This window comes from Nicotiana attenuata, unplaced genomic scaffold (genome assembly GCF_001879085.1).
Source record: "Nicotiana attenuata strain UT unplaced genomic scaffold, NIATTr2, whole genome shotgun sequence".
Classification (NCBI taxonomy): domain Eukaryota; kingdom Viridiplantae; phylum Streptophyta; class Magnoliopsida; order Solanales; family Solanaceae; genus Nicotiana; species Nicotiana attenuata.
Genome location: NW_017674071.1, coordinates 11,781 through 83,869, shown reverse-complemented (window position 1 = coordinate 83,869; position 72,089 = coordinate 11,781). Strand labels below are relative to the sequence as shown.

At 39.5% G+C, this 72,089-nt stretch overlaps 2 protein-coding genes and 1 long non-coding RNA gene across 3 annotated transcripts; 2 read left to right on the top strand and 1 right to left on the bottom strand.

The window, feature by feature from the left end:
- Nucleotides 1-25,060: 25,060 nt before the first annotated feature.
- On the bottom strand, nucleotides 25,061-45,292 carry LOC109217932. The gene is made up of 3 exons (XR_002066704.1): nucleotides 44,364-45,292; nucleotides 42,923-43,050; nucleotides 25,061-25,301 (listed from the first exon to the last, which is right to left on the bottom strand). It is a non-coding gene; the product is annotated as an uncharacterized LOC109217932 (long non-coding RNA).
- An 18,116-nt stretch (nucleotides 45,293-63,408) lies between these two features.
- Nucleotides 63,409-65,688, top strand: LOC109217931 (pectinesterase-like). Its single transcript, XM_019382229.1, has 2 exons — nucleotides 63,409-64,421; nucleotides 64,910-65,688. Exons 1-2 carry the CDS (start codon nucleotides 63,482-63,484, stop codon nucleotides 65,608-65,610), a joined length of 1,641 nt encoding a protein of 546 aa, XP_019237774.1. The 5' UTR covers nucleotides 63,409-63,481; the 3' UTR covers nucleotides 65,611-65,688.
- Nucleotides 65,689-67,908: 2,220 nt separating this feature from the next.
- On the top strand, nucleotides 67,909-69,211 carry LOC109217930. Its single transcript, XM_019382228.1, has 2 exons — nucleotides 67,909-68,129; nucleotides 68,750-69,211. Exons 1-2 carry the CDS (start codon nucleotides 68,043-68,045, stop codon nucleotides 69,107-69,109), a joined length of 447 nt encoding a protein of 148 aa, XP_019237773.1. The 5' UTR covers nucleotides 67,909-68,042; the 3' UTR covers nucleotides 69,110-69,211.
- The last annotated feature ends 2,878 nt before the right edge of the window (nucleotides 69,212-72,089 follow it).

Below are 72,089 nucleotides of genomic sequence, written 5' to 3'. Positions count from 1 at the left end.
TTTTTTTTATTTTTTTCATTTTTTTTACTTTTAACTCTAAACTTGATTCAAAAAAAGAGGGTAACCAAAGGAAATAACGCAGGCTCAAAGGGGTAGTGAAGGATATAATGTTACACCCCATATTTTCGTACGTGAAAGTACGCCATAAGTAAATTGATAAAAGCACGAAAATGAGATGTTACATCCCATATTTTCGTATGTTAAAGTTTTGTCGTCAGTTAATCAACGTATTTTTGGGAATGATATTGTTTTCGAATTATAAGTATTATGCTATATCAAATAAACGATAAGTAAATTTGTGAAGGTTACAGGATGAGCGAGTGGAAGAAAATGAGTTTCATTGAAGTTTGACATTTTGAGGTAAAATACGGTCCAAGCTATAATACCCTGTATTTATGGACTTGTGCCATACAAGGTACCACATGACCATGATAGTAAGGTGTTTAAAGTGTGTTAAAAGTGAGTAGTACTTTAAGTAATTTTAGATAATTCTTAATTATGTGGATAATTGGGTAATTATTAATTTTAGTGGAAGATTAACTAATTAATTAAGGCTTTTGGATAAGCCTCAACGTAGCAACCAAATTGTGACTCCTAAGTCCATATTATAAGGTGGCACATTAAGAGAGATTGGTGACTTAGTCATCTTATCAAAGTGGGGCTCACACCACCAAGACTTAAAAACTTTTCTAATTCACAAATGAAGATGTCTACATCTAAGTAATGGGTGAAGCTTCAGCAAAAAAAGTTCATACGAGATTATTAAGTAATAGCAGCGTGAGGTACAATTCTAAGAAAGCATGGTACAATCTTTCTCAAGAATATCATATGGAATTTTTCCCTACTTCAACCCACGGTTACATGTTGTCGCAATTAACGTGTGTTGAAGGGATTGTCAAGAGAATTAGCTCAGGTATGTTAAGGTTATCCCTTCTTTCCTTTTTGGCATGATCTATACAATACAAACAAAATGAGCAAATGCACAACTTCCATAAATGACTCTGTTCATAGAAATACTAGAGGTTCCAACATTCTTGATTCCCCATGTGTCCTATTATTCTATCATCTATTCATGGGTCTCAGAAAAATACGTAAGTTAAAAAAGTTTATTTCATGATATTAATCAAAGGCATAATGGTAATATGATGTTCGGAGAGATTTAATTGACGTACTTCTCATGCATTGCATTCATTTATACATGTACATTGAGCCATGACCAAATGGCGTTATACAAGCGTATAAATATGTATATATATGTATATGGGATATGGGAAAAGGTTATAGCGTTATATACATACCACAACCTGATCAGCTTGTATACATTGATGATTTTGCCCACAGTGGCCGAGATGATTTGATTGGATGCCCTCAAAGGCTTGATGATCTTATGAATGCATATACCTATGCATGGTATGACATTTATACGCATATACATGACATTATAAATATTAAATCATTCACAGAGCTGTTCATACTTACATGTTGAGTCTTTTACTCCATGTTTCTCTCATGTATATTATTTATTGATATTCATTACTTACATACTCCGTACATTATCTCTAATGATGACTCTTTTGCCTGGGGACTCTACAAATCATGCTCGCAGGTCCGATAGACAGTTCGAGAGTCTTCCAAGTAGGGTATCAGCTCAGCAAAAGATGTTGGTGCGCTCCATTTGCTCCAGAGTTGCTTATTCGGTCAGTATGATTTGGACGTGTATTGATTAGTATGGCGGGGCCCTGTCCCGGCCTTTATGGTATTGATCTACTCTTAGAGGCGTGTAGACATATGTCATGTATATGAAAGATTGTATGGCCTTGTTGGCCTATGTTCAGCATACGAGTGATCATTTTGACCTTATAGGCCCGTATGTCGTATGATTAAGTTTGTATTACATGTTGGGTCGTCGTATGTCGAGTGTTCTCTTATGTTTCATTCTAGTTATCTCACAGCATCCTTTCAGTTTCATTTACCTATGATAGTATGATACGAAAGATACATTAAGTTGGTACTCGATTGAGTAAGGTACCGGGTGCGTGTCGCGGCCCATCAATTTGGGTCGTGAAAAAGAGGTATCATAGCAGTTATGTCCTATGGAGTCTACAAGCCGTGTCTAGTAGAGTCTTGTTTATTGGTGTGTTGTGCACCACACTTATAAGTAGGAGGCCATAGGGCACTGTCACTCTTTTTTTCTTACTCTAGATCGTGTGGTGAAGCTCACTTATAAGACTTCAAACTCCTAACTTCCTTTTTATTCGTAATAAGACGGTGCCTGCATCTAGAAAAACAATTGGTAAGAGATTGCATGTGGATGTGGAAGAGTTGAGTCAGAGGAACTCAATTTTGCATGATGCTTATGATGAGTAAATGTAAGGTCTTTAGAATATTATGTGTGTACTAAGACGTGTAAGCTTTTTGTTAAGAAGCCCTAAGGCATGAATATCTGTTCACCCATATGGTGAAAAGCAATGAGAGATTCAGAAGGAAAATAAGAGTTTCAACAAGTAAAAGAAGTGAGGTGAAGAAGGGTACGAGGAATCCAGTTAATGAAGATTATCCGTATTTACTTCAGGTAGAGGAATATAAGCATTTTGAGTTATCTTCAAATTTAACAGAGGTATGCACAAATGGCCACACCCATCTCAGTTATGCCCTATGGAGCTAACATATATAGTTTGAGAGAAGGACGGGTTATCAGGATCCGGCTGGGTTAGAGTAACCCAAAATGGTGGATTGATTGTTTGCGTTAGTTGACGTCTCCAAAGGATATTACAAATGTGCTAATAAATCCCCTTGTGAGACACCTAAATGGTGCACTCTAGAATAGTACATCTAGATATGAATACTAGAATGTCAAAAAAAATTACAAAAATAGGCACTGGAATCCTGGAAGGGATAAATATTACTTTAATATGGCTCCCGTCCCTAGTAGAGCGAGAAAGTTAGGCAACCCGAAGAGCCAAGGATGGAGCTAATAGTAAAAGAATGTCTTGTTGGAGTTTTCAGACTAAAGTGATTAGCATAAATGTTAGTAGGGAAATAAGAAGAGAGTCAATGAAGCATTATGAGTAAGATGTGATACATGGATGACAACGGTAAATAAAAAAAATGAATGACAATATTACAGAGTCTATAGACAAGGGAAGGAAAAGGTGAGAGGTTCCAGGCCTTGAGACAACAACAGAGTATAGGCCATAAAGTCGTATCCTCATTTCGATAAATAAGTTCGTGACTCAAACGTGATTACCAGAAGGAAAAGTTAGATCCCAAAGTAATAGAAATCTGTATGGACTGGTGAACAAGATAAGTTAACATGAATTAGGGACTTAGTGATTTGATAATTGTCGGCATCATGGGAATTACATATTACGTTCAAGCGATAATAAAATTGACAATAGAAGAAGATTCATGATAAATTCAGAGAATTGTCATTCAGGAAGACGCTTCCCTAAAGCAAGCAATGTGAGCAAAGTTAAGCTTAAGGGTCTGTGTGTGCCTGTTACACTAAGTGTCACCCTCGCGATTAAGGAATTTTGTTATCCTTGGTACAGAAGGATTACTGCAAGACAAGTAAGGGTCATCGATGATGTGAAATGAAAAGGTAAAACATCTATAGGAAGATCGTCGTGGCACTAAATTTAGTACTCCCCTAAAGGGGGAATATAATGTGATGTGGCATTAAGTCAGAGTTAAGTGGTTTTAGTAACTATGGAATGGTAAAGGAGGAATGCGATAAAAATGAGAAAGGAATGAGATTGCACTTATTTAAATCCTACATATATGCTACGATTCCTGCCCGAGATGTTATTGATAGATAAGGAGCCAGTGTGAGACGCAAGCTAAGACAAAGGAAATAACCCAAGAAAGATTACGCAGAATATTGATATGAGAATGGGCCAATGAGTAGTTAGGAGTTGATCCAGGAAGTGCCTAATTATGGCTAGACAAGAGGATACCGACAAATCAACAGATCATGCAAGATTAACATAGTGAATCCCAACATGGGGAATTCAGTCTTGTAGATATGACATTGTAATACTTGAGATATATTCAGATAGGAGTTGGGGTAGTTAAAGGTACCGTATGAGTGTTACGGAAATAAAAGAGAGTGCCAATAGGAAGACAGTCAAAACTTCAGTTCAGAAAAAACCGTATGAGCACCTGAGTGCGGAGGTAAGTAACTAAGGATAATATAGGTGTGTACGAACACCAAATAAATTCTATCGGGAATACGATGTAATAAGCTCGTAGCTTTACAAGAGTTAGAGGATCCCCCTTAAGTACTACAATGAAAGACTAGCTGAGGATATAAGGAAAAAGGCTTCAACCTAAACATTGTAGCTTGAAGGAGAAATAGTCGTGTAAAAACAGTCTCACAACAACATTGTATGCACTCCGTAAGAAAGTGGCACCTATCGTGGCTAATGAACGGGAAGAAGAAAAAAATAAAAAGGTGATATTAAAGATCATATGGGTTGTATGGAATTCCAATGTGTGTGGTCATTAAGATAAGACAAGTATTCATGCAACAAATGGCAAAACGACCAGGAAAAGTAATTGCTTACATCTAAAGAAAGTTGAGAAGGAATGAAAGGAATTATTCGATCAATGATCCAGAGTTAGTTACTTTATGAATGCACTTAAGATTTCGGAGTATTATCCATGCAGCATATATGTTGACTGTCATACAGCCATAGATGACTCCAGTATAAGTTAAAATAAAGAATTGAGTCCAGGTCATAGACAAAGGATTAAATTGTTAGAAGATTGTATCATGGATATTCCATAGCGTCCATGAAGGGCTGAAGTAATAACTAATACTAGGAGCCGCAGATCGAAAGATAGCACAAGCCTACAAAAAGGCTAGTTAGAAGGAAGAGGAAACTAAAGAGTACATCAACCAAGTAAATCAGGAGTCTGATTATTGGACCCAGAAAATTATAGACCTGGTGATTGATAATACTGCAGCATCACTCGTAATATCAGAAGTACAAGAGAGATAGTACAGTTGCCATATTCTATGATGACTCTACCATAAAGTCAGTTAGAAAAGTACTTGCCTCATAAGAAGTCAATATGATGCTCACACCGGATTTCGTATGCACCAGAGGTGCAAGTATTATAATAGAACTTCAAGTTGTGCATATGAATTATATCTATGTGGAAGGGAAGTTATGAAAGAGATAGAAGAATGTGAGGCGATATTTTAAGGTAAGTAAGGTAAAGGTGAACAACGTACAAGATACTCAAGTGCAGAAGGTTGTGAATAGTCCATACTTCAGATAGAAGGCTAGAAGCGCTGGGATTCAGTATTGATAGCGGCATCGTCAGTGGCATATCTTCTAGTCGATGATTTCTAGGTATCGAAAGGTCCAGTTAAGAGAGTAAAGAAGAGTTAGAGACGATGTGATGTCTCTCTTGATGTTCTAAAATAACATATGGAAATCTATGGTGCAAGCAAGTTGAAGGAAGGTTACGAGTAGTATAAATAGATATGTATAGGTTGCAACCTAAAGTATGGTGAAGCGACAAGGTTTTAGGGAGACAAGAGTAAGGATAAGAAAGGGCAAGTGAGAAGGTGAAGAGAAATGGGTAAGTCCTCAGGATTCAGACCATAAAAACAAAAAAGCAAACGGTTTCTCTAAGTTATAAAAAGCTCAGCATAGGAGAGATGGAATGCTGCCCTGGTAGTAGTATAAGGGTGTAATTGTAATAGGTAAATAATGATGTTTGGGGCTTCGATTGATTAATGATTTGAAGAAAAAAGGGGGGATTTCATGAATTGTACAGGATTAGAATACCCACGTAAGGTGAATCACATTGGGATTCTATGAAGTGCATTATGGAAGCATGGTATCGCCCCCAGGTGGATCAGTCTAATCATTATAGATGTTCCCCGAGACCTAGCAGCAGTGTTACATAAGAATTCAAGTTATCAATGGTATATTGTAGATCAACATTGAGGTAAATCAACAATGGATGGATAAAAGTTACAAAGTATGAGATGAGATTTGGCCATCACTTTTAAGATGACCAATAATGAAGAAATGTTAAAGAACTTACATTTATACATATAGGATAAGCAACGAGAGTAACCTGGAGTTGGTAGCAAACCTCAGTAACGATAAATTGAAGTTAGAGTTATGGTATAGTATGACCTACCTAGATGTAGTAAATTCCTACGGATGGAGAAACGGATCTATGAAATAAGGTATAGCAATATTCGTAGGTTCAACAAAGTACCGAGCGAAGAACTTCAGTAACCTATAGATACCCAAAGGGACATCTTGTCAAGCTCTGTATATATGTTTACAAAGTGAGGCCTAGAGATTGGCTAAAAACTGGAGGAAAAAGCTGGAGGGAAGAGTGGCATAGGCGCACATACAAGGAAAAAGTGGTACAGGATGCATGATAGAATTTAGCAACAGTTACGAGATTGGAAGGATTCCGACCACATGTTGTGGTGTAAGAAAGAGGCCTAAAGGGGGGAATGCCTTGGCCTTTGGATTTATAGAACAGTTACCTAGATGGCAAGGAGAGTACTAAAGTATTCGCAAGAGCTGTAGGTTATGATAATGATAAGTGTATCAGCCAACATTACGAATGTTCCAAAGGGGGGAATGATGTTACGCCCCAGGTTTTGGTATATGAAAGTACGCCATAAGTAAATTGATAAAAGCTCGAAAATAAGATGTTACATCCCGTATATTCGCACGTTAAAGTCTCATCGTAAGTTAATCGATGTAAGTTCGGGAATAAGATTGTTTTGAGATTATAAGTATTATGCTATTTCAAACAAATGATAAGTAAATTCGTGAAGGTGAGAGGATGAGCGAGTGGAAGGAAATGAGTTTCGTCAAGGTTTGGCATTTTGAGGTAAAATACGGTCCAAGCTATAATACCTGGTATTTATGGACTTGTGTCATACAAGGTACCACGTGACCATGATAGTAAGGTGTATTGTCACGACCCAACATCCACTAGTCATGATGGCACCTAACCCCAATCCACTAGGTAAGCCAACTACTAACTAATTCAATTTCAACATTGCTAATAAGTTAGTTAAACAAAATAAATTCTCTGGATCTTGTACACCTCCCAAGGACTGGTAGTACAAATCATGAGCTTCTAAGAAGAGAATTTACAAAGCTGATATGAAGAAAATATATTCTCCATTTGAAAAGTACATAAATAGAATTTTGTTATCTAAGGCTGCCGTGAATAAGAGGCAGCTACAGCAGGAACGCAGGTACGCCTCCTAATCCAGCAACCATCGAACGTAGCAACATCGGCATCCGGGATCTGCACGCAATGTGTAGGAAGTGGAGTATGAGTACAACCGACCCCATGTACTAAAAACGTAACAAACCTAACCTCAGTTTGAAAGTAGTGACGAGCTGGAACAAAGGTCGGGTCCAACACCAATAACCAATAGCAGTTCATAGCAGTGTAAATCAAGTACGTAAAGAAGCAGCTCAAAGATAGAATACTCAGTCTTTTCATATTTTTCCAAAAATAGCCCGCCCTTCAAGAATATCAGTGAAAACCCAAATTCTTTACCGAAAATGTCATGAAATATGAGATAGTTTGAAAACTGTAGTTTTTCTGAAAATCATGTTCATAATAATAAGATGTTTCATTTTCTTTTTAGATAACAAGTGTGAAATACCTCTCTATGCCACATATCAATGTGTGTAAAAGTCATGAATGACGTGATACCCTACAACATGAGGAAAAAAAATGCATCTCTATCCTTGTATGTCATGTATGCATACCAATGCCATGTATCTCAGAGATGAATCATGTACTCACACTCTCAGAGTACTCAATCTCACTGTCTCACAGTTTCTACTCATCATGCTCAACCACTCAGTATTGTATATGGCCCATACGGCCCAGGGAAGATCCACCCCAGAATATATATATCACTGACTATAAGTCACCCAATACCGAGGAAATAGGCCAATCCAACCTCATGGAAAAGATCCATCTCCATACCAAGGGAAGATCTACCCCTAAATATAATCAACCGCGCTCACTGGGGTTGTGTAGACTCCGGAGGGGCTCCTTCAGCCCAAGCGCTACAACTAGCCAATCATGGCATAAATAAATCAGGCCTTCGACCATACTCAATAATCAATAAAACATGTTGCGGCGTGCAGCCCGATCCCATAACTATCACCCATAATCAGACTCTCGGCCTCACTCAGTCATCAATCTCTCCAGTCTCACCCACAGGCTCACAATGTCATGAAAACTGACCCGAAACAATGATATGATGTACAAATAAGTAACAACTGAGATTGAGATATGATACGAATGCTTGAATGTGATTGAGTATGAAATATCAATTAATTCAATGAGATGACAGCAAGAAACGACCACTAAGGGTCCCAACAACATCATCATAAAGCTTAAACATGATATCTAGCATGATGTACAGCTCATTTATTTCACACGGTGAAAATACAGATATCAATAAAATAGGGCCACTATACAGTGCCCTGGAAACAACAGAGTCACAACTCACAGGGTGCACGCCCACACGCCCGTCACCTAGCATGTGCGTCACCTCAACACTAATCACATAACACATCATTCGGGGTTTCATACCCTCAACACTAAGTTTAGAAGAGTTACTTATCTAAAACAAGCCGACTCTAACACCGAGCAAGCCAAGTGCTCCAAGGATGCCATCACGCGCGTTCCGACCTTCGAACCGCTCGAAACTAATCAAAAACAAGTCAAATACATCAAACAATGCTAAAGGAACCAATCCAAATAAAAAAAAGGTCGAATCCTTAATCAAAAGCCCAAAATCGGCCAAAAAGCCCAACCCGGGCCTGCACCTCGAAACCCAACAAAACTCATAAAATCCGTCAACTCAATCAATTACAATTCAACCATACTAGTTTCACTCTAATCCAACTCCGAATCGGTGTTAAAAACTCAAAAATTCATATTATGAAACTTTAGGCCAAAACTGCCAATTTCTTCTTTAAAATTCATCAACCAAAAGCTAAAATCAAGGATAGATTCATGACATATAACCAAACCGAGTAGAGAACACTTACCCCAATTCATATGCTGAAAATTGCCTCAAAAATTTCCCAATTCCGAGCTCCCCAACTCAAAATATGTTAAATGAATAAAGCCCTCATTTTAACACTGTTCTGCCTCGTTTCTTGTGCCAAAAGATCTTGAAACTCACTTTTGATACCTCCAATGAATTTCTTGTGAAATTATAGTCAAGTTAGGCTCTTGAATCAATCAATTTGACCTTATATTGAAGGAGATATGTTGGTTTCAATATCTGAAAATAGTGCAAATTTTAAAAATGCAGTAAGTGGCAATTTCGTAATTAATCTGAAAAAAATCTGGCAACCCAATTCTTAGTAAAATGATCATAAAATCCTCATACGATGTCCAACTTTGACGATTCTTTTTTCTATGGCTCCGTAATTACGATACGCATCTAATTCTCCAATCAAAATAGAAATCGCAGCTTATTTGTTCAATGTGGTACCATTTATGCTTGAAGGAATGACGTCAAAACATAAGAAAAACAAGCGCAACAGAACCCAAACATATCTTAAACCCACCTGAGCCCCTCGGGACCCCGTCGAAACATACCAATAAGTTCCATATCATAATACGGACCTACTCGAGGCCTCAAAACTCAGATAACAATATCGAAACGACGAAACGCACCTCAAATCAAACTTAATGAACTTTCGAACTTTCGACTTCCAAAAACTCACACCGAAACATATCAAATCAATTCGAAATGAACTCAAATATTGCACACAAGTCTTAATACATCATACGGAGCCACTCGTGCCCCCAAACTACCGAGCAAAGTGCAAGTGCTCAAAACGACCGTTCGGGTCGTTACATTCTCCCCCACTTAGACATACGTTTGTTCTCGAACGTGCCCAGAGTTGTTCCAAAAGCCATCAAAATCGCCGTGTAACCTCACTATGCGCATACCCGGGGGTGATCCCATGTCACCCTATCCCATATAGATCTGATAACACAACATGACTGAAATTTCTTAATCCAACATAGCCCATAAGTCTTAGAACCCGATTTCCAAAATCCAAAATTTTATATAAGATCAGAATCTCGCATCTACACACTGTATAAGTCTACACATGTTGTATCAAGCTATAGCCATAACCCAAGATGAAATCACATGATATACCATATAACTCAAACACTCATAGCAATAATTTCTAATCACAGTAGCTGCTCAGAACAACCCAATGACGGTAATAAACCTCTTATCAAACAGAGCCTCATTCTAACACCTTCATATACTGCCAACGATGAAAGAAACACGCAAAAACTCATAACCATTCACCAGATCAACATGTCATGGAGCTCCCTCTCCTTCGGCAAGGACTATAGCAAATTTCTAAGCCGACTTTCGATATTATCCTTCCAACCATGTTGTAATCAATTCTGATAGTATTCATTCTAAGTCCAATGTCCTCATCTCACCCAACACGACCACTCAGGTGACATGACACATCAATGCAACTCAAAGCCATAACTTGTGCAATTTGTGTACCCAATAGCAACATCCCAAATGTACTTAATCCCTAAAATGCCTCAAACGAGAGGACTATCCCGCAAGCTTAACAAGTACCATCACAACACCGTGCTAAGATCCTAGCACACACCGTAGAACCAAAACACACAAATCAAACACAAAGGATCATATCTCAACATAACTTTGCTAAAATGCGTGACCCTATCCAAACGCCGGTCCAATTTAAATTCCTCGAGCCGCCTTGCTCAATCAATAACCATACGAAATTTGACATTAATTCCCAAAGTGCATTACCATAACCACGGAGAGAAAATAACACAATACCACGACCAGGAAAGTACATAGCCAACATGCAATCAATCATGCAATACCCAAATACTCATCCCATTCAAATCCCGATATGAAGCCCAAATAGAACCGCACCATGTGTGAATATAACCAACGAATAACAACCCTCCGTAGCATAGAAGAGTAACTCACAGATCATCTCAGAACACGAATAAGCTTAACAACAACCGAATGGAACATCCCTCAACAATAACAGTATGGAGTCAACCAATCTGACTCAGTGCAGAATACTCATCCATATCAGGCCTACCAATAAACCCCAAATCAACTCCCATCACCCACAATAGATAAATAACCATCCGAAAGTCCACAATGACTGAATCACAACACGTGCTATCCTCTGACTAGCTTTGGCCACATTTTCACAGTCCACAACCACGAAACAATCTGCTCATTAGAACTCCCAGTCTCCAAATCCGTAGAACACACGAGTCACCATATTTGATCTCAACTCAACCGCTTGAATGTCTAACACATCTCTCGCACACGATCATCCCGCGAGGAATACTTCTATAATTCTTCTGTGCCACAAAGCAAAATTTGAACACTAGCAGTCGATCAACTCGGAGAGTGCTGCAATACTAAAGAAGTATCCATAAATCAAAACACATCCCCCTTCTGAAATGTATACTCTCATCAAGACACACCAAATAGTAATGTTACTTACCTAGTCATCTGAAACTATCAGTGTTGCTTAAGGACTCATGACCTCCCTTCAAAACTGAACTGTGATCTTACACATGCAAATCTCAATTATACACAACACACTGCATATACTATGTCATCATATGAAAAATACGAGAACTTCGTAATCCACTCCAAGTCACAAGCAACTACTCAGTCAATTAGCCAAGAACTTTCCATTTGATTTCATCCGGAGAAAATCACTATACATCACATGCTCCTCACGCCAGTAGAAAATATACTCCTGAAACCCTGGTAGAAACTATTGAGATCTCTTCGAAACCCATTTGCACATAATTAAGCCATCAGAACTAAATCTCACTAAACTCAACCAAGCCACGCAGGTCACCAAAAATCCAAGAGCATTTCCATGAAACACCTGTAGAAAAGCACCACATCATAAGCACCCAAAGTGCCGATCATATCCATTACTATGCCGGTCCAACCTACTACTAAAATGTCCTATTACTCCGAGTCCCTTCTGAATTACCTTCAAATTGATAATTCTCCTCGCCATATTACAACAATCCTCAACCAAGACTCTCCACACAAGACCCTAGCATAAAACCACACCGCTCTAAGACTCATAAGCCGCGGAATGCTCTCTTAAGCACCCCAAAAGTACCACAACCGAGATACCCCACTCTGGAAAGATCTTTTGTGAATTTAAAGTTGTTCATTTTCACCTTCCTGATATTGAATATAGAATCCAAAATGATATAGAAATATTGCGAGTCTCGATACCATCCAATGTAACTCTCAGCTTTTAGAAATATACAAATTCGCAACATTCTCAATTACCACATAAATCTTGAATTCATTAGAACCATTGTCGAGAGTCATCCACTCTACTCAAATCTCAATTAGACTGATCAAACGAACCGAACGAACTCCAACACCCAAGGAAGTAACCCCCACCTTAATGCAACCAGATAAATTTCTACTCCACGCACATTACATCCTTCACCAATAATGACTCAAATCATTCCATGATTCTCATATACCCATAAAGACTAATGCAACTCGTATCTAGAAATCCCCTTACTCGAGTCATCCTTGATCTCAACCTCTACAAGTCATAACTGATTCACCAGTATACCTCGAACTGAAGCTAATACGACACATAGCCGTGCAATCAACTTATCAATAGCAGACTCCCCCACTTGGCTCAAAGCCATAGATCAAAGCACACAAAAACTCACAATGTAATATATGGTTGATGGTCACTCAATACCAATATATAGGAAAGACATTCAATCCAATCAAAAACAATCAATACCAAGACATTCAATACCGATAGGCATAAATTAGAGAGAGAATGAGTGACTTCTCACTACAACAACAATCCACTACCCCCAACCATATTCCTCCAAAACCACCAGACAAACTCAATCCACAACCCTCAAACACACCCTCATACAAGGAAAAACTCCTAAAGGATGAGTTCATTATCAACAATAATGCCGATATAGTAACTGACGACACAACACCCCAGGCTATGGATATACAACAATCAGAAAGGGATGTCACACACTCAGGGGTGATAACAACCGCCTTGAAACAAATCAGTCTAAGCGCGGAAGACATTAATCGTATGTATAGCCCTTGGAAATACTCAATTATTATAAAACTCATAGGTAAAAGACTGGTGCATCACTACCTCAAAAAAAACTACAAGACTTATGGAGAATTAATGAGAATTCCCACTAATTGATCTTGGAGAGGATTATTACACTGTAAAGTTAGCCAAGGAAGAGAACATGATCAAGGTTTTACACAATGGCCCTTGGTTTGTTAATGGTTTCTTTCTCTCTACACAAAAATGGGTACCAAATTTTGTAGCCAAAAATGCATGTCAAAGTTTTACAGCTGTCTGGGTTCGTCTGCCCCAACTACCTACGGAGTTTTACGATGGAATAATTTTGTCACGAACAGGAAACTCCATTGGAAAATTGCTCAAGATCGATGCATGCACTTCAGCTACGTTAAGAGGACGGTATGCTCGATTGTGTGTGGAGTTGCCCCTAGACCAACCAGTACAAAACTATATCCTCATTGGGCAACACAAACAACCAATATTGTATGAAGGAAATGACATCCTCTGTAAAACATGTGGCAAGCCTGCGTTGCACACCAGAAAGTAAACCAATTACAACAATGGAAAGTAAGAAAAACATGGAACCACTAATAGGAAACGCTGAGTAGGAAGGAATGGATGACAATTTCCTTTCCAAAGAAAGGAAAAGCAAAAATGGCCAATGAACGTGTTCACGGGGCTGGTGCAAATCTTTCACCAGGTATTAACGTCCGTATGTATGATGCAGTGTCAGGTAAGTATCTCAACACTCAACAATTAAATTATATTGATAAACAGCTTTTAACCAATTCATCAAGCAATAATCCTATCAAAACGACATCTATTCCCCATAACGATAAAATTCATCTAATTAATGATCAAGTGCTAGACCAAAATGATGAAGGAGCAAGTAGTTTCCCAAAACCAGTAAACCAGCACAAGGTTTTGGAAAATTTAGAAAAAAATAAGGAAAATCAGAAATCTTTTTTTCTGCATGGAATGCAAACAGCTGGCCATATGACAAATGTAACACACGTGGCACAACAACAAGTCACAATTAGTAATAATAATAACATGCTTAATGATTTGGAAATGGGTAATTATACCAATGCAACCAATCAGGGAAGCCAAGAAACTTTTAACCACCCTACAATATCTACTAACCCTACCAATAACCATGATAATCCCTCATTCATGCATGCATGTCTAAACTCCAACGACCAATCAACTAAAAAATACTTGGAACACAGTGATGGACAAGTGGCGGAGGACATATCTATGCAAGATATGGTTATAAACAACACGCAAAAATCTGACCAAGACAAGGAAATAGTGCCAATCATTAGGGACTCCACCAATCCCCCCACTACCATCCTTCCTATAAGCTCCATAGTCTCTCACCATCGCCAGAACTCCACTAACACTAAGGAGGAGATACCGACTTCTTCAACTAATTCATCTCTCCCGGAATTCCAACATGAACAACCTCCCAAATATCCCACCCCAACTCCACCCAAACCCGGTGATATATGCACAACCACCAAGCCCACCAAATCACATTCCACAATCATGGGTGGAACTAGGGCTACAGGGTCATGCAGTGACCTTCAATATGGAAATCAATGGGCAGGAGTCAATACTGATAATCCAAAATACCCACTTCCTCGCCCAACTGATCTCAGAGGGAATGAGTTTAGCCATGAACAAATATGTCAATCAAATGTGGATGAACAATATCCTCCAAACTCTAGCCCCATCCATGAATCCAAATCTAGTTAACAACATGCAGCAAATTTGGAACATTCCACATCATCCAAACCAACAAATACTCCAAAATCCACCACTGAACTTACCCTTTTTTACTCCGGAGGACCTAATGCTCCTCAATCCAGTGTTCACACAGTGGACTGCCCAGGCAGTACCCAATCAACCACATGACCCACAACCAGATCCTATGGAAGAGCAAGCACCACCACTAAACATACCAAACCAGGAAGGGGTACAGGAGGAAGAAGAGGAACTGGAAAACTTGCTGCACATGGGGGAGCCGGCAGTGGCCTTTTCAAGTCTAAACGAAGTAAAAATATTAATCTTCAGGGAGATGCTCGACAGGAAATCTATCTTCAGCTGCCCAATGACACTGTTCAAATGCTCACTGGACATTCGCCCACCACAGGACCCAACTGTGGGGAAGAATGTAGTGATTAGGGTCCCCTCCCTAAGAGGGATTCCAAACAACAACCCTCCCAACAATAACCCCATGCATCAGCCAAATAATATTGTGGTCTGGAATGTTAGAGGAGCTAACAATGCAAACTTTACTAGGAACTTCAGGGAACTTCTGGATACCCACAGGCCCTGTTTGGTAGCACTACTAGAAACAAAAATGGAAAGTCATCTCTCTATACTAGAGGCTTTTAGCTTCACAGAAATGATAGAGGTTCCTTCAGTAGGGCAGAGTGGAGGCTTTGTGATCTTGTGAAACAATGAAGTGGTAACAGTCAACAACTTCACTAGAAATGGACAAGCCATACATGCAATGATCAAGGTAAAACCAAAAACTTTTTCTTGGTTATTTACTGCGACCCAGTAATGACGTTAATTATAGATGCATGTTATGGGATAATCTAAGAAATATATATATGATAAGTATAAAGGGCCATGGCTAGTAGGGGGGACTTTAATGAAGTCAATACTACTGATAAGTTTGGGGGTAGGAATATAAACCAAAAAAGAGCAAAATCCTTGATAAGTTGTCTAGACTACTGTAACTTAGTAGATTTAGGCTTTAAGGGATGTAAATACACATGGTCAAACCATCGTAGGAAAAAAAAGGTTTGATTATGGAAAGGCTAGATAGGGTTTATTCTAATAGAAAATGGTTAGAAGCCTATGTGAATGTTACCATAACTCACCTACCAAAAGTTCACTCAGATCATAACCCTATCCTTATTAACCTTAATAATAGAATCAATTCAAATAGGGACAAACCCTTTTCGAATTGAAACTTATTGGTGTACTCATCCGGATTTTAGCCGAATTGTCTCAACTAGCTGGGAAAATAAAAACTTAATAGAGGGGACTGAAAATTTCCAGGAAAAAGTGCTAGAATGAAAAAAAGAAACCTTTGGAAATATTTTTGCTAGGAAAAGAAAACTATTAAAAAGGATTGATGGAATCCAAAATTCCATCAACTACCAAACTAGCATCTTCCTTCAAGACCTTGAGACCAAACTTGTTGAAGAATATAACACAATTCTTAAATTAGAGGAGGACTACTAGAAAATTAGGTCTAGAGTTCAGTGGTTGAACGAAGGAGATGCTAACACTAAGTATTTCCATATAAAAGCTACTAATAGGAGAAGAAGAAACAATGTTGTTTTCTTCAAAGATGAACTAGGAAATTGGATTGAAGACCCATCCTCCATAATGGACCATGTAACTAGCTATTTTTCCCAACTTTTCACAACCCCTCACAGCTTGACTAACTATAATATTATTAAAAAAGATGTAACAAATATTGAATCTTGTGACCTCTCCACACTGGATAGGCCACAAACAAACCAGGAAATTAGAAGAGCTGTATTTTCTTTCAAGCCATACAAGGCACCAGGGCCTGATGGACTTCACCCCTTTTTCTTTCAAAAATTCTGGCATATATTGGGAAGCAAGGTTATAAATTTATGTCACAACATCTTCAGCACCTCTAAAATACCCCAGGAAGTGAACCGGACCTATATGTGCCTAATACCAAAAATTAATAATGCAAGCACATTAAAAAACTTTAGACCTATAAGTTTGTGTAATATGATCTACAAGATCATCACCAAAGTGATTGCAAATAGGATCAAGCTTTTTCTTGACAAATTGATTAATATAGAACAAGCCAGCTTTATCAAAGGAAGGAGAGCTAGTGACAATGCAATCATCATTCAAGAAGTCCTTAGGAATTTTAACCAACACAAAGGAAAAGAAAAAATGGTTGTAAAGCTGGATTTAGAGAAAGCTTTCGACAAGTTGGAATGGTCCTATATCTATCGAACTCTAAAATTCTACAAATTCCCCAGGAATATTAGTAAACTCATTCTCAGTTGTATTACCACAAGTACAATTTCAGTACTCGTAAATGGTAACAAAACTAAGGAGTTTATTCCCACTAGGGGGATTAGGCAAGGAGACCCCTTGTCCCCATATCTATTCATACTTTGTATGAACATGCTCTCCAAAAACATAACCATGAAGTAGATATTAGGAATTGGGTGCCTATTAAATTGAACTATAAAATACCACCCTCTCGCATCTATTTTTTGCTGATGATTTGACTCTAATGGGTGAAGCTAATCAAAAGACTATCAGGACTATTAAACAATGTATGGAGGATTTCAGCACTCTAACTGGCGTGGTCATAAACAAGGCCAAATCAAAAATAGTAATGTCTAGAAACTGCAAAAAACAAACTAGGGAAATGGTTACTAACACACTTGGGATTACTGTTAGTAATAATTTTGGAGACTACCTAGGCTTTCCTGTATTAAATAAAATGCCTAGGCACAAGGATTACCAGCCCCTACTTGACAAAATAAGGGCTAGATTAAATAGTTGGAATACCAAATGGCTTAGTATGACGGGAAGGTGCACTCTAATCACATCTACCTTGAACACACTACCGAATCATCTAATGCAAATAAATTTGCTACCCACCAAGACACTTCGAGAGATAGATAAGATACAAAGAGACTTCCTGTGGGGTACTACTAGAGATAAAAGGAAAATACACCTAATTGGTTGGGACACAATCACAAACAGCAAGTCCAATGGTGATTTGGGAATCAAAAAAGCACAATCAAAGAATCAAGCACTACTTACAGGTTTGGCCTGGAGAATCCTAACAAACACTAATTCATTATGGGCCAAAGTGATTACTAGCATTTATGGGAAGAGACATAAAACAGTTGGTACATCAATAACATGGAAAAGTCTTCTAATGGGTTGGGCCATTTGTAACAAGGGTATTCGATGGCCAGTGAACATACATTCACGTAACAACATATGGGATACAAACTGGATCCCAATCTTCAATAATCTATGCAATAGCATTTCAGGGCCATTACAAAAAGATGAGGACGAATTAAGTATAAGGGACATTTGTGATAGGAAGGGATGGAACCTAGGAAATATATCCTTCGACCTACCCACCCCAATAAAAAATAGCATAAATGCTCTTGAACGAGAGACCCAAACAACTAGTATCAATGAGCTTAGCTGGAGTCTTAATCCTAGTGGTATATTCACAACATCTTCTTCCTATAAAGTAATAGACAATCACAACCCCAACACCCACTCAACCAGTTGGATTTGGGAGTTACACTGCCCTAACAAAATTAAAATGTTCATCTGGAAACTACACCATATGAGATTACCCACCAGAAGCTATCTTGCCAACATTGGGCTAAACATAGACCAAACATGCCCAGTATGTAAAACTAATAATGAGTCTATATACCACATTTTTTGGGAATGCCCCGTAGCCAGGATGTTATGGCAAAAGCTAGGGGTAAACATTCAAAGTAACGGCAACCCTAAGGAATGGCTGAATTTAATAATCAAGGCATCTCCCAAAATTCCAGAAAGATTCGTGACTTGGAAACAGATGCTTCCGTTTGCACTTTGGGAAATCTGGAATAATAGAAACCACAACAACATTAACAATCAAACGGCACATATAAACGTAGGGAAAATCGTAGCCTACACAACTGAATATTCCCACTTAGAAAACAATAAGGTTTTTTCAAACAAGGTTATTCGACTCAAAGTTTGCTGGGAAAGACCGCCAGAAGGTTGGATGAAGGCTAACATTAATGGAGCATTCAATAGCGCCAACATGGAGGGGGGCATCAGTGGAGTTGTTCGAGACTCACAAGGACGATGGAAGACAGGTTTCTCAATGAAGATCCGAGCAACCTCACCACTACAAACGGAACTACAAGCCCTTGTGCATGCACTACAACTAATCAACAAAGAACATATGTTCCCTATTGAAGTGGAAAGTGATTCCACGGAGATTATTCGTATTATCAATAACGACTACTGTACTAATAATGTTTTATTTCATAAATGCAGATTGTTGGTGGAGGAGGCATCCAGGCAGGGGATGATATTATTCAAGCATAGCTTCAGGGAAGGCAATATGGTGGCTCATGTTTTGGCTAATGCAGCATTAAGGAGAACTAGCTATAATAAGTTAAGCTTTTTGGTTAAACCTCCTGAATGTGTTATGAATGTGTATGAAAAGGATCAGGAGGGTTATGTTTATCCTAGATCTTGCTCAAGTATACATTGTGAGCGCTTAGTTGCATTAGGAAATGTTAGTGCCTTACAAGGCTTAATGGTAGGCTATGATGAATTATGTATTAAAAACACTCTCAGAGGGCATTAGCTCTATGTTATATATAATATAAGTATGCTTTCCAGTTCAAAAAAAAACTCACAATGCCCATACTCTATTACTGCCATAATACCATAGTGAGATTCAAATAAATCCTTCATAAGCTCATGCAACACAAACTATCTAGTATTTCAAATCATCTACAAATCTCGCATTCACCCTTGTAAAAGTCAAGCCCACTCTCATAAGCGATCCAAACTCAAATTGTAACACATATATTTCACCGGTAAAAGAGAACTCCCAACAACAACATAGGGATCACACAAACCTCAGGACACCCCACAGGAGATAACCCACCTGCTTTGCCTCAAGCTGACCTCTCTCTATACCTTTCCACAGTCATAAACATTACGTAATCACTTAATCTTCCTGAGTCTGAACTCATATCACGACATGAAATCTACTTCGCTCCTCAACTAAACAACGTGAAAAGATCCTTCAGCACACCCATAACTCGGGGCTATACATCACATCAAGATGGAAATCAAGCACCAAATAGTTCTTTCTACACCTCGAGCAGACCCTTCTCCTCATATTCAAATCATATGAACACATCTCGCAGTCACATCATACTCATCATGTAGTCATCCAGCCACAAATTTCCACTAATAGGGATACTACCGGACATATAAGTCCAAAAGCACACGCTCACACAATCAACACCTCAGTGCTCAAGACAGTCAAAACTCGACCTCAAGTCCTCCAGACTAGGCCATCATTAGCATACCAAAATCACATCTCGTACCTCTTCCATAGAATCGCAAGTCGTCAATGCATAGCTGATACCAGGCACTCATATGCGTACGAATGGGTGGAGGGAATTCAAAGAGTTACGCTTCAAGCTGAATCAATGTCGCACGATAAGGAAAGAAAAACGGGAAGTATATCCTAAATGTTCTATAGCCTCTCGAAGATAGGTATGGACGTCATATGTAACGACCCGGCCGGTCGTTTTTGGAATTTATGCCTCGATCCCCCATTAACTGCTTCCCTTCATTTCTGCTATTTTGGTTTGCCGGGATGTTCGGTGTTGGGATTCGGAGTGTTTTGGGACACTTAGTCCCTAAATGAGAGCTTAAGAATTGAAAAATGGTCCGTAATCGGAACAGTGTGAAGAAGGCCTCGGAATGGAAATCCGATGGTTCCGTTAGCTCCGTTAGGTGATTTCGGGGTTGGGAGCGTGTTCGGAATGTATTTTGGAGGCTCGTAGCTCATTTAGGCTTGAAATGCCGAAGTTTGAATTTTTGAAGTTTCCGGTCCGATAGTGAGTTTTTGATCCGAGGGTCGGATTGGAATTCCGGAAGTTGCAGTAGCTCCGTCATGTCATTTGGGATATGTGTGCAAAATTTCAGGTCATTCGGGCGAGGTTTGGTTTGGTTTTTGATCGAAAGTGTGTTTTGTTGGAATTTGAAGTTCTTACGCTTGAATCTTTGATTAATTCGTGTTTCCGGCGTTGTTTTAGGTGGTTTAAGGATTGGTACAAGTTTGAATGATGTTATGGGATATGTCCGTAGGCTTGGTTGAGGTCCCGGGGGCCTCCGGTGTGTTTCGGATGCTCATCCGAGCAATTTGAAGTTTGGAAATGTTGCAGAAAGTTGCAGGTCTGAATTCCTTCTTCGCGAGGCACCGCGTTCGCGTAGTAGTAGCCATCCTCTCATCGCGTTCGCGGCCACTCTCCTGCGTTCGCGTAGTGTAAGTCTGGAGAGGGGGGCCCGTTCCTCTTCGCGTTCGCATAAGATCACCCGCGTCCGTGTAGCTTCACTATTTCCTCCATCGCGTTCGCGTAGTTCTTGATCCCCTGGCCTTCGCGTTCGCGATCGCGAAGGGCATTTTTGGGCCCTGATATTTTCCTTCTTCGCGAACGCGTGCTTCCTATCGCGTTCGCGATGCTTTAGACTCCTGAACAGTACTTAACATTTCAAAAACGAAGTTTTGCCATTTTTATCAAAACTCAAGGTTTGGAGCTCGAATTTGGGAGCAATTTCAAGGGTTTTTCAAGGGCAATCACCAGGTAACGATTCTCTACTCTCCTATGACTAAAACCCATTAATCTAATCGCAAATTCACCCTTTAATTTTGTGTTTTTGAATGGGAAGTGGGTAAACTTCTTAGACCTAACTATGGGGTTTTGAGGGGTCATTTGACCTCCGATTTGGGAGATTTTTATATGGTTAGACTCGTGAGAGTACGAGGGTTCTGAAAACATAAAAATTATTCGATTACGAGACGATGGCTGGAGGGTCATTTTGGTCATTTTACCTATTTTCGCGCCCTAGCTCTAAACTTAATAGTGGAATCAGTTGTTTGCAATATTATTTATGATGTGTAATTGAATTGAATAGATTTGGGCCATTTGGATTCGGATACTCGTGGCAAAGGCGTGGTTTCTATTGATATTGAGCCGGTTCGAGGTAAGTGGCTTGTCTAACCTTGTGTGGGGGACCTTTCCCCTTAGGATTTGTTATTTGTTGATTTGAGTGCCTTGTATGCGAGGTGACGGGCGTGTACTTGAGAAAATTGTTGGAAAACCCGGTTTTTCTTAAGATATTGAGATTGAGTTCCTTCCATATTTGCTTTATTCTACTTGAAATTATAACTTGTGCTAGATTAGGAAAGCATGTTTAGTTGATTTAACTTGCCTAATTGCTTAAGCTGCCTTAACTGTACTACGTGAAGCATGCTAGGTCAGTACTATCTGTTGCTTGTCTTTTTGTACTTCGTTTCCGTGTACCTTCTGGTTGTGATTGCGCATTTACATTGGGACTACGGATGTGGGATTCCGGTAGCTCCCCCCTTGTTTGTTTACTTTGGGACTACGGGTTCGATTCCCAGTAGATCCCCCTGCACTTTTACTTTGGGACTGCGGGTTAGATTCCCGATAGATCCCCCTGCACATTGATAGTTGGACTACGGGACGGTATCCCGGGAGATCCTTCGGATATACACATATGATGGACTACGGGACGGTATCCCGGGAGATCCACTGGACAGTTGAGAAAAGGACTACAGGACGGTATCCTGGGAGATCCTCATTGTTACCATTGGTGTTGAGCTGTACTTATTCTGTGGTTGTTCCGTTCTTGTGTATTTGCTATTGCCTTGCTTAATCTGTCTTATATCACTGCTGTATTTATTATTTCTGTCAGATTATCATACTGTTAATTATTGTTATTACTATATTTTGTCTCAGTATGGCCCTGACCTTCCTCGTCACTACCCAACCGAGGTTAGGCTTGGCACTTACTGAGTACCGCTGTGGTGTACTCATGCCCTTCCTGCGCATGTTTTTCATGTGCAGATCATCCAGGTACCTCTACTCAGGCGCACTATCAGTGAGGCAGGAGGACTACGGAGACTTCGAGGTAGATCTGCTGCGTCCGCAGACCGACGAGTCTCCCTCTTATTCTATCTTTAGTACTTAGTTTTTCCTTCTTTCGGTTGTTAGAAATTCTGGAGTTTGGAACCTTTACTATACACTTCTGTAGCCTGTGTTGCCCGTGAGTTTCCGGGTTTTGGGAATTGTTTTAGACTTGTGATATTGAGTTGTACTTGCCAAGCGGCATTCAGTACAGTTTCCTTTAGATATTTGATTTGATTTTCTCTATTTTTCCGCAATTATTATATTTCCGCAAATGTTAGGCTTACCTGGTCATGGGGACCAGGTGCCGTCATGACATGTTCACGGTTGGTGAACTAGGGTCGTGACAAGTTGGTATCAGAGCTCTAGGTTCATAGGAGTCACGGAACACAGGCCGGTTTATTAGAGTCTCGCTGATCGGTACGGAGACGTCTGTACTTATCTACGAGAGGCTATGTAACTGTTTAGGAAAAATCTTCACTTCATTTGAATTCCTTGTCGTGCGATATTTTTGACATCAAATCTAAACTTCTGTCTTCTATTCTCTCACAGATGGTGAGGACACGCGCTACTCGAGATGATCAGGCACCCGCGCCCCCTGCTGCCGCCGCCAGAGGCCGGGGCCGGGGTAGAGGTCGAGGACGCGCACGTGGTGCAGCTAGAGCACCTGCGCGAGCTGCCGCCGAGGTACCACCAGCAGATCCAGCCGGAGCCCAGGCACCTGGCACACCTACTACTGCCACTACTACTCCAGCGCTCCAGGAGACTTTGGCTCAGTTCATGAGCATGTACACCACCTTGGCTCAGGCAGGGTTGCTTCCCCTTGCTGCAGCCACATCCCAGGCCGGGGGAGGAGCACAGACTCCTGCCGTCCGCACTCCTGAGCAGCGAGTGCAGGTTGAGCAGGCTCCCGAGATTATTCCGGCACCGCCTGCAGCACCAGTTCAGCCCGAGGATGGGTCAGCTGCTTCAGAGGACGAGCAGCGCAGACTTGAGAGGTTCAAGAAGTATGATCCCCCAGTGTTCAGTGGATTAGCATCAGACGATGCCTTGGGATTTCTAGAGGAGTGTCATCGTATTCTTCGCACTATGGGCATAGTGGAGTCCAGCGGGGTTTCTTTCACTGCTTTTCAGCTTCGGGGAGCTGCCTATGATTGGTGGCGCACTTATGAGATAGACAGTCCAGTCGAGGCTGCTTCACTGACTTGGACCCAGTTCTCGGATATGTTTATGAGAGAGTTTGTTCCCCAGAGTCTCAGGGATGCATGGCGCGCAGAGTTTGAGCATTTGCGCCAGGGTGCTATGACCGTTTCGGAGTATGCTATCCGTTATACCAGGTTGGCCAGGCATGCACCGGCTTTGGTTGCTACAGTTCGGGAGAGAGTTCGCAGGTTCATTGAGGGTCTTATTCCACCCATCAGATCTAGCATGGCTCGAGAGTTGGAGATGGACATTCCTTATCAGCAGGTAGTGAGCATTGCTAGGAGGATTGAGGGTATGCTCGCCAGGGAGCAAGGAGAGAGGGAGGCCAAGAGGTCTCGAGAGTCGGGTCACTACTCTGGTGCCCGTACCTCATCAGCAGGTCGTTATGGCAGAGGTTATTCGGGTCGCCCTGTACATTCAGCTCTTCCAGCAGCCGGCAGTACTCCAGCTCCACCTCCACCTCAGGAGCCTTATTATGCACCTTCAGTTTCTAGCGCGCCTCCTGCGCGGGGTGCTTCCAGAGGGCAGCCCAGCAGGCCTAGTCCCAGCCAGTCACAGCCACCGCAACCTCCCAGAGCTTGTTTTGAGTGTGGTGATACACGCCACAGGTTCCGCAATTAATATATTTCTGCAAATGTTAGGCTTACCTGGGCATGGGGACCAGGTGCCGTCATGACATGTTCACGGTTGGTGAACTAGGGTCGTGACATCATCATACCGATCCGCAAGACTCTACTAGACATTTGCTCATGACTTGTAGAACCTAGGAACCTAGATCTCCGATACCAATCTGTCACGACCCAACATCCCTAGTCGTGATGGAACCTAACCCCAACCGGCTAGGTAATCCAACTACTAACTAATTCAAATTCAACATTGCCAATAAGCCAGTTAAACAAAATAAATTATCTGGATCTAGTACACCTCCCAAGGTCTGGTAGTACAAATCATGAGCTTCTAAGAATAGAATTTACAAAGCTTATATGAAGAAAATACATCCTCTGTTTGAAAAGTACATAAATAGAATTTTGCAATCTAAGGCTAGCATGAACAAGAGGCAGCTACAGCAGGAACGTAGGTACGCCTCCAAATCCAGCAACCATCGAATGCAGTAACATCGGCATCCGGGATCCTGCACGCAATGTGCAGGAAGTTCAGAATGAGTACATCCAACCCCATGTGCACAAAAGTAACAAACCTAACCTTAGGTTGAAAGCAGTGACGAGCTGGAACATAGGTTGAGTCCGACACCAATAACCAATAGCAGTTCATAGTATTGTAAAGCAAGTACGTAAAGAAGCAGCTCAAAGATAAAATGCTCAATCTTTTCATATTTTTCCAAAAATAGCCCGCCCTTCAAGAATATCAGTGAAAAAACCCAAGTTCTTTACCGAAAACGTCATGAAATATAAGATAGTTTGAAAACTATAATTTTCCTGAAAATCCTTTTCACAAATAATAAGATGTTTCATTTTCTTTCCAGATAAAAAGTGTGAAATACCTATCTATGCCACATGTCAATGTGTGTAAAAGTCATGCATGACATGATACCGTATACCATGAGGAAAAAAATGTATCTCTATGCCTGCATGTCATGTGTGCATGCTAATGCCATGTATCTCAGAGATGAATCATGTACTCACACTCTTAGAGTACTCAATCTCACTATCTCACACTTTTCACTCATCATGCTCAACCACTCGGTATTGTATATGGCCCATACGGCCCAGGGAAGATCCATCCCGGAATATATATATATATATATATATATATCACTCACTATAAGTCACCCAATACAGAGGAAATAGGCCAATCCAGCCTCATGGAGAAGATCCATCTCCATACCAAGGGAAGATCCATCCCTGAATATAATCAACTGCACTCACTGGGGGTGTGCAGACTCCGGAGGGGCTCCTTCAGCCCAAACCCTATAACAAGCCAATCATGGCATAAATAAATTAGGCCCTCGGCCTTACTTAATAATCAATAAAACTTGTTGTGCCGTGCAGCCCGATCCCATAACTGTCACTCATAATTAGGCTCTCGACCTCACTCAGTCATCCATCTCTCCAGTCTCACCCCACGGGCTCACAATGTCATGAAAATTGACCCGAAACAATGATATGATGTATCAATAAGTAATAACTGAGACTCAGATATGATATGAATGCATGAATGTGACTGAGTACGAAATATCAATGAATTCAATGAGATGACAGCAAGAAACGACCACTAAGAGTCCCACCAATATCAGCATAAAGCCTAAACATGATATCTAGCATGATGTACAACTCATTTATTTTATCACACGGTGAAAACACAGATATCAATAAAATAGGGCCACTATATAGTGCCCTGGAAACAACAGACTCACAACTCATAGGGTGCAAGCCCACACGCCCGTCACCTAGCATGTGTGTCACCCCAACACCAATCATATAACACATGATTGGGGGTTTCATACCCTCAGCACGAAGCTTAGAAGAGTTACTTATCTTAAACAAGCCGACTCTGACACCGAGCAAGCAAAGCGATGCATCAAGGATGCCATCACGTGCGTTCTGACCTTCGAATGGCTCGAAACTAATCAAAAACAAATCAAATACATCAAACAATGCTAAAAGAACCAATCCCAATGGAAAAAGGTCGAATCTTTAATCAAAAGCCCAAAATCGGCCAAAAAGCCCAACCAGGGCCCGCACCTCGAAACCCAACAAAACTCATAAAATCCGTCAACCCATTCAATTACAATTCAACCATACTAGTTTCACTCAAATCCAACTCCGAGTCGATGTTCAAAACTCAAAAATTCATATTATGAAACTTTAGGCCAAAACCGCCAATTTCATCTTTAAAATTCATCAACCAAGAGCTAAAATCAAAGATAGATTCATGAAATATAACAAAACCGAGTAGAGGACACTTACCCCAATTCATATGCTTAAAATTGCCTCGAAAATTTCCCAATTCCGAGCTCCCCAACTCAAAATATGTTAAATGAACAAAGCCCTCGTTTTAACATTGTTATGCCTCGTTTCTTGTGCCAAAAGATCTCGAAACTCACTTTTGATCCTCTAATGGATTCCTTGTGAAATTATAGTTATGTTAGGCTCTTGAATCAATCTATTTGATCTCATATTGAAGTAGATATGTTTGTTTCAATATTTGAAAATACTGCAGATTTTTAAATATACGGTTAGTGGCAATTCCGTAATTAATCTGAAAACTTTGACAACCCAATTCTTAGTAAAATGACCATATAATTCTCATACAATGTCCAAATTTGACGGTTCATTTTTTCTATGGCTCCTTAATTACGATACGGATCTAATCCTTTAATCAAAAAATAAATCGGAGCTCATTTGTTCAATGTGGAACCATTTATGCTTGAAGGAACGACGAAACATAAGAAAAATGAGCGCAACACATCCCAAACCTATCCGAAACTCTCCTAAGCCCCTCGGGACCCCGTCGATACATACCAATAAGTTCCATATCATAATACAGACCTACTCGTGGCCTCAAAACACACATAACAATATCCAATCGACGAAACGCACCTCAAATCAAACTTAATGAACTTTCGAACTTTAGACTTCCAAAAACTCACGCCGAAACATATCAAATCAACTCGGAATGAACTTAAATATTGCACTCAAGTCCTAATACATTATACGGAGCTACTCGTGCCCCCAAACAACCAAGCGATGTGCAAATGCTCAAAATGATCGGTCGGGTCATTACTTGTATAAAGTGTGCAAAAAGTGAGTAGTATTTTAATTAATTTCAGATAATTCTTAATTATGTGGATAATGGGTCAATTATTGATTTTAGTGAAAGATTAACGAATTAATCAAGGCTTTTGGATAAGTCTTAACGTGGCATCCAAATAGTGACTCTGAAGTCCATATTATAAGGTGGCACATTAAGAGGGATAGGTGGCTTAGTCATCTTATCAAAGTCGGGCCCACACCTCCAAGACTTAAAAACTTCTCTCATTCAAATGTGGAGATCTTTACATCTAAGTAATGGGTGAAGCTTCAGCAAAAAAAGTTCATACGAGATTATTATGTAATAGCAGTGTGAGGTACAATTCTAAAAGAGCACGCTACAATCTTTCTCAAGAATAACATACGGATTTTTTTCCCTACTTCAACCCACCGTTACATGTTGTCGCAATTGACGTGTGTTGGAGGGATGGTCAATAGAATTGGCTCAAGTATGTTAAGGATATCCCTTCTTTCCTTTTTGGCATGATCCATATGATACAAATGAAACGAGCAAATGCACAACTTCCATAAATGACTCTATTCATAGAAATACTAGAGGTTCCTACGTTCTTGATTCCCCATGTGTCCTATTATTCTATCATCTGTTCATTGATCTCAGAAAAATACGTAAGTTGATAAAGTTTATTTCATGATATTAATCAAAGGTATAATGGTCTTACGACGTTCCAAGAGATTTAATTGACGTACTTCTCATGCATTGCATTCATTTATACATGTACATTGAGCCATGACTAGATAGCGTTATATACGTGTATGTATGTATGTATATATATATGTGTGTGTGTGTGTATATATATATATATATATATATATATATATATATATATATATATATATATATTGTGTGTGTGTTTGTATGGGATATGGGAAAAGGTCACAGTGTTATATATACACCACCACCTGATCAGCTGGTATACGTTGATGATTTTGCCTACAGTGGCCGAGATGATTTGATTGGATGCCCTCAAAGGCTTGATGATCTTATGAATGCATATACCTATGCATGGTATGAGATTTATACGCATATACATGACATTATAAATATTAAATGATTCACAGAGCTATTTATACTTACATGTTGTGTCTTTTAGTCCATGTTCCTCTTATGTATATTATTTATTGATTTTCATTCCGTACATACTCGGTACATTATTTGTACTGACGTCCCTTTTGCTTGGTGACGTTGCGTTTTATGCCCTCGGGTCCTGATAGACAGGTCGAGAGTCCTCTAAGTAGGCTATCAGCTCAGCAGAAGATGTTGGTGTGCTCCATTTGCTCCGGAGTTGCTTATTCAGTCAGTATGATTTGGACGTGTATTGATTAGTATGGCGGGGCCCTGTCCCGGCCTTTATGGTATTGATCTACTCTTTGAGGCTTGTAGACATATGTCATGTATATGAAAGATTGTATGGCCTTGTCGGCCTATGTTTAGCGTATGAGTTATCATTTTGGCCTTATAGGCCTGTATGTCATATGTAAAAGTTTGTATTGCATGTTGGGTCGCCCTATGTCGGGTCCTAGTTATCTCAAAGCCGCCTTTGCGTTTCATTTACCTATGATAGTATGATACAAAAGATACGTTACATTGGTACTCAGTTGAGTAAGGTACCGGGTGCCCTTCGCGGCCCATCGGTTAGGGTCATGACATATAAAGTGTTTGGATAGCAGAAAAAGGGCCTCCTAGCCTTGAGAATGTCAAACATAGTATCTTTTCCCGATCACTGCATTAATGAACATGTATGTCTTCTTGGTGTGTCACGGTCAAAATACACTTTCCATCCATTAATGTCAAACTTTTCACAGAACTTCAAATGATTCAATATCCCTGAATATGATCTTCACAATGATTTTGAAGGTAAAGATCCTTAACCACCACGGGTATGACTATTATAGTTCCACTTGAATTTTACTCGGGCTTAATTCCAAGGTATTTTAACTCTTTTTTCATCCTCAAAAGTGTCTTTTTCTAACTTATCCAATTAAAGACTAAATTAGTTTTCTAAGATTTGGCCAAAGATTTCGCATGCATGTCATGTCACTAGAAGTAGCGGGAAAAGAATTAAGAACAGAATGACACAAAAAGACAAACTGTATTTCATTGAGTAAAGGATGGAAGGGTTTGACAACATCACAAACAACCTAAAATATGAGTTACAACCCTAAAATAACCTGGATAATAAAAATAACAATAGAAAAAACAGACAAGACTCACACAAACAAAATAAAGGGATAGAAGGGTTTGACTCGATGAAACAAGTAAAATCTAGATCACAACCCTGAAATAACACAGATAATAGAAAAAACATCAAAACATGCAACCAATAGTCCTTCCTAGTGAGGAGGGAATGACTTTTCAATTGCTAAGATTGACATTTAGCCACAGATTTGCTAATCAGAGTCACCGGGGCCTTCTCCAATTTCAATCTCATTAACTTCAGTCAGCAAGTTCACGAGAGGGCTCTCATACTCCATGTCACCACGTATCATCCCCACAAAGTGTGCATCATCATGTGCAGGTAAGGATTCTGCGCAATATTTTGGGTGTCATTTTCTTGGATCACAATCAGTTTTTCCTGGATCATCCTTTCTATTTCTCTTTTCAAATCCCGATAACTTTCAACATTGTGCCCCTGGGCATTGGAATGGTATTCACACCTTTTAGAAGGATCAAAAGTGCTTGCACGTGGGTCCACAAAATTTGGAGAAATAGGTGCAACATAACGCTTTAATTTCTCAAACAAGCTTATATAAGACTCTCTTATTAGTGTAAAATTACCTTTCAACCTTTGTTCCCCTCTATACCCCCGGCTTGGATGTGGGTTATAGGGAACTTGAAAATTTTGTGGAGGCTGGTGGAGATTTTGTGGTGCGGGTGCCCGGCTTCTGGGGTGTCTTGGTGGCTGGACAACATACTGAGGTAGAGCAACATAGTATTGTGGATTCTGAGGTGGATAGTAGTGCTTAGGGGAATCATCAGAAACCAGACGAGGCTGGTCATACCTTCGAGATGTTCTCCTAGGACCTCTTCTCGGCCATGATATCATCATAGTTTCTTCATCCTTCTCATTCATGTCACTAAAATTAATAGATCAATCTGGACATCTTGAGTTGCGGCTTTGAGAACTGTTTGACTTACAATTCTTCTTGTCTTAAGGCCATTCTCAACCATTTACCCAATTGATTGCTTCCGAGAAGGATTTGCTAGCTGCAGACATCATGTTATGAAAATAATCTGGCACTTGAGCCTGAAGGAAGACAGTGATCAACTCGTGGTCATCCAGGGGTGGCTTAATTCTAGCTCCTTGCTCTCTCCATTTAATGGCATATTCCCTAAAACTTTCAGTTGGTTTCTTCTTCAGGTTTGAAAGGGAATTGCGGGCTGCGGCGATGTTGATGTTGTATTGGAGTTGTTTGACAAAGGCCTGAGCCATGTCATCCCAGACATACCAGCGAGATATGTCTTGATCCTTAAACCATTCGGAGGCTACTCCCATAAGGCTTTCCCCAAAATAAGCCATCAGTAATTCTTCCTTTCCTCTCGCACCTCTTCCATGATTGCAATACCTTTTCAGATGGGCTATGGGGTCTCCATGTCCATCATACTTTTCAAATTTTGGGGTCTTGAAATGTTACACCCCATATTTTCGTATGTGAGAGTATTTTTAAGTCAATTGATATAAGCTCATAAATGAGATCGTCTTCGAAAGTACATAAAGTAATTTAATCATGCTACCTTGGAGGTTACAAATATTTAAGATCACGAATAACAAGTACCAAGATGGTTGGAAAGCTTAGCAGCTAAACCAATTGAAGAAAATAAGTTTTGTCGAACGCCAACAAGTACTTTGGGGTGAGACTAGGCTTCTCTATACGATAAGGAGTTTATGCTATGAGTTAGTTTAGTCATATGATAGCCGTGTGCTACGTTTTTAAGTCAAGCAAGTTGTGGAACAAAAGTTGGCAAAGGTCATCACAAGTTACATTCATAAATGTGCTGAAAATTAGGTCAAATGTAGTGGCACTTTTCTCCCAATATACATAGAATTACGAGATGAAACACATATAAAATTGAATATGTACAAGTCTAGTTTCTAACGCATTATACCGTTTGTCGATACGACATCGGAATAGAGAGATATTTGTAGTTTTGCGAGACTGCGCAGACTACATAGGTGACAAGTAGGTGTGTCACTAAAGCTTTTTGAACAATACGTTTTGTGTGTTATATGAGGTCTTTTTGGGACATATTATATACCAAATTTAATGTCTTGGAATTTAGTTTCCAACGCTCTTAACCGTTCATTCATACGACATTCGGATAAAAAGATATAAGCGTCGGAAGATGGGTCAATGCTAAGGCGCCAAGCTAGCACCTCTTTGACTTTTCAAAAGTTGATATATATATATATATATATATATATATATATATATATAGGTTATAACTCATCGTTCTTTTCATTTTTCATAGAAAACGACCAGAGAGCCCCCATAAGTTCTCCCTTAAGCTCTCTTCTAGGGTTTCAAAGAATATTAACATCCCGAGTACGAAATCAAGAAGCGATAACATTAGAACAATCCCTACGGCGTAAGTATCGCTATACCACCTCTCTTTTCCTTTGTAGTTTGAGTTTTGGAAAGTACTTCATAGTTAAGAAAACACATACTTTCTGTATTTGAAAGCTTTAAAACTTCAAGAAAGGTTAATAAATTTGTTTCCTAATAGTTAGAACTCACGGGACGGTGATCGGAAGCCATATTGGGTGTTTGACACTACTATAGTTGTTGTTTTGGGTATGAAGTGATTGGGGTGTGTTGGGCTGTTGTAAGTTAAAAATAACATGGATTTCGATTTGAATACATTGAATAATTTAAATGGATGGACTAAACGTGAACTAGTGAATAGAGTTGCTAATTGAGGATAATTGGAGTTGTCGATTGTTTCCTTGTTATCAATATATGGTATAAGGCAGGAATCATTGATGAATGGCTTCATTATCATGTTAATGATACTATTAAGTTAAAGTAAGAAGTCTATAAGGGGTAATATGGGGTATACGAATTACAATTGGAGCTTGCCGCTAATCGTGAAGTAGTTGTGACTTGTTGTTTTATGGTATCTTGTTATTGATAATTGTGTATTGGTGGATTTCTCTGGTCATTGTTGTTGGTATATGGTATTGGAGGAGGCTCTTGTTACAGGGGAGATGCTGCCCAAATTTACATAAACGAGCTACTAGTTTAAGTTGCGGACTTAGCCTTTACTCAACGTTGATTTTGAATCTCATTATGCTATGGTAGATTGAGTTGAGTTGTTTGAAGAACCGCTTGGAAGGTATTTAGGACTCAATAGAGTTAAGGTAAGTTACCGCTATCCATTCTTCCCTTTTGGCATGATCCATAAGATACAAACGAAACGCGCAAACGCGGAACTTTCACAAATGACTATATTCATAGAAGTACTAGGGGTGCATATATTCTTGATTCCCCATGTGTCCAATTAATATATCATCTATTCATGGGTCTCAGAAAGTACGTAAGTTCCCAATGTTTATCCAAAGGCATATTGATCTTATGATATTCTGAGAAATTTTACTGACTTACTTCATTATGCATTGCATTCTTTTATACATGTACATTGACCCATGACCAGATGGCGTTATATACGCATATATAATATGTATATGGGTATGGGGAAAGGTTATGGCGTTATATATGCATCACCACCTGATCAGCTGGTATACGTTGATGATTTAGCCCACAATGGCCGAGATGGTATGATGGGATGCCCTCAGAGGCTTGATGATGTTTTATACGCATATACCTATGCATGGTATGACATTTATACGCACATGCATGACATTATAAATTTTTCATGATTCACAGAGCTATTCAGAATTACAAGTTGAGTTCTTTACTCCATTTTTCTTTCATGTCTTTTATATACTAGTTTCATGCCTTACATACTCGGTACTTTAATTGTACTGACGTCCTTTTCGCTCGGGGACGCTGCGATTCATGCCCGCAAGTCCCGATAGATAGGTTGAGAGTCCTCCTAGTAGGCTATCAGCTCAGCAGAAGGTGTTGGTGCACTCCACTTGCTCCGGAGTTGCCTATTTGGTCGGTATAATTTAGACATGTATTGAATGGTATGGCGGGGCCTTGTCCCAACCTTTATGATGTTTATGTACTTTTAGAGGCTTGTAGACCGATGCCATGTATATGGATACTTGTACGGCCTTGTTGGCTTATGTTTTGAGTTTACAAATGATCATGTCGTCCTTATAGCCCCGTATGTCACATGTATAAGTTTTTATATTATGTTGTGTCATCTTATGTATAGTATTCCCTTATATTCTGGTTATCTCATGATAGCTCTTTTGGCCTATCTACCCATGATAGTACGATAAGAAAGATATGTTACGCTGGTACTCGGTTGAGTAAGGTACCGGGTGCCCGTCGTGGCCCTTCAGTTTGGGTCATGAAAAAAGTGGTATTAGAGCAGTTCAGTCCTAGGAAGTATACAAGCTGTGTCTAGTAGAGTCTTGTTTATGGGTATGTTGTGCACCACACTTATAAGCACGAGGCCACAGGGCGTTTAGGGTTGTTACTCTTTCTTCTTACTCTAGATCGTGTGGTAGAGCTCAATTGTAAGAATTCAAACTCCTAAATTCTATTTTATTTGTAATACAATGATACCTACATCCACAAAGACAGTTGGTAAGAGATTGAATGTGGCTGTAGAAGAGTTGAGACATGGGAACTCGACTTTGCATCATGCTTATAGTGAGTAAATGTGAGGTTTTCAACAGATCATCTGTGTACTAAGATGTATAAGCTTCTTGATAAGGAGCCTTAAGGCAAGAATATCTATCCACTCGCATGGTAAAAAGGAATAAGAGAATCGAAAGGTGGACACAAGTTTCAACAAGTAAAAGAAGCAAGGTGAAGAAGGGTACGAGGTACCCAGTTAGTGAAGATTATCAGTATTTATAATTCAAGCAGAGAAATATAAGCATTCAGAGTTACATTCAACAGTAACAGAGATATATTCAATTGGCCACACCTATCTCAGCTATGCCATATGGGAGCTAACAGACATAGTTAAAGATAAAGATGAGAGATCAGTATCTAGCTGGGGTTAGAGTAACCCAAAATGGATGATGGATTTTTAGCGTTAGCTGACATTTTCGAAACATATTAAAGCATGGTAGTAGTTCTCCTTATGAGACACCCAGAGGATGCACTCTAGAATAGTACAATTAGACGTGAATACTAGCATGTTCATAAAATTCATAAGATACGCACTGGAATCCTAGAAGGGATAAATATTTACCTTTGTATTACTCTCATCCCTAGTAAAAAAAGGAGAGAGAATGTTAGGCATCCCAAAGAGCCAGTGAGATGAAGCAAGGGGGCTAATAGTGAAAGAACGTTTTGTTGAAGTTTTAAGAATAAAATGAGACAGAAGTATTAGCTAGAGAATAAGAAGAGTAAATGAAGTATTATGAGTAAGATGTGATAAATGGGTGATACAAGTAAAGAAAAATATGACACGACAGAGTCTATAGTCAAGTGAAGGAAAAGACAAGAGGTGACATGCCTTGAGACAATAAAGAGTATGGACTAAAGGTCATATCCTCATTTCGAGAAATGAGTTGGTGACTCTAATGTGATTACCAGAAGGAAAAGTTAGACCCCTGGAGTAATAAAAATCAGTATGGGCTAGTGAAAAAGATACACCAAACATGAATTTTGGATCAGAAGATTTGATAATAGTCAACATCATGAGAATTTTAAAGATCACATTCCAACATTAATAGAATGGACAACAAAAGAATAACCACTAATGGTCATCGGGAAGATGTTTCCCTAAAGCGAACGTTGCGAGCAAAGTTAAGCTTAAGGGACCAAGTGTGCCAGTTACACTAGGTTTCACCCTCGTGCGTAAGAACTTCAATTATCCTTAGTACAGAAGGGTTACCGCAAGGCGAGTAAGATGTTAGTAAAGATGTGAATGACACCAAGGATAAAAAGGTAATTATGGAATAGTAAAGAAGAATGCAGTAAAAAGGCAAAAGGAACGAGATTGCATTATTCAAATCCTACAGATATGCTATGATTTCAGAATATTATCCAAGCATGAGTCGGGGAGAAGCAGTAAGGGTTCCGCACCCGATGATATTGATAAATAAGTGGGAATGAACACTTGATACATAAGGAGCCCATATGAGAGGTAAGTTAAGAAAAAGGACATAACCCAAGAGGGGTTACGTAGAATATAGATATGAGAATGGACCAACGAGTAGTTTGTAGTTGATTCAGAAAGAGCTTAGTTATGGCTAGACAGGAGGATACAGACAAATCATGCAGATTATGCAAGATAAGTGTAGTGAACCCCAACATAGTGAATTCAGTCTCGCAGATATGACATCGTAATCCTTGAGAAATATTCAACTAAGAGTTGGGGTAATTAAAGCTACCGTATAAGTGTTACGAAAATAAAAGAGAGTGCTACTGGGAAGACAATAAAAAAAATCAGTTTAGAAGCAACCCTACGAGCACAAGAGCTTGGAGGTAAGTAACTAAGGATAATTACAGGCGAGCAAGAACATCAAAAAAATTCTATCGGGTATACGATATAATAAGCTCGCAGCATTACATGAGTCAAAGGGTCTCCCTAAAGTACTGCAAAGAAAGACTAGCTTAGGAAATAAGGAAGAAGGATTCAACCTAAGTATAGTGACCTAAAGAAGAAATGATATTGTAAGAATTGTCTCACAACAACATTATATGCACTCCATAAGAAAGTGGCACCTGTCGTGACAGATGAACGGGAAGTAAAACCAAAAGTGATATTTGAGATCATATGAGTTATAGGAAATTCTAGTGTTCGTGGGCACTAAGATAAGCCAAGTATTCATGCAAAAAGTGGCAGAACAACCAAAAAAGTAATTATTTATGTTTAAAGGCAACTTAGAAGGCACGAAAGGAAATCTATGGTGCTAGCAAGTTAAAGGAAGATTGCGAATAGTTTGAATAAATATATGTAGATCCCAAGCTAAAGTATGGTAGAGCGACAAGGTTTTAGGTAGATAGGAGTAAGGATAAGAAAAGATGAATGAGAATGTGACATGAATAGGTAAGGCCTTGGGATTAAACTCATCAAAACAAGAGATATGATGGTTTGCGTAAGTTACAGAAAGCTCAGTATAGCCTGAATGAACTCAAAGAAGTTTAGAACTAGGACCATTTAGAAGAGATGGAATGCTGCCCTGGCAGTAAAGTAAGGGTGTAATTGTAATAAACGATAAGAGGATGATGTCTAGGCCTTCGATTGAGTAATCATTCAAAGATAAGAGATTTCATGAACTGCACGGGATTAGAATACCCCCCCCATAAGATGAATCACGTTAGGATGCTATGAAATACGATTTTTGAAGTATAGCATCGTCCCTAGGTGGATCAGGAAAATCACTTCAAATGTTCCTCGTTGCGACGTGAGCCCTAGTGACAATGTATTACGTAAGAGGTTTCAAGTTATCAGTGGTAAATTATATGTCAACATTAAGGTGAATCAACAATAGATGGATAAAATTTCCAAAGTGTGAGAGGAGATTAAGATGTCATTCTTTAGATGAACAGTAATAAGGAAGCACTAAAGGACTTAGATTTATACATATACGATAAGCAGCGAGAGAGTACCCTAGAGTTGGGTAGCAGACCTCGGTAATAATAAACTAATGTAAGAGTTATGGTATAGTATGACCTGCCTTGTTGTAGTAAATCCATAAGCATAAATAATTGAGGCTATGAAACAAGATATATCAATAGTCATAAGTTCGACAAAGTACCGAACGAAGAACTTTAGTACACCTATAGATGCCCAGAGGGACAGCTTGTCATAGTACTGTATATGTTCAATAAGTGAGGCCTATAGATTGGCTAAAAGATGAAAGAAAATGGAGATAAGAGTTGCATAGGCGCACTTACAAGGTCAGAGTCATACAGGCTGCATGATAGAAGGTAGCACGATATTTGAAGAATTCCATCCTCAAATCGTGGTGTGAGAAAGATCCTGAAGGGGGAATGCCCTGGACTTTAGATTTATTTACAGAACAGTTGTCCAGATAGCAAGGACAGTATTTAAGTATTCGTAAGATCTATAGGTTACGAGACCGATAGGTGCATCTGTCAACATTCGAGGACAAATGTTCCAAAGGGGGGAATGATGTTACACCCCATATTTTCGTACGTGAGAGTATTTGTAAGTCAATTGATATAAGCTCAGAAATGAGATCGTCTTCGAAAGTACATAAAATAATTTAATCATGTTACCTTGGAGGTTACAAATATTTAAGATGATGAATAACGAGTACCAAGAGGGTTGGAAAGCATATCAGTTAAACCAATTGAAGAAAATATGTTTTGTCGAACGTCGAGAAGTTTGGAATGTTATAACATGTAGTTTGGAGTGATACTAGGGTTCTTAATATGATAAGGAGTTTATTCTATATGTTATTTTAGTCGTATGATAGTTGTGTGCTACGTTTTGAAGTCGAGCAAGTTGTGGAACAAAAGTTGGCAAAGGCCATCACAAGTTACACTCACAAATGTGCTGAAATTACGTCAAATGTAGTGGCGCTTTTCACCCAATATACATGGAATTACGGGATGATCCACATATCAAATTGAATATGAACGAGTCTATTTTCTAACACATTATATCGTTTGTCGATGCGACGTCGGAGTAAAGAGATATTTATATTTTTACGAGACTGCGCAGACTTTATAGGTGACAAGTAGGTGTGTTACTAAAGCTTTTGAGAAATACATTTCGTGTGTTATATGAGGTCTTTTTGGGACATATTATATACCAAATAGAAGGTTGTGGAATTTAGTTCAACGCTCTTAACCGTTGATTCCTATGACATCCGGATAAAATGATATAAGCGTCGGAAGATGGGCCAATCCTTGGGTGCCAAGCCAGTACCTCTTTGACTTTTTAAAAGTTGATATATATATATATATATATAGGTTTTAACTCATCTTTCTCTTCATTTTTCATAGAAAACGACCAGAGAGCCCCCATAAGTTCTCCCTTAATCTCTATTCTAGGGTTTCAAAGAAGATTTACATCCTGGGTACGAAATCAAGAAGCGATAACATTAGAACGATCCCTACGACGTAAGTATCACTATGCCACCTCGCTTTTCCTTTGTAGTTTGAGTTTCGGAAAGTACTTCATATTTAGGAAAACACATACTTTCTGTATATAAGCTTTTAAATTTCAAGAAAGGTTAATAAATTTGTTTCCTAATAGTTAGAACTCACGGGACGGTGATCCGAAATCGTGAGTTTGAATTATTCGACTTGTAGTGGACTGTTTTGTGGGCTGTTTTGTGTTACTTTTGGGATGTCTATTTTGCAGCTGTTTAATGGAGTTTTTGAGGATAAATGGCGTGGATAATCACCACATAACGGCGAAATGGTGGATTAGTCGTTCTTTGTAACATTTTCGGGGTGTTTGACACTACTCTAGTTGTTGTTTTGGGTATGAAGTGATTGGGGTGTATTAGGTTGTTTTAAGCTAAATATAACTTGGATTTCGACTTAAATACATTGTAGGAGGTTATTACAATGTGTTCTTGCATGTTCTTAAGGTTATCTTGAAATTGATTAAGTTAAATGGATGGACTAGACGTGAACTAGTGAATAAAGTTGCTAATTGAGGATAATTGGAGTTGTGGATTGTTTTCCTTGTTATAAATATATGGTATAAGGATGTAACCATTGATGAATTGAGTCATTATCATGTTAATGATACTATTAAGTTGAATTAAGAAGTCTATAACGGGTAATATGGGGTATACGAATTACAATTGGAGCTTGCCGCTCGTCGTGAAGTAGTTGTGACTTGTTGTTTTACGGTATCTTGTTATTGATAATTATGTATTGATGGATTTCTATTGTCATTGTTGTCGTTATATGGTATTGGAGGAGGCTCTTGTTACGGGGGAGATGCTGCCCAAATTTACATAAACGAGCTACTAGTTTAAGTTACGGACTTAGCCTTTACTCAACACTGATTTTGAATCTCCTCATGCTATGGTAGATTTAGTTGAGTAGTTTGAGGAATTGCTTGAAAGGTATGAAGGACTCAATGGAGTTAAGGTATGTTAAGGCTATCCATTCTTCCCTTTTGGCATGATCCATATGATACAAACGAAATGCGCAAACGCGGAACTTTCATAAATGACTCTATTGATAAAAGTAATAGGGGTGCATATTCTTGATTCCCCATGTGTCCTATTATTATATCATCTGTTCATGGGTCTTAGAAAATACATAAGTTGGTAAAGTTTATCCGAAGATATATTCATCTTATGACATCCCAAGAAATCTTACTGACTTACTTCATTATGCATTGCATTCATTTATACATGTATATTGACCCATGACTAGATGGCATTATATACATATATATTATATGCATATGGGAATTGGGAAAGGTTGTGGAGCTATATACGCATCAGCACCTGATCAGCTGGTATACGTTGATGATTTAGCCCACAGTGGCCGAGATGATATGATGGGATGCCCTCAGAGGCTTGATGATGTTTTGTATGCATATACCTATGCATGGTATGACATTTATACACACATGCATGGCATTATAAATTTTTCATGATTCACAGGGCTATTCAGAATTACAGGTTGAGTTCTTTACTCTATGTTTTTTTCATGTCTTTTATATACTACTTTCATGCCTTACATACTACGGTACTTTATTTGTACTGACGTCCCTTTTGCCTGGGGACACTGCGTTTCATGCCCGCAGGTCCCGATAGACAGGTTGAGAGTCCTCCTAGTAGGCTATCAGCTTAGCGGAAGGTGTTGGTGCACTCCACTTGCTCCAGAGTTGCCTATTTGGACATGTATTGACTGGTATGGCGGGGCTCTGTCTCGACCTTTATGACGTTTATGTACTCTTAGAGGCTTATAGACAGATGTCAGGTATATGGATACTTGTACGGCCTTCTCGGCCTATGTTCTTGAGTTTACAAATGATCATGTCGTCCTTATAGGCCCGCATGTCCTATATATAAGTTTTTATATCATGTTGTGTCATCCTATGTCTAGTATTCCCTTATATTTCATTCTGGTTATCTCATGATGGCCCATTTGGCCCATCTACCCATGATAGTACGATAAGAAAGATTTGTTACGCTGGTACTCGGTTGAGTATGGTGTCGGGTGGCCCTCGTGGCCCTTCAGTTTGGGTCATGACATGAAGCCAATGGCAAACGAACATCAGGGAACATATATAGATCTTTGAAGGCAATACTCTTCTAACCTGCTAACCCTTGCATGTTTCTCAGTTATTGTTCTAAGAGTTTCATTTTTGGGCCATTTCTTCCTGTGCCATCTTTCGTGCAGGCTTCTTAATCTTTGTAGGAAGATCAAATAGGTATGTTGGTACTCAGGAGAGTGGTACTGTCCTTACTGGGTAGCAAATTGTGACTCGTGACTTTTCTTTTGTACCATTGTCGGCTTTGGGATTGTGAAGACGGGCATAGCAATAGTGGTTGTCTGATTGGTTGTCAATGGTACCTTTGGGAGCGTGCAACAGAAGTTCCAACTATAGTTGTATAGTTGGGATAAAGACTGAACCCAGGTGGATATGATTGATCAGACAATCATATCGGAGTGGTAGTAGTCGAGATGGATGTGAACTCTGGGAAACCATGAATAAAAAAGGGTGGTCCTTGGCCATTGGCCCATTGTTGACACATTACAGTCTTTTGCTGTTTCAATATTCTATTTTCCTCAACCACAGTAGACTCTTGTTGAACCCTCTGACCCTGAGCCCCTTGAGCACTCGTAACAGCTTCGATGTCAGTTGTCTTTTTTTTTCCTTGGATCTTGTGTTGTCAGCTTACCACAAACCGACCACCTCAAAATTTCTTTACCATTCAAAACAAAGAACACGTTAGAATGGCTCAGTCAATTATTATCAAGGTTTTTTTTAAATGGTCAATCGAACCTGATTGTGGGTTGCCTACATATCATGTGAAAGCATGAATCAGATCATGCGTAGTTCGGGAAGATCAAGAATAAAGTAAATAAACTAACTCTTTTTTTTGGATTTTGAATTATTTTTTTTAATTTTTGAATGAAAGACTTATAAAGATAAAGAAAATATTTTTTGGTTTCGATTTATTTTGGGAATTTCGAAAGAAAAACTTCTAAAGAAGAATGGAAATATTCTTGAAATTTTGTTTTGAATTTATGAAAGAAAGACTTCTAAAGAAAAAATATATATTTTTGAATCTCGAATTTTCTTTTCGACTTTCGAAAGAAAAACTTATGAAGAGGAACGAAAATATTTTTGGATTTTGAGAAAAACTTTAAAAAAAATGGATTTTTAAAAATTGGGGTCTCAAAAAAGACTTTTCTAAATAATGAAATAAAGGAAAATATTTTTGGATATTCTTTTACAAAAATTGTAGGCTCCGTATTCGATGAGGTTTGCCTACGTATCTCACATCCGGTGAAAATCAGACCTGTGTATTTCGCCCAGAAGCGGGGAATATTTTGAAATCTCAGTCTATTTTTCAAAAAGAAAAATTGGAATAAACTCTCTTATTTTCTCTCCTCTTGGTTTTTCTCATTTCTTTCTTTTATTCTAGAAGCCAGTCAACTTGTAAAACGGAATCAACAAAATGCACAGCTAGCACATAAGATGCATCATGATGGTCTTTTTAAATTCTGGGTACACTTGTCCTTGACGGACCCAAACTTGTGTTGAGTCTCCTAAGTCAAATGCACGTGATGCAAATAAACGTACCTACTAGGGATCTGACATGAGGCTATGTTATTCTAGGTTTAAAATCCTGGGGGGGGGGGTGGGGGGGGTTCGNTAGGTTTAAATCCTGGGGGGGGCGTTTTAGACCTGGCTTACCCAAACGGACAGCTCGAGCCGAGGTGGGGGCAATGTACCGGGAGTACGAAAGTCTACCTGGCCTAGTTGCTGATCCACCCTCGTTTCATTTGGTATGACCTCTAACACAAAAAGTGGGCCACGCGTACCTGTGCACCATAGTTTTAGAAGACTCAAAAGGGAGGCGTAAGAAGACAGTTTATACAGTTCAAATAATAGCAAAGCGGTAAATGAACAACAATTATCACATTAGGCCCACAATACAGTAATATCAATAATCAAGAAAACCAAGTATAGATCGTATTACAAGCTCGAATTCTGAACCCATAACCAGAGATTCTGGGTTTGATCCCCAGCAGAGTTGCCAGAGCTGTCACACCTCCTTTTTCCGAAGATTAAGGAATTTTTTTAATTAGAGTGACATTATTCGAAAAGGGATCAATTTTATTTAATTTTAAAGAGTCACCACTTGGAATGGAGTTTTTTAGGTGTTCCAAGTCACCAATTTTTAAATTCCTAATCGAGGAAAGTTTTGACTCCGAATTATGGTACGCTAACACAGAAGACCGGGTAAGGAATTCTGTTAACCCAAGAGAAGGTGTGAGGCACTCCCGAGTTCCGTGGTTTTAGTACGATCATTTTAATCATACTTGGCTTAATTAATTTGTTTAATTACGTATTTTTAGAACCTATGTGTATTTAACCTTTTACCGCTTTTAATTTGGCACTTATGGATGTATTTTCGAAACAGATCACATATGTGTAAATTCGTTTTATTTAGTGCGCTAAAAATCATGTCACGCATACGTGTACACAACTAATAACACTTATTATTATTAAGATTGTTTTGCCCAAAGTTGCGCGAACGCATACTTTGATTTTAATTTTGAAACTCGTAATTTATGTCACGCGAAAATATACATAATCACAATAATTTGATTAATTAAAAGCGTGCCTAAAGCATACTACCGTGTTCATGAGTTATTTTATTAAACTACTTTGAGATTATTGTAATGTTATGAATTATGGAATTGTTTGTTGTAAAATAAAAGGTGTTGTAAAGGTGGGCTAGCTTGTAACTTTGGAGAAGAAAGGGCCAGTATGTTATTTACCTTTGGGCTATTTGTTTAGAGGAGAAAAACAAGATCATCACAAATGCTAATTTTTATGAAGCGGGCTTGACATAATTTCAGCATATTAGGGCCCAGAATTATCCAAAAAGGTCCAAACCAATCCTTATTGTGAAGAACTAATTCTAGTAGTCCACTAAACACTCTAAAATATTCCACTGATTTGCCGATTTAAATCATCTAACAATTTAAAGTATTTATTCAAGAATAGAGATTACACACATCACAAAATAGATAAACCAATTCAAATAAAGGAAAATCACAAATCAGTCAAAAGGTTCACCAAGCTATTGTAACAAAGTGAAATAACAATGGAAAATTGAGAAGCACACCTTTTATTGATGAACAAAGTCAAAAATTTGCAAATCAATCGGACTAAACAGAGAAAAGACCGTCAGGCTGAAAACTGAAGCTACAAATTAGAACCTTGACATAAAAGCCTCGCCGGATCTTTGACGAAATTTGGTCACTCGGCTGTTTTTGGCCGGAATGGATAGGTGTTTTACAGCTGATTTCAAGACTCTTTAGCGTCAGTTCTGGTTGGTTTTTGTGATGTTTATGAAGTATTTTGGAACAGATTTGAGCTGGAGTATTCGGCTGGGATTTTGGTGGTCTTATAGAGGTGTTTCCGGGTGGTTTATGAACTGTTTTTGAAGCTGATTTTGGGACTGTTTGGTGCTATTTTTCAGCTGAGTTTTGCCTGGGTTTGAGAGCTATTTTTTTTTTTTTTTTTTTTTTTTTTTTTTTTTTTTTTTTTTTTTTTTTTTTTTTTTTTTTTTTTTTTTTTTTTTTTTTTTTTTTTTGCTTTTTTAGCAGCTTTTCAGCTGCATTTTGAGGTAAAAATATTTGGTCTTTTGGAGCTCTTACATGGCTAGAAGTAGAAGAAAGAAGATGGTCTTTGGGGTGATGTTTTATTGGCTTTATGCCAAAGTTTTCATGGTTAGCTTTAGAGCTCTTTAATTGAGGTTTGAAGAAAAAGGTGCAGCTGCGTTTTTCCTTCGCGGCTCACATCCAAAATTTTGTGCTCTCGTCCCTTTCCTCTCTGTTTTCTGTTTGTTTTTCCCTATTCCCAGATCTATTATTTCCCTTCCCCCTTTCGTGTGTGTATTCGTGAGTGTGTGTCCTGTAGGTGTTATGTGCGTGACGTCTTATACGATCTGTGTAGAGTGGTTTTATTTTAAATTTTCGATCTGTGTATGTATTAGATGGTGTGAAGTGGGTGAATTGGAGGACAATAAATGTTTCCTCACAGCTAACGCGCGCTTCGCCAGTTCATTTGCCAAAATCTTTCAACATAAGAACAACACAAAAACTAAAAGAAATAAAACCAAAAAATGATGTATTCTAAAAGATTATTATATGCAAAAAACGTGATATTCTCTTTCTCTTTTGTAGATTCTTTTTTTTTTTCAAGTAAAATTAATATTCCAAAAGTGTGACTATTTATTTATAGTTTTCAATTTTATTAAATGAACCTACGAAAAAGTTAAATAAAGTCTAAAATATCAAGATTAAAATTGACGAATATTAAACACTAAAAAAGTGATAAATTTTTTAAGTATGGTAAAAAATTAGGTGCTCACAGTGGCATGGGCCAGTATTAGTATGGATTTCATTGAGTTATTGCCTAAATCTAAGGGCAAATCAGTATTTTGGGTGGTAGTGGATAGGCTCACAAAGTATAACCATTTCATAGCATTGTGACACCCCTATTCAACTGGTGACATAGCTAAGTTGTTTGTGGAAATATTTTCAGATTACATGGTATGCCTGCAGAGATAATCAGTGAAAGGGACCTTATATTTACAAGTAAAATTTGGAGGGAAGTGTTTGCAATATAGGGAGTGACATTGAACACATCCACTGCCTACCATCCACAATTCGATGGTTAGACAGAGGTGGTCAATCGATGCCTCGAAACTTATCTGAGGTGTTATAGTTCTGATTCACCGACTGATTGGGCATAGTATCTACTTTTTGCTGAATGATGGTATAATACTATCTTTTACTCCTCTATTCATACTACCCCTTATGAGGCTTATATGGGCAGCCTCCCCCTTTGCACCTTCCTTACATGGCTGGAGATTCTGAGCTGGAAAAGGTAGATAGGAGCTTGATTACTAGGGAATTCCAGTTCCAGTTGCTTAAGTATCATTTAGACCAAGCACAACAACGAATGACAGACCAGGCTAATAAGCACAGGACTGACAGGCAGTTTTAAGTGGGATACTGGGTTTATATCAAGATTCAACCGTACAGATAGCTTACCATGTCTCAACATCACTTAAAAAACTTTCTGCCTGTCGCGCCCCTTTTTCTCGCGAAATCGGGTTTCGACACGTGACAACTCTTTTAAAGGAAGGCTTCTAAAAGAGAGAGTCGACACCTAACGGATTAAGGTGCGTGAGGGAACCTATTTGTAGATAACTCTATTTGACTAGTTTGCATCACCAAAGATCGGGTAAGGGCTCGAAATTACCTCGACGAGAAGGTGTTAGGCACTCCTCGAGGTCCACAACTGTGGGTGCTGGCCGAACTCAATTATATGAATTAGTCTATGTGATCAAAGCTAAGAAACAAGAAATTACTAAACGTGAATAAATATTTGAAGGACAAATGAGAGCGGGATCCTAAGTTTTTTAGCTTAAAGGAGCACCCCGTGCAACATAAATAATACTTCGTAACTCCCTCGAGATGAGGTGTTACTCGTATTATTCAGCGGGCACAGACTATTATCTCCTGCTAAAAATTGTGCGACGGTTATAGTATAAGCCCCAATTATGTCAATTGAACCTTGGTAACATCTACCCGTCAATTAACCACCTAGGTGATGTCACGACCCTAGTGCCTTTCTCCCCATTAGATACAACCTTAGCAATTATTTCTTAGCATAATCTAGTTTAAATTAGTAGTTTGATAATAGTAGTTTATAATTGAAAAACCCAAAAATGTTGGAAGTGACATTTAGAACAACTACACGACTTTAGTCTAGATAGATACCCAGCTCCAATTTCTAGCTCTCTGAGGAATTCGATCCCGATCCTCATATCGGGTAAAAGCTATTGCGACCCTCTCTTCCTACTTTATAGTAGTGTGGAGTTGACAGCGTTCACTTTTTGGCGCGTTGCCGGGGATCTAACGGTTTTGGCTATCTATTTAGTTAGTTTTGTGTGTTGTTCTTCTTTCCTTCTTTGTTACTAATTTGTGTGTGTGATTACTACAGGTACCAAAATGGCTTTAAATGCAAACGACCCTCTTGGAAATGTGCTTGCGGGGGAAGAGGTTGAGGATATTGGAGACGATGAGGTGCCTTTTGTACCTCCCAGACCAAGACGAGGCCGCCAGGCCAATGCTAATGACAACATTCCAGACCGTCCTCCGCCACCTCCAAGAGCAATTCCTCGGGTGCTACCGAACCAAGGATATGCAAGTGCTAATGTCCCACCCAGAATCCGGGCAGGCAATTTTCAGATAACTAATGTGATGTTGACCTTACTTGAGCAGCGTGGGTACTTCACGGGAGCTGCAGATCAAAATGCCTACAAATATCTAAAAGGGTTCCTGGATACATGTTGGGGTAGCAAACAGACGAATGTGTCCGAAGATGCTCTTAGGTTGAGACTTTTCCCATTCTCACTTCGGGGAAAGGCATTGGATTGGTTAGAGAGACTCCCCGATCATTCCATCACAACTTGGGATGAGTTAGCAGATAAATTTATTGCTAAATTCTTCTCACCCGGGCATATGGCGGCACTTCGAGATGAGATATTAGCTTTCAAGCAAGAACCCACAGAACCTTTGCATGAGATTTGGGAGCGGTTTAGAACAATGGTGAAAGAATGCCCAAATAATGACATGACGGAGAATATGATCCAACAAACCTTCTATCGGGGAATCAACACCACTAATCAATGCATTGTGAACCAATTAGCCGGAGGTAACTTTATGAAGCTCCCCTACAATGAAGCTTGTGATATTTTGGACGAAATGGCCGGCACTTCTTCGGCTTGGCAAAGTAGAGCGAATGTGCCCCAAGGTGACCCCACGGTCATCCATTTGCACAAGGAATTGTATGATCACGGTCAAGCCATTGCCGAGCTCACTACTACTATGAATCAATTGGCGAAGGCGCAATTGCAACAAGTTCAAAATCCTCGCCAAGTCAACGCTATGGAGGGAGTGAATATGCTTAAAAGGAGGCAAAGAGGGCAACAATCTCAAGGGAATTATGAACAATATGACAACAATGATGGCGGTAGTTTTTCAAATGAGTGTTATGATGAGCAAAGCGAAGAGGTTCAATATGTCAATAACTATCAAGGCAATCGAGGCAACTCTTCAAATTAACAATGGCGACCCCAAGGAAATTGGGGCAATCAACAAGGTGGTGGTAATTGGAACAACAACAACCAAGGCGGTAATTGGGGGAACAACAATTCGGGCAACCAAGGGAATTGGAATGGGAATAACAACGACGACAATTGGAATAACAACAATGTTCAAGGAGGGTGGAATAACAATGGAAATCAAGGCAACCGGGGGCAAGGTTTTCAAAGGCCCCCAATGTATCAACAACCGAACAATCCGCCTCCGTTTCAATCTCAAGGGTCTAGTTCTTCGGGTAATGATATGGGAAGAATAGAAATGATGTTCGAACAAATGATGAAGAAGAACCAAGATTCTGATGCTCAATTGGCTTCCCACAATACCTCTATCCGGAATTTGGAGGTGAAATTAGGCCAAATCTCTCAATCGTTAAATACTCGCCCTAAGGGTGCTCTATCAAGTGATACGGTAGTGAACCCGAAGGGTGGGAACAATCATGTGATGGTGGTTACAAGAAGAAGTGGGAGAGGCGGTGGTGTGCATGCCTCGAAAGATAAGCAAGTTGTGGATGATGATGTTGAGTTGCGAGAAAATGATGTACCTTTGATAGTTGAAGATGTGGTTGAGAATGAGGTGACAATGATGTGAGGATTGACATCAATGAGGCCGAGGTGGAAACTCAAGAAGCCGTGAACCCGTTTAGGGAACACATAATTGACATGCCGGAGTCGGTGGTGCCAAAAGCCAAGGCACCTTTGCCTAGACCACCTCTCCCCTTTCCTCAAAGGCTAGCCAACCAGAAAAGTGACAACCAATTCAAAAAGTTCATTGACATGATGAAGAGCTTATCCATCAACGTGCCTTTGGTGGAGGCTTTGGAGCAAATGCCTGGTTATGCTAAATTCATGAAAGATTTGGTTACAAAGAAAAGATCAATGGACTGTGAAACTATCAAGATGACCCACCAAGTTAGTTCCATAGTACATTCAATGGCCCCGAAATTAGAGGATCCTGGTGCTTTCACTATCCCCTGCACTATTGGTAGTGCAGACTTTGCCAAAGCTTTATGTGATCTTGGGGCAAACATCAATCTAATGCCCTTCTCAGTTTTCAAGACTCTAGGTATTGGGCCACCAAGGCCAACTTCCATGAGATTACAGATGGTAGATAGATCAATGAAGCGTCCTTTGGGTATAGTTGATGATGTGCTTGTCCGGGTGGACAAATTTATCCTACCAGCGGACTTTGCGATTTTGGATTGTGAGGTGGACTATGAGGTCCCAATTATTCTATGGAGACCTTTCCTTGCAACGGGGACGGCATTGGTTGATGTTGAAGCGGGTGAACTAACTTTCCGAGTGGGTGATGAGAAGGTCATCTTCCATGTTTGCAAATCCATGAAGCAACCCACTAGCACCGAGGTGTGCTCATTTGTGGACATTGTCACAGTTGTGATAGTGGATGACACAAGTTCTATGATTAACGTCGAGGATCCCCTTGAGGCAGTGCTCTTAAATCTTGATGTCACTGATGATGCAAACAGAGTCGAGTGTGTCAATGCTTTACATGGGATGGGCTCTTATTCCTATAAGCCAAGAAAATTGTCTTTGGATCTTGAAAATCGGAAAACTCTACCAACCAAACCATCAATTGAGGAGCCACTGGTGTTGGAGTTGAAGTCACTTCCTCTACACCTCAATATGAATTCTTGGGCTCTAATTCAACTTTACCAGTTATTCTTTCCTCTTGCCTTACTAACATGCAGGTAGATGCCACATTGGCGGTGCTTAAAAAGCGAAAAAGGCAATTGGATGGACTCTGGCGGACATTCGGGGAATAAGCCCCGCATTTTGCGTGCACAAAATTATCTTGGAGTATGATGCAAGGCCTTCCTTAGAACATCAAAGGAGGCTTAATGAGGCAATGCAAGAGGTGGTGAAGAAAGAAGTGATCAAGTGGCTTGATGCGGGCGTGGTGTATCCAATCTTTGATAGCTCATGGACTTCTCTGGTGCAATGTGTGCTGAAGAAGGGTGGAATGACTGTGGTGACAAATGACAATAATGAACTTATTCCCACTCGGACCATTATGGATGGAGAGTTTGCATGGACTACTGGAAGCTAAATAAAGTGACCCGCAAGGATCATTTCCCTTGCCATTCCTCAATCAAATGCTTGATCGCCATGCAGGGCGAGCTTTTTATTGTTTTTTGGATGGCTACTCGGGGTATAATCAAATTTTAATTGCACCGGACGACCAAGAGAAGACAACATTCACCTGCCCATATGGTACATTTGCTTTTTCTCGGATGCCGTTCGGGTTGTGCAATGCTCCGGTGACCTTCCAACGATGCATGATGGCTATTTTCACCGACTTGGTGGAAGATATTTTTGAGGTCTTTATGGATGATTTTACTGTGTTTGGTGATTCATTTGAAGAATGTTTGGGAAATTTGGATAGAGTGTTGGCCCGGTGTGAAGACACCAATCTAGTTCTTAATTAGGAAAAATGCCATTTCATGGTGGAAGAGGGTATAGTGTTGGGTCACAAGATTTCTAAGCATGGGATTGAGGTAGAAAAAGCTAAGATTGAGGTGATTTCGAGGCTTCCTCTCCCTACTTATGTCAAAGGGGTGAGGAGTTTCCTTGGGCATGCGGGGTTCTACCGGTGGTTTATCAAGGATTTTTCGAAGGTTGTGAATCCCCTTTGCAAGTTGCTAGAGAAAGATGCTAAGTTTGTGTTTGATGAGAAATGTATGGAGGCCTTTGAACTTCTTAAGCAAAAGTTGACCACCACCCCGGTCATTATCGCACCCAATTGGAGTTTTCCCTTCGAGATAATGTATGATGCAAGTGACGTTGCGGTTGGGGCAGTGTTGGGTCAAAGAGTGAACAAAATGTTTCATCCCGTGTACTATGCAAGCAAGACTATGAATGAAGCTCAATGGAACTACACGGTGACGGAGAAGGAATTGTTGGCTATTGTGTTCGCCATGGAAAAATTTCGGCCATATCTTATGGGGGCCAAAGTCATAGTGCATACCGACCATGTCGCCCTTAGGTATTTGATGACCAAGAAAGATTCCAAGGCAAGTTTGATGAGATGGGTGCTACTTCTTCAAGAGTTTGATTTGGAAATAGTGGACCGGAAAGGTAGTGAAAACCAAGTTGCGGATCATTTGTCCTGCTTGGAAGAGGAAGGAAGGCCGTGTGATGGCTTGGAGATCAACGATACATTCCCCGATGAGCAACTACTTTCTGTGTCAATGTGTGAAATGCCATGGTTTGCGGATATTGCTAATTTCATTGTGACTGTCATCATCCCGTGTGAGCTCTCTTCTAACCAAAGGAAGAAGCTCAAACGGGATAGTCTGGACTTCTATTGGGATGAGCCATACTTGTTCAAGATTTGCACGGATGGTGTGATTCGAAGGTGTGTCCCGGAGGGAGAGCAAGTGAGTATTTTGGAGGCTTGTCATTCCTCCCCCTATGGTGGCCATCATGGAGGGGTGAGGACGGCTTCGAAAGTTCTGAGTTGTGGTTTTTATTGGCCAACCTTGTTCAAAGATGCAAGTGATCTAGTAAATAGATGTGATCAATGTCAACGAGCGGGCGGGATTTCCAAGAAAGATGAGATGCCTCTGAACACAATTCTTGAAGTTGATATCTTTGATGTATGGGGTATCGATTTTATGGGCCCTTTTGTTAGCTCGTGTGGGAACACTTACATTCTTGTAGCGGTTGATTATGTATCAAAATGGGTTGAGGCCGTAGCCTTGCCTAACAATGAAGCTAGGAGTGTGGTGTCATTTCTAAAGAAGAGCATTTTCACAAGGTTTGGTACACCCCGGGCAATCATTAGTGATGGAGGATCGCATTTTTGTAATAGAGCTTTTGATACCTTGCTTTCCAAGTATGGTGTCAACCACAAAGTCTCTACACCTTATCATCCTCAAGCAAGTGGCCAGGTTGAAGTGTCTAACAGGGAGATCAAGAGTATTTTGTCCAAGAACGCCAATGCCAATAGGACCGATTGGTCTAAAAAGTTAGATGATGCTCTATGGGCTTACCGGACTGCTTACAAGACCCCAATTGGTATGTCACCGTACCGGTTGGTGTTTGGGAAAGCATGTCATCTACTAGTGGAGTTGGAGCATAAGGCCATGTGGGCCTTGAGGAAGCTTAATCTTGAGTGGGATCTTGCGGCTAATGTTCGTGTTGAACAACTCAATGAACTTGATGAATTCCGGTTCCATGCATACTCTAGTTCATCCTTGTATAAGGACAAGATGAAGTACCTTCATGACAAATATGCTCGTGGAAAGGAGTTCAAAGTTGGTGATTTGGTCCTCTTGTTCAATTCTCGTCTAAGGTTGTTTCCGGGAAAGCTGAAATCAAAGTGGAGTGGACCATTTGAAGTTGTGTGTGTGACCCCGTTTGGTGCTCTAGATTTGAAGAACAAAAGTGGTGAAATCTTTAGAGTGAATGGGCACCGTGTCAAGCATTATCTTGGGAAGTTTGATGATAGCCATGTGGTGGGTGTTGTTCATTTCAAATGATGTGATGGTAACCCGCGTCGTGCCGCGACGTTAAATCAGGCGCTTCTTGGGAGGCAACCCATGTGTTTTTCTTTTTGTTTTCTTTGATTTTCTTGGTAGTTTAGGATTGATTTTTGGGCTAACTGGTTGTGAGATGTTGCAGGGATTGAGTTGATGCAGTGCAGGACATAATTGCAAAATTGTTCAGTCTCTAAAGTTTCCAGTGCGACCGCACTACACTTTATGCGGTCCGCACTAGTGTGAGCCAATGTGAGGACTCTCTGAAGTTTGCCACCGCGGCCACATTGCATTTAGTGCGGTCCGCAGTGGATCTCCGCGGCCGTGGTCGCGTTTGTGCGGACCGCAGAGGCCTGCTTCCAAAGGTTTGTGTAATACAACCCAGCGCGGACCGCGGTCCATTTTGTGCGGCCGCGCTGGTAGGTGAGGCCCATGGGCTTCTCTATAAATAGACCTCAAGGGTCTCCTATTACCCTTTTCGAAAAATTAACTCTCAGAGACCCTAAAAGTATTGTTCATCCACTATCTTCATCGTAATAGTTTGTTTGCATTGTGTTGATTCACTTCTCAATATTTGGTAACAATTCACCCACTTCTTTTTAGTTTAATTGTTTAAATTCATTTTATTTTCTTTTCTTTTAGCTTTGTAGTCTTCTCCTCCCGTAATTCTTCAATTTTTAGGTTAGTTTAGTTTAACTGTTAATTTTTGTGTGCTTGGTGAGCATATTGAACTGGATAATTGAGTAGGGACCATATCTAGGTGAAAAACTTGAACTTAAATGCAAAACCCAAGAACCCTAACTCAGTGCCATATCTGGGCACCCTCCGCGGACCGCGGTCGTGTTTGTGCGGTCCACGGTGATGATTTTCTGAAAGTTGACCTTAAGCCCAGTGCGGCCGCACTACATTTTGTGCGGTTCGCACTGGCCCACCGCGGCCGCGGTACCATTTTGCGCGGGCCGCGGTGGTGAGATTCAGAGAGCTTATTATTGGGACCTTAGACCTGTGCGGACCGCGGTCATTTTTGTGCGGTCCGCGGTGGCCTCAGTGCGGCCGCACTTCTATTTTGTGCGGTCCGCACAGGCCATGTTCTGCAACTGTATCTGCAACTTTCTGCTTCTGTTCTGCAATTCATTCTGCACATATGTTTCACTGCTTCTATTGATACTAACAAAGTTAGATGCTGTGTTTGCAGATAATGGTTAAACTACGAGGTAAAGGCTCAAAACAACCCGGGAGAGGTGATTCCTCCCGGGGAGGGAAGCAGAGATTGGTTAAACTCACTCCCCAAGCTCGTAAAAATATAAATAAGATAAGGAAAGCAATGAAGGCAGCTGACAGAGCCTATAATCAATCGGGGAGTGAGTATGTGCCATCCCAAGACATCTCCTCAGACTCGGTGACAACTCATATCGCCACGAGTTTCAGATTGACTGATGATTCTCCTCCACCATCACCCACTATCCGAAAGCCAGTTAATGTCATTTCTGACTCATCTGAGGGCTGAACAGCCGGTAGTGGGAACGACTCCACCTCCCCCACAGCTTCATTATCCGGGGAGAGTGCAAGCGGAGGTGAGGGAGATGATGAGGGAGATGAGGAGGTATCGAAGGGTGGTGAGCCTCAGGTTGGGGGGGTTGCCCGTACTAGAAAACCCGAAGCGTGGGAAGACAGATTCGTGAGCCAAGTGGCATACCACAAATTCAGGGAGTGGTGGCGGGTAAGAAAACTGATTTTAGAGAGGAGCTTCATATATAGAGACCTTCTACCCCACAACCCAAATGTGCAGAGAGAGTTCAGAACGAGAGTGGGGTGGGAGCACTTTCTAGATGACTGCGCGGAGGCAAATGAACACTTGGTTAAAGAATTTTTCTGTAATGTGGCCCACATCGTTAAGGGTTCCGAAGTGACCAAGGTTCGAAACAAAAAGGTGCTATTCGACGGGAAGTCTCTGAATGATTTTTTGGGGTTCACTGATGTTGATGAGTCCCTCTACATGGCAAAGCTGGAGATGGGCGAGGAGGTCCGCCCATGGTTAGCTCAGTTCCTGGCAATCCCAGGGACAGTTCCTGACTGGTTGACCGTTGGGGTCAAGATACTTCGGAGGACCCTCAACTTTGAGGCGAGGGGTTGGGAGACGTTTGTATGCAGCCGATTAGACCCCACTTCCCATGATCAGACTCTACCTCTCCATCGGGCTGTCCTAGTTGCTTCCATCATAGCAGGGTACCCATCAATGTGTGGAATGTGATGTCCCGCATCATTTCTCTTGTGGGCTCCGAGACCGATCGGAACTACCCTTTCCCCAACACCCTGACCATGTACTTTAGAGATTTGAAGGTAGAGAAGAGGCCGTTTGATATCAAGGTCAAGGCTACGGCTCCATTCTCATGGTATAGTTTGAAGGGGCCAGACAACCCCAAGGACAAGAGCTACAAAGCCCCTGCTTCTGCCCCAACTGGCCAATCTGAAGAGCTAGTTGTGGTAGAGGCCCCCTCTGAGCCTGCTTCCACTACTGCAGATATGCCTCCCGGACCTTCCACTTTAGTTGACATTCCTCCAGGTCCTTCTCCCTCAGCTGGCCCGGAGATTCCATCTTCCCGGGCCCATCCTATCACTGCCCACCGGCTGAGCTAGACGCTTCAGAGTCTAAACAACTAGATGTATACTGCTTCGTCCAAGTTGTCTACCTTGACCTCCACCATTGCAGCTGAGTCAGCTCCTCAGCCAGCACAGGTCCCACAGTCCATTGACGATGCATTGAAGAAGATACTAGAAAATCAGGAGAAGATTCTCAGTACCCAGGCTGATTTGGCAAAGGTAGTGGATCCACATGGCAAGGCTCTAAAGGAGCTTTCCAAGGAGCACAAGAAGCTCCGCAAGACACGGGCCTCCAGGGAGTCCGTGAAGGAGCTGAGGGCGGATGTAGATAGACTGAAGGTAGACCAACTGCCTTTAGACTTGTTGTTTGAGGACCCAGCTCTAGCAGCATATACATAGACAGAGCAGGCACAGAGGCCTCCAAAGAAGAGGAGGAAGATCCCGAGAGCAGATGATGCCATCATCCAATTGGCGGACCCACCGGAGGCTTCCTCCAGTCAGCCACAAGATGTACCAGATCCACAGTCCGTCCAGGCCCAGGTCCCAGCAGCTGAGCAGCAGGATACCGGGAACCAGTCTGAGGTTCCCGAGCACACAGAGGACCCAGGGACCACTCATGATCCTATGCAGACAGACGAGGCTTAGGGAGTCTTCATATCCTTTCTTTATTATTTTTGGTGCTTATTTGTTTTAGTTGGCATTGGGGACAATGCAAGCTTTTATTTGAGGGGGTGCGCTCTATATTTTTGTTGGATGACTGCATATATACTGATTCATTTTATACTTTCTTGCTTTTCATTTGGTCTGTATATAATTTTACATTTAGTTACTTTTATCGCACTTTTTATCTTTCCTTTGGTCTGTATATAAAGTTACATCATTGTATATATTCATTCCCCGTTGTATATTCAAATCCCCTATTGTACATATTCATTCTATTTTCTATTTTCGCAAAATTTTTCATTTTTAGCTTCTTATATAGGCTCGTAGCCTTTTGTTTTGTTTTGGACGTTTTAATAAGCCTTTGGTTTTTTTAATGCCACGGTTCTTTCCAAAGGTGGAGTTTTGTGTGAACCGGGTGGCTCTTCCCAATGATAGATGGCGTGACAACCTTCTTAAGGGTTTGAGTCCGTTTTTGTTTTTTGTTTTTGGTAGTTTGTAGTTAAAGGTACCTCAAGCAAAGCTTGACTTGGGCCTAGCACATTTGCCTTTGATCCCATGGTCAAAGACAAATTGTTGTGTTTAGGATGGTGAAAGTCGTGGCCTTGAGACTCTTGTGTTGACCGACAATCATCAAATGGTTTTTCGGACCATTGTGTGCTCAAATCGTATCTAAGGTCGTTGTGGGCCCCCGACTCGATGTCTTTAGCAATCCCTTAGCTTGTGTGGTGAGAAATCGAATTGCGAGTCCAAGTCCCGAGCCATTGGTCTAGAACTTGCCCTGAATGTTTGTTGAGGCGAAATCTTAAGTGGAATTTGACTTAGGAAGTGATTATAGGCTCTCCTTGATCCAAATGATAGTTGAACAAATTCCATAGCCTACCAATGATATGATCCCTAGTTAACCCTTTTGAGCCTTAGACCTTCTTCTTTCAAGAACCATGTTACAAGCCTATACCCGTTCTAAAAGATACCCTCTCTTGGCACCCGATCTTTCCTTGAGCACATGGCAAAATTATAAGTTTGGGGGGAGAGACGAGGATGACAACAAAGTGGTATAAGGCACAAAAATGAAGAAAAGGAAAGGCAATGAAAAAGAAAGAGAAGAAAAAGACAAAAAGAATGCTCAATATGAGAAAGAATAAAAAGGGATTCAAGAAAAGTAAAAGAAAGAAAGGTGTGGAAAGTTGAAAAAGGAGAAAAGAATTGAAATGCATAAGAAAGAGTGACAATGGGTCTCTCTAACCCTTTGGAGAGAGGTGAAATGACTCAAAGAGTCAAGTGAAGTGTGCCAAATGAATCAAAAGAAGTGCTTAAGGGAAGATGGAACCCACTTAGACCAAAACATTTCCTACCCTGAACCGAAAGCCTTCACAATGACTCCACAAAATCCCTATATGATCTTGAGCTGAATGAAGCTTACATTAGTGGATACTTACATAAAGGGCAAGCATATGGTACCTAGAGCCGGACTTGTGACCTTTTCTTGAGAGAGATGAGTGAATTCCCATTAACCTCGATTTGTGTGTCAATACTGTAAAAAGGTGAGGTTTGCTTCGGGAGAGTTGAGGATGTGTGAGTTTGGATTCCACAATGACTAAAGTAATTGAAAGAGTTCGTTGACGTGTTGAGTCAACTCTTGATGCTCTTGTGTCACAATTGATCCATGGTTTTTCAAAGGTTAAATGTTGTTAATGATGCATTCGTATTGAGGGCAATTGTTAGTCCCAATTGATGCTTGTTGAGGTTATATTAGGATAGCTGAATATTCTTGGTTTTTCATTTAAGGGGTGGATCTTATTTTGTTTGCTTGAGGACAAGCAAAAGCTTAAATTTGGGGGAGTTGATAACTAGGGATTTTGACGCGTTTCATGCTCCTTCTTGCTTATGCTTTGATTATAAATTCTTACAAAATAGTCCCAAAAGGCACATATGTTGTGCTTGATTGCAGGTTTGATCGACAAAGTGACGAAATGTCAAACATCGGCTCAAAGGGAGTGAAAACTGCTCAAGTACCTAAGACAAGGCAAAAAACAGTAGAATAGGCCTAGTGCGGCCGCACTACTCTTTGTGCAGTCCACACTAGAGAGATTCAGAGAGTCAGAAATTAAGGCTTCAAGCAACGCGGCCACACTCCATTATGTGCGGTCCACGGTGAAGGCTCCACGGCTGCACTACCATTTTGTGCGGTCCGCGGAAGAGAAGTTCAGAGAGGTGAAAATTGCCATGGTTCAAGTTGCGCGGTCCGCAGTCATATTTGTGCGGACAACATTAGAGACCTCCGCGGCCGCGGTCCATTCTGCGTGGTCCACGCAGCCTGAGTTTAGAGAGCCAAGATTGCATGTCCAAGAGCCTAGTGCGGCCGCAGTCCATTTTATGCGGCCCGCACTGACCCCGCATGGGCATTTTTGTCCAGTTTTCCAGCTTAGTATAAATAGAACCTTTTTCCATTTTTAGGGCATCATTTATTTTATTTTAGCAGCTGCGCTAGTGTAAACATCATCTTTAGCCATTTTTGGCATCTTAGCTTATTTTTAACAATAGATTCTTCTGTTTAACTTTAGTGTTTAAGTAATACGTCTTCTTCTTCATCTATTTCTCTATTTTCTTGTTCAAGCATGAGTAGCTAAACCCATTAGCTAGGGTTGTGGCTCAACCTTAGTGTGGGTAATTGATGGGTGTTGTGATTTAAGGCCAGATTGATTATGGGTGTTTGTTATTTGGGTCAATTTTATGGTTTAATTTATGAATTGGTGGTTGCAAACACTAGTTTGTGCTAAGTGGACTTGGCTCTTCTTGAGGGAGAGAGCCTAAGTCTCCAAAATTGACCCAACAAGGAATTGGAATGGACTCAAGAGAATTGATAGTCCCAATTAAAGGGTTAAATCTCGAGAGAGTAATTACCCGACTTGAACCCTAGTTGCTTGAGCTAATTTGCCTACCCATTTGGTCTCAAGAGAGTCAATTGGGTAAAATCACTCTCTCGACCGAGAGGTGTGAAAGTGGGTAAAATTGTACAACGGTTATACATATTTCCCCAATCATGTCAATCAAGCTTTAGAAGCAATTACCCGTCAATTAGCCACCTAGGTGAAAGTCACTACCCTAGTGCCCCTTAATCCATTAGATACAAATTTTAGCAATTATCTCTTAGCGTAATCTAGTGTCAATTCTAATTAGTAGTTTTATAATAGTGGTTTATAAAAGAAAACCCAAAAATATTGGAAGTGACATTTGGAACAATTATATGATTCTAGACTAGATAGATACATCAACTCCCTTTCTAGCTCCCTGAGGAATTCGATCCCGACCCTCATATCGGGTAAAGGCTATTGCGACCCTCTCTTCCTACTTTGTAGTAGTGTGGAGTTGGTAGTGATCTGGCCCAGCCCCGATGCTATGCCTTCCCAGCCAGGCCTGAGGCTGAGTCATCTAACGCAGTTATCACAGGTACGATTTCAGTTTGCAGTAGAGATGCCTCAGTTCTGTTTGATCCGGGTTCTACTTATTCCTACGTGTCATCCTATTTTGCTTCATATTTGGTGTTGCCTCGTGATTCTATGAGTGCCTCAGTGTATGTTTCCACCCATGTGGGAGATGCTATCATTGTAGATCGCGTTTATCATTCATGTGTGGTTACCATTGAGAGTCTTGAGACTCGTGTAGATCTCCTACTTCTCGATATGGTCGATTTCGATGTCATTTTGGGTATGGATTGGCTGTCACCTTATCATGCTATATTGGATTGTAACGCCAAGACGGTGACCTTAGCCCTGTCGGGGTTGCCTCGATTAGAGTGGAGAGGGACTCCTTGACATCCTACCAGCAGAGTTATTTCTTATATGAAGGCTCGGCATATGGTCGAAAAGGGGTGTCTAGCTTATTTGGCTTATGTCTACGATTATAGTGCGAAGGTTCCTTCTTTGGATTCAGTACTAGTTGTTCGTGAGTTTTTAGAGGTGTTTTCTGCAGATCTACCGGGGATGCCACCCGATAGAGATATTGACTTCAGTATTGATTTGGCTCCGGGCACTCAGCCCATTTCTGTTCCACCATACCATATGGCCCCACCAGAGTTGAAAGAATTGAAGGTGCAATTAAGATTTGCTGGGTAAGGGCTTTATTAGACCTAGTGTCTCGCCCTGGGGTGCGCCCGTGTTGTTTGTGAAGAAGAAGGATTGGATCGATGAGGATGTGCATAGATTATCGATAGTTGAACAAAGTCACCATCAAGAACAAGTATCCATTGCCAAGGATTGACGACTTATTTGATCAGCTTCAAGGTGACAAGGTGTTTTAAAAGATTGATTTGAGGTCTGGCTATCATCAGTTGAGGATTAGGGCATTCGATGTCCCTAAGACATCTTTTCGGACTTGGTATAGGCATTATGAGTTTCTAGTAATGTCATTTAGGATAACAAACGCCCCAGCAGCATTTATGGATTTGATGAACCGGGTGTTCAAGCCCTATTTGGATTCCTTTGTGATTGTGCTTATTGATGATATTTTGATCTACTCCCACAATCGAGAGTAGTATCAGCAGCATCTTCGAATTGTTCTTCAGACTCTGAGAGACAGCCAATTATATGCTAAGTTTTCAAAATGCGAGTTTTAGTTGAGCTTAGTCGCTTTTTGTGTCACGTTGTATAGGCAGAGAGCTATGAGTGGTCCTTGGAGCGAGGTAAGTATTGTGTCTAACCTTGACTTGAGGGAAATAGGAACCCTCGGACTAAGTGTTATGTGATTCTCATGTGAGCGGCGTATATGCGAGGTGACGAGTGCTTATACGCTGCCGAATTATCTATTTCTCCCCGATTTACCGTTTTTCCTTAATTGTTTCCTTTCCTATCTTAACTGTTATATGTTCTAAATGCTTTCCATGCTTAACTGCTACATGTTAGTCAATATCTTCTCCTGCTAATTATGTTAGTTCTTTTCATAGTTTCACGAATCCCTGATATTTGCTTAACTTGACTTGTGTGCACCTTCTAATTGTAAATTGCTGGATTGGTCTCGCCGTGTAGTGTCACTTATGTAGATTATATATTGTGCAAGGTTTCCTTTGGTTCAGTTTGGTATTTATCGATTCTAAAGGCTTTGTAGTTTGAATTGTTGATTTGACTATGTACAGTGAATGTTTAGTACTGATATGGTGGGATCGAGTTGCACGCCGCAGCAGGTGTAATAAGGGTGTACTGATATGGTGGAATAAGAGTGAATTCATATTGCACGTGAGATTGGGTTGCACGCCGCAACAAGTGGAATAAGGGTGGATTGATATGGTGAAATAAGGGTGAATTATGATTCTGATATTGACATTTGGTGGGATCGGGTTGCGCGCCGCAATATATTTATATTATTTACTGTTGTTTATATTGTTACGGTGAAATAAGGGAAGATATGTGTTGTCTGGTGGGATCGGGTTGCGCGCCGCAACAATCTATATGTTTACATTACTTGAGCTGTGTTGGCTTCCGTTATTTGTTTGAACTGTTAAGAGATTGGTGATTCTGGCCAGTGCTGGTTTATTCTTGAGGCTGTGATTATTATTTCAGTTGGCTGTTTAAATTCTGTTCTCTATTCCTATTTCCTGTCATTTTTATATACTGCGTACAGGTTATAGTGTAGGTGACCCGCCTTAGCCTCGTCACTACTTCGTCGCGGTTAGGCTCGGCACTTACCAATATATAGGGTCGGTTGTACTGATACTACACACTGCACACTGTGCAGATTTTGGAGTCGATCCCAGCGGCGGTTATTAGCGTGCCCGGATTGGACATCGGCTGAGACTTGAGGTACAACTGTTCAGCACCCGCAGCTCCTGGAGTCCCCATCCTCTTTCTTTTTAGCTGTATAACTTCATTCAGACAGCTTTGTACTTATTTCAGACCTTTATATGTATTACTTTAGAAGCTCGTTCACTCGTGACACCGGGTTCAGGGATTTGTAATTGGTATTGACTGGTTTAGTTTCCGCAAGTTTTTCTTAGAATATTTCAATTGTGTCAATTCTTTATTATATTATCATTTAAACTATTAAAAGAAGTAAATGGTTCTAACGTTGGCTTGCCTAGCAAGTGAAATGTTAGGCGCCAACACGGTCCCCACGGTGAGAATTTCGGGTCGTGACAAAATTCGCAGAAGATTAGTAAAAAAAAGACGAATATATTTTAAATATGAAGAATATGTTTGCAAATATGTTATGAACTATGGAAATTAAGATTTTAGATAGACTAAAGGACGAAAGAAATATTGGAACCGCAGTCTGCACAATGAAGAAGGGTAGATTTTGTATAGACTATCTTAACAACTTTCTTATATTCAAAATGGTTGGGGTTGGAGGAGCCGATTTAGCTTCCAACAGTTCAAATCTTAAAAGATCTGGAAATTTTTTTATGAATGTGTTCTGACCTCTTGGAAGGGAAGTTTCTCAACACTTAAAAAAGGAATTGGAAACTGGAAACTCAGTTTCAAAAGAGCCTTATTAATGAAATCTTAAAAATGGAGAAAGACCAGGTTCTAGTTGTAGTGGTTTACTCTTCAAAATTCTGAAAAGAAAATAATTACAGTTAGTTAAATCCAGAGTAAATGATTTCTATTATTAGCACTTGTCACTATCCATCTCGCTCTATTTAAGCTCGTCTCAATTCAATATTTAAGAAAAATTAGGTTCTCTATATTTTTTATTGGAAATAAGTTACTAACAAGACCAAAAGACTCCTATTGACCAATGGAAAAATTAGGTTGATGATTTCCCATTTTGCCTTTTAAGTATAGTCTTAATTCACGGTATTTTTCTCTATGCTTTCAATATTATGTATTCTTCATGGAAAAGAGAAGAATTCCTTTTTAATCTAATTAAAATTGACCAAAATACTCGACTTTGAGTTAAAAAGGGAAAAGATTGTAGTACACAATACCAACAAAATAGCATAGGACAAAGACTTTTTGGAACCAAAAAAAAAAAGTAAAGAAAATATGAATAGAGTTTGTGGCAGACGAAAAAAACAATTGATTAGGCCAAGAAAAAGAGAGAATAGAACAGGAAAATTACATGTAATACTAACATTCTACGTTAAACCTGAATTGTAGCACAACCAAGAAAACAAGGAAAACTTTCTTCCACCAATATTTTGGGATCATTTCACATCCTCAAATTCTCAAACAGAAAACTACCAATAATGTCATTCATTTCACTATAAATAGATGCTTTCATTTTTGCAAAATCTCAAGCCAAAGGGGATCAACAGCGTCTTAAATAATTAACCCCAAAAAATCTTTTTAAGTTCAAATAAAAGAGATAAAAATAATGGGGGTGAAGAAACTAGCTATTGCTAGTGTTGCTTCAATTCTTCTAGTGGCTTGTGTGGTGGCAGCAGCCATCTCATTTACCAAGAGGAATGAAGATAATTCATCCAATTCTACTGATTCTCATCTTTCAACTTCTACCAAGTCTGTCCAAGCTATTTGTCAACCCACTGATTACAAAGAAACTTGTGAAAAAAGTCTTGCCAATGCTAAAAACATCAACGATCCAAAAGAACTCATTAAAGTGGCGTTTAACGCCACAATCAACGATCTCTCTGACGTTATAAAAAATTCCGCTTCGTTGATTGATGAAGCTAAAAAAGATCCAAGGACAAAAGAAGCATTACAAACGTGCCAAGGTCTTCTTGATGTTGCAATTGATGATCTTACGAGGTCTTTTGAAAAATTTGACAAATTTGAGGTCAGTAAAATCAAGGATTATACCGATGACCTAAAAACGTGGCTCAGTAGCGCCATTACTTATCAAGAAACATGTTTGGATGCTTTTGAGAACACGACTGGTGATACTGGTGAGAAAATGAAAAAACTCTTGAAAAATGCAGGAGAACTCACGAGCAATGGTTTAGCTATGGTTTCGAGTTTTGGTGAAATTGTAGCCAACTTGAATATCCCTGGTGTAAACCGAAGATTATTAGACACCCATGAAAGGATGCTCTCCGATTCCCTTACGCCAAATGTTGTAGTTGCAATTGATGGAAGTGGACAATATAAGAGTATAAATGAGGCACTTAATGCTGTGCCTAAAACGAATACTCAAAAATATGTCATTTTTATTAAGGCTGGTGTATACAATGAGCATGTTGAAATTCCAAGGAAAATGAACAACATTGTATTTATTGGTGAAGGCCCAACCAAGACTAAAATTACTGGTAGCTTGAACTATGCTGATGGCACTGGCACTTTTAAAACCGCCACATTTGGTAAGTCTGTTTCGTTCATATTACTCCCTCTATTTCAATTTATATGAAACATTTTCCTTTCAAAACGCTCTAAAAAGTTTAGCATTGTCCCCACATCCGGCCACAAAGTTTCACATTTTCTTCAAATGTTAGTAAACATGATGTATGAGTCAAACTACAACAACAACAACAATCAAGTGTAATCCCATAAGTGGGGTCTGGGGAGGATAGGGTGAATGCAGTCTTACCCCACCCAGGAAGGGCATAGAGACTGTACGCATGAGTCAAACGAACATATTGAATTCTTTATTCTGTCAAATACCATCACATAAAAAGTTTAACATTGTTCCTACACCTGGTCACAAAATTTCACATTGTCTTCAAATGTTTGTAAATATGATGTACATGTAGGTCAAATTAAGTATTGAACTCTGTGTTCAATCCATCATATAAGACAGGACGATAAGGACAGATATTTGTTCATGCTTGACATTTTCTATTTCATGCAGCTGTCAATGGAGATTATTTCATGGCTAAAGATATCGGATTCGAGAACACAGCAGGACCAATGAAGCACCAAGCCGTAGCACTTCGTGTCTCAGGAGACATGGCCATTTTCCACAACTGCCAAATCGATGGTTATCAAGACACACTATACGTCCACTCCTATCGCCAATTCTTCCGCGATTGCACCATTACAGGAACCATAGATTTCATCTTTGGTGATGCTGCAGCCGTGTTCCAAAACTGCAAAATGATAGTAAGAAGACCAATGGATAAGCAAGGTTGCATGGTAACAGCACAAGGTAGAAAAGATCATCGCGGAGTTGGTGGAATAGTCCTGCAAAATTGTCAAATTCAGGCCGAACAAGCATTTCTTGCTGCTCAACCACCAATTAAAGCATATTTAGGACGACCATGGAAAGAATTTTCAAGAACAATAATTATGCAATCTGAAATTGATGGGTTTATTGCACCAGAAGGATGGTCACCTTGGAATGGTACTTTTGCACTTGATACTTTGTTTTATGCAGAATATCAAAATAGAGGTCCAGGATCAATTACATATAGTAGGGTTAATTGGAAAGGTTACCAAAAGACAATTGCACCTCAGGTTGCTGCACAATTTACTCCTGGTGTGTTTATTACGGGTGATGAATGGGTTAAGTTGAGTGGTGTTCCATATGAACCTGGCATGATTAGGGTTTAATTTAATTCTATCTTGGATATGACTTGTAATATTTATGAAAAATTTCTTCTCCAATAAATTATTCATTTTATTGGACTATTGGACTATTTTTTTAGTAGAGTTTTAACTTTTATATATGTTCTTTTACACTATCATATTACCTAAAATATTAATGCGGGTAAAAGTTCATAAATTGCAATTTTGGTAGACATATCGACAAACTTCCGAAAAGAAAAGGAAAAAAAGTTAACTTATAGGCAAACTTTTGAAACTTCTGCCTCACTTTGATTTTGAACTCAGTTACAATTATTATTGTAAAATTAACTTGAGGTCACTATAAAAATCATAATTTGGATCCACCTAGCTCGCCCTAATTCTAAATCCAATTATTGTTTAAAGATAGAAGCTTTTAAATTTGGACGGCAAAAACTTCAGAATCTAGGGAAATTGGGTCATGAAAATTAATAAGTTTAGTTCCAGTAATGGATAGTGCTATTAATTCTCCCAACATATGAGCAACAAAAATGACTGAAACAAGCAACAATGTAGATGATAAGTGGGGTTAAGTTCATATGGGAACTAGTTGTACCAATAAAATCACAAAATTCATTGAATTAGAGTCTCTTAAGAAAGGACAAAAACTAATTAATATCAAGTTTACACCCTTAGAATTTAAAAAACTCCTTCCCTCTTATCTTCTTGTCTATCTTTTGATCGGATCGTCTCGCTTATTTCTAGCCTAGCTTCTTTATTAAGAGTCCTTTAAAAAGCTAAGCTCCTTCACATATTAAAATTCGCTTAACTTCATACCTCTAAACGCACGTGACTATTATGGAATAGTCACTTCTCGCTTTCCTTTTAGACTGAAAAAGGAAAACAGAAAAATAGTCAAATTTCCAGCAAACATGTCATCACCTAAGTTCTGGCTTTTATATCATTTTCTCTTTAACTCAATCACGTGAATGATCCACATATGGAAATTACAGTGAAGCTTTTGTAAGTTAACTACAAAAAGCTCTGCAATTGTCTCTCGTGAAAGTCCTCGTCAAGGAACCCAAAAACATTCAAAAATCCAATCATCCAACCACTTCCCTATATTATTATTTTTGTTTTGGCCTCTCTAATCATTTATAAGGACCATATATTTATTTTGTGCATTATTACAAATCATGTGAACCTTTGGCAGATGAGGCAGAGGCGGATCTAGGATTATAAGAACATGGGTGCACCACTAAAAAAATAAGAAAAAAAGAATTTAGCAGGAATTGAACCCTCTTCCTTTGGTTAATTAAATAACTCAACATTTATCAGGTGTACAATTTAGCCTTTTTGGAATGCAGGAGCCATCAAATAATATTAGATCAGTTCTAGAAAATATGTTCATAAGATTACATAGTTTGATAGAAAGATCATGGGTTTCATGTGCACCGTAGTTTGGGTGTAAATCCGCCCCTGAGATGAGGAACACCATTTCATACTCTTTGTATTACACAAGAAGAAAAATAAGAAAAAAGAACATTCATCTTTTTTTTCCTTCTTCTATTGTATTATGCAAATGTTAAAATGGATATACAGTTATATAAGATTAAATACGACCACATTCCATAGAAAATGCAAGTAGCACACATAAAGGCAGATAAAATAGCATAATGTCGTTTGAAATGATCTAATCATCTCTTGCTTCGACCTCCAGATTCACTAGTTTATAGCTGAAATTATAGTTATTGAATATGTTAAAATGGGACGATGTAGACCTAAGATCATGTGCAAAGAAATTGTCTTGAAAGATTTTTTTTTTTTGGGTAATGTCTTGGAAAATTACTATCTCTTAGAAACCATCTGACTTTAGCTAAAAATATGTTGGATGAAAGAAAAAAGTCCATTTAAGTGAAATAAACTAGTTGATGTTGAGTTTTAATCATCCTAGTCTTTAAGCTAGCGTTTGGCCATAGATCCCAAATTTATTTTGGAAAATCTGATTTGGGTGAAGTTTGATTTGAAGATGAAAATGTGTTTGGACATACGTTTTCAAAACATATTTTCCAACTTTATTTTGAAAAAACATGTATATAATTCCCAAGTTTTGGAATTTTGGCCCAAAATCAGCTCAATAGCTAATTTTGGGATTTGAGATTTGGCCAAAATGTGGGCAAAATTTATGGCCAAACATAAATTTTAAAAATAAATCCCAAATTTATTTTGGCTAAACGGCCTAATAATCTTATATTTTGAAAAACAAAAAGAAAGCCAAATGGACAAGAGCATTAACTAGAGTTGGCAAATACCAACGGACACTAAAGCGCCCAAAGGCGCGCTTAATTCATTTATATTCCACTTTTGACTTAGCTTTTCCTCATCTTTTCTTCAGCTTCCTTTCAGCTCTTCACTTTCCCCTTCCATTCTACAAACTTAAAAAACCTTTTCCTTCTCAAAGAGGAAAACAATATAAATCAATGTCAAACATGTCCTCCATTTTCCCCGTTGCAGTACCTCAACATTTCACTGGCAATGGCTTTGATCCTCGAATCGATTATTTTCAGGTAAATACCCTATCTTCGTCTGTAACTTTTAACGTAAACTACTGGTCTGAGTTCAAGATCAGTAGTACGAATAACGAATCAACGTTTCAACCAAAAAAAAAAAAAAAAAAAAACGAAACAACGTCTCAATTCCAAGTTAGTTGAGATTGATCAGGGCGAAGCCACGTGGACGCAAGGAGATTTAATTGAATTGTTTTATGAAAATTCATATAAATTGATGAATTCGTTTAACACAAAGGAACATTTTAATTTAGGTCACAGGTATGAATTCTATTTATGACTGTAAACATATGAATTTCCTTGAATCAAAATCAAAGTCAAGTTTAACATATTCTATATTCTATTGGGAAGAATCAGAAGAATATTATAGATATTATATTGTATCTTTTATTGTGTCTCCAAATCAAATACTTCATTTTGTTACGTTATTTCCTGTACTGATTATTTTTCCTAAACGCGAAAGTTTGTTGTTACAGTACCATTATTGCTTCATTTATTTTCTACTCTCTTTAACATAATTCTAACTAGTGATATTTATTGGTATTTCATTGGAACCGTTTTATTCCAATATTCAATATTTTGGGATAGTAATACCATTTATGAATGTGACCAAAAAACAGATTTTGCCTTCAAAAAACATCAAGAAAAATAGTCACCGGAAAAAATGGTGGAGATATGCTCTGTTCTTCTTCAAGTGGAATAAACGGAAGCCTTTAAATGAAAGTCCTAAATACAGCAATTTTCACCATCGGAATGTTGTATTAAGTGGATCAATTTCTGGGCCGGTGTACATTACAGAAAGTAGAAATGGGTCAAACACGCCTCGCCGGAAAACCCGCCGGCCGTTCTCCGGTTCACTGGCCGGAAGTTTGATTCCGAGCAAGAAAGGTGATTTGGAGATACCATACGTTAATCTTAAGGAGTTTAACTTGGACCGGCAGCAGACAACCTCAGCTACTCCCATCTACTTAGTCACATAATGAAAGTATTTCAAATTTGAAATACTAACTACTGTAAATTACTCATGTAATTTCCATTTTATGCGGCATATTGAAGGAGTTAAAAGGTTTCTTTAATCTCGATTTTTAAATATTCTTGATTAAGTATGGTGACTTGTAATATTTTTTAGGGATAATTTCACATAAGTACACTTGGGGAAAGCACTTTTCAGCCGCCTAACCCAAAAATACAGTTTTCATGCGGTAATCCCACAAATAATTTCAGCGCCTAACCCACAACTTCATCAACTACACCCAAAATCACGCCTAAATCAGATTTCACTTTTTTCTTTCATTTTTATCTTTACCCTTTTTCCATTTTCATTCTTATTTATTTTTTACTTCCCTCTGTATAGTAAACAATATCAGCAAGTTGAAGTAAAAAATAAAAATATATTCATCCTTAGAGTCTATAATTTTAGTTTTATATTTTTTTTGTAAAATTTAAAGTTTTGCAAGGGAAATTCTTATTTCACTGGAAAAAACAAAAATTTACATTATTAAACACCTTATATACATTGTTATACACACAAATATAATCATGTATAATTATGTATAATCTTGTATAATTGTGTATAATCATGTATAATTCTGTATAACTATGAGAATACCCACAAATATACATGGTTATACATGATTATACAAAGTATATATATGTATATACAACATATACATCATTCTTCCTCCCTTCAGAAGTTATTTAAAGTGAGAAGAAGAAGAAGAAAGGCTATGCGTTGGGATCGTTTCAGACTATGCTGTTAACATATGCTGGTGGTGTTGTCTTTACTGCCCTTGTCACCATCCCCAACTGGCCCGTCTATAATCGCAATCCTCTCAGTTGGTTGGACTCAAGTGAAGCTGAAAAACATCCCAAACCACTAGCTGCTAACTTCAGTTCAAAGAAAAGAAAAAGACTACAAAAGATAGATCCTGTGTGGATTGTTCAACAAAATTATTTTGTGGAAGAGGAAGATAGTGAACGGAGCAAGGAAATCTGAAGAAGAATTCGACTATTTTGCCGGAGAGAGAGAAAGAGGCAGAGAAAGAGCAAGAGATTGAAAATGAAAGAGAAAGTGGGGTGGGGAGAAAGTCTGAAAAAGAGTGTGGGCGGCGAGGGCTAATCAGTGAAAAAAAAATTTCAACAATATAGAACTGGGCCATACCGGGTAAGAAGGGAAAATATGGGCCGTATTTTGTTAGGATAGTGGGCCAAGTGACATAGAGTGTAATTTCTTCTATTTTTTATGCACGTAATTTTTAAATATATAATTTATTTAGTATATTTTTTGAAAAATCTGTATTCAAATTCACATTTAAAATCAAGCTAGCCTCACCCTCATACTTTCAAGGAGATCAAACAAAGTCATTTATGACGGTTCAACATTGTCAACTAAACTTTTGGTCCATTCTCGTGATGAGACAATGTTCAGTACCAAGGATAAAGCATTAAGGCTTTTTAATGATTTCTAAATTTGATACGGGGTATATCAAATAGTGTATCTACGGGATGACACGTTTAGGAATCACCTATGTAAGTGTGAAGTGTTAGCCGCTTCAAGGAGAACATTGTAAGGCCGGTTCTCTACGCACTTATGAAACCAGGCGGTGTTCATGGCTGAAACGAACACAACAATGAGAACCAAAGACGGTTAAGGGTTGGTTGTGTGACTTATGGTTGTCTAGGTATACACTAAAGTTCGACGGTTCAAAGATATCAAATCTACCGATTGATCGAGTATATCCGACATAAGTTCACTACGGAATGTTCAAAGGGAAACCTACTTATCCAGATGCAATTAATCCTTTCTTGCGAATCACACATTTCATGCATACTTCCGTGATATAGCCATTCCCCATTCATGTGGGGGATTGTTGGGTTTTGGATGTATTTAATTAATATATTAAATACTTAAAAGAGGGTGAATGGAAAATGGAGGGAAATGAAATTTTTGAGTGAAATTTTAAGTTTCCCCCCTTGACAAATGGGCATTGTCCCATATTGGAAGAGGAAGAGGTTTTTATGGGTATATAAGCAATTGCTCTTCTTCTAGCTCTTAAAGAGTTGAGAAGAAGGCAAGCCTCGCGCCGTCGTCGTCGTCGCTCGCTCGGCTCGGCTTCGGCTTCGGCTTCGGATTCGGATTCGGATATTAAATCCAATCCGTTTTTCTGTTTTGGTAACAGAAAAGTAACTACCCTCTTCAATCTTCCCTCTTTATTGTTGAGTAAATGGCCATTTATGTAATGGCATTTATGCTATGGGCATTTTGCATAAACAGCCATTCTGAAGAGTTGCACCTCTTCATATTTCAGCCCAACTTTGGCTATAAATACAACACTATTCTGCTCAGAATTTCACTACGATTTTTTGAGTTTTCTCTCCTTCTTCTGCATACTTTTAGCATCAAACAAAGTAAAAAAGTAAGTGTGATTTGCTACCGAACTTTGTGTTCGCTGAAACACTGGGGTTTGAAGTACCACTACACCAGTGTGTAATTCGTTCTATCCTGGGAGGAAATAATCCATAACCTTGGGTACTAGGAGGGGATTAAATTCCTTAAGGAAACACTGTGAATTCAGTAGGCTCGAATTGGTTTTATGTCATTTCTGTTTATGTTCATTTCTGTTTATATTCATTTATATTTCCAGAATTATTTTACAAATACAGTTTACTAACAAGCTTAAGGAATTTAATATATTTTCTGTATTTGTACTTACTGTTTCTGGAAGAGTAAAACCTTTGTGGTTTTGTACTCTATTAAAATCTACGTGATTTTAACGTTTGTGTCATTCTTTTACAGAAATGACTAATGAAAATAAGAACCAAGCTGTTCCAATGGTGACTGCTAATGCCTCAACAAGCCGAACGACACCGGCAGCATTGGCACCGGCGGAGAAACCCGGAAAATTTTCCGGGATTGATTTCAAGCGCTGGCAGCAAAAGATGTTCTTCTATTTGACTACT

Coding starts and splice junctions, on each gene's coding strand:
- LOC109217931 (XM_019382229.1), top strand. CDS start 63,482: ATGGGGGTGAAGAAACTAGCTATTGCTAGTGTTGCTTCAATTCTTCTA. Junction 64,422..64,909: donor TTTTAAAACCGCCACATTTG/GTAAGTCTGTTT, acceptor TATTTCATGCAG/CTGTCAATGGAGATTATTTC.
- LOC109217930 (XM_019382228.1), top strand. CDS start 68,043: ATGTCAAACATGTCCTCCATTTTCCCCGTTGCAGTACCTCAACATTTC. Junction 68,130..68,749: donor CTCGAATCGATTATTTTCAG/GTAAATACCCTA, acceptor ACCAAAAAACAG/ATTTTGCCTTCAAAAAACAT.